This window comes from Tympanuchus pallidicinctus, unplaced genomic scaffold (assembly GCF_026119805.1).
Source record: "Tympanuchus pallidicinctus isolate F22 unplaced genomic scaffold, pur_lepc_1.0 scaffold17, whole genome shotgun sequence".
In the NCBI taxonomy this organism is placed as follows: Eukaryota; Metazoa; Chordata; class Aves; order Galliformes; family Phasianidae; genus Tympanuchus; species Tympanuchus pallidicinctus.
Genome location: NW_026294690.1, coordinates 15,366,709 through 15,438,797, shown reverse-complemented (window position 1 = coordinate 15,438,797; position 72,089 = coordinate 15,366,709). Strand labels below are relative to the sequence as shown.

The following is a 72,089-nucleotide window of genomic DNA, read 5'->3' as shown; positions in this document are numbered from 1 at the left end:
GTCAGCACAGACAGGTTTAGAGAAAGTTGTCTGGGTTTTACACTCCTGGAAGATTTTACTGCTCATTCACTCTGGGCTTTAAATACAGGCTGATGTCTGCTGTGTGCAGTATGTTCTCTGTTTTATTATGCAGTATTGTATTGGTGAAGTGATAAATGCAAAGCAAGGAATGGATGAATGACCTATGCACTGGGTTGGGACTACCACAGCTGCCAGGAGCCACAGGATTGAAACTCTGCAGGGTCAAGCCAGCTCTTCCCCCTCGACTTAGATAAATTAAAGCCGACACAATCTACTCCGCAAGGTCTTTTACACAAAGCTGTAGAAAGAACTTGTGCAGACGTTCAAATCTCCTAGCACTAGTCTTATTTCGAGTGTCACAGCCATATGTTATTTTGCAGAAAGTCGTGAGTTTCCCTTTATCTGGACTACTACACACCTACATTTGACACCTTGACATACAGCAGTCAGCTCGGCCTTGTACTGAGAATCAAATGGGCACCACCACTTACTGATATTTCCCTAGCTGTATACTTTGGGTTTGAAAAAGTTTCACCCAGTGTCAACTCATTTAGTAAAACAGAAATCTCTATCATCACCACCTCCCCCTAATATGTAGTTATGACTGAAAACAGGAGGTGAGATCCTGTAAAGCAATTAGCAAGCAATCTACTTGCAACAGATCTACAAGATGCCAGGAGATGGGTGGCAAAATGTGTATTTCATAAGTTCTATTTTATAATTCAGGTTTTAATTTGCTTGTTCTTTACTTTTGAAAAGCACAGCTGCTAGGTGAACCAAGAAGAAAAATTGTACAACGGAACAACAAAAAAGCTAAATCAGTTACTGAGCACCCATTGCCAAGGGCAACACGTTCAACAGAGGATATGACAATGACAGACAAATTCTCACTAAATCCCCTCTCTGCAAAATAAGTGCACAATGTCTTAGATATTTTCACTTATGCTCGAGTCATCTTCCTTCCACAGCAGCTGCTTGCAGCTCTGTCAGTGAAAGCTAATAGAGATACGGTTTCCTGTCATTAATTTGACAGAATCTCCCCAGTTTTCAGCTGACAGCACCAGATTTTTATGGCTTCTCATACCTTTTTCTTTCCTGCTCCTCCTTCCTATTTATTTTTTTTTTCCCTGGGAATTTTGTTCTCTTCCTCTCTTTGTTTCCCCTATTACAGTCCCTTGAGCCAACACAGACTCCTACACCTTGTACATTCCATTTTCCCCTTTAGTAGAGGTTGTTTTTTTTTTGTTCCAGTCAACAATAGAACCAAAGCAATAACATCATAAAATGACTTCAGCTAGTCCAGTGTCTTCCAAACAGATCCAAAACACAATCTAGTGATGCACAACACAGTCTTAGCACTAAGTAACATTATCAGATTGGTCCAGAGCAGGTAAGGCTTCCTCCTGAGTACACAGAAGTCCATTGGGAGGGCAGGTTTGGGGACTGTACAGCAGTGGGACCTCTGGGAAGAGCTAATCCTCCACAAAGGAAAAAGCTCAGGCAACACATAACCCCACAAACTGCACCTGTGGAAGGAGATTCCTGCTGTCAAACCCTGCTAACAGGGAACAACCACAGAGCCAAGAGGCTGCTGTTGCTAGAACCACCCAGTGCCTAGGTCTTTGCTCATGCATGCACAGCCTTTTGCCTTTCTCACAGGCCCAGCCCAAGCCACAGCTTTTGGCTGCACAGAGTCACTGCTAGGAGTAATGACACGAACCAAACTTTCCCTTTATGTTAAGCAAGCACATTCTTAGCATAACCATCAAACCCATCGAAATAGTTACAAATTATTAGGAAATAAAAACTTGATCCGTGCTCTTGGGTTTCTGAAATTAGCAGAGGGCAAGCATCATCTAGCTGGAAGTGCATGAAAGTACCTTTGTTGAGGTTCTTTGTATTCCTTCATCAAATCCATTTTGTTTAGAAAGAGTATTTCTCCTTATTTCCTTTTGCCAGATAAGCCCATAGCTGGGGAGCTTTTGTAACATGGGCTAGCAAACAATGTAGAGCGTTGGAAAGAAACCATGTTTAGACAGGCAAACCATGGATAACAGTGATATTGTGTGTCAGGCAAGAGAAAGGAGGGACTGCAAACTAATAATGACAGAGCTATTTATTACTGAATAACCAGCCTCTAATTTTAGAAACATAAGATCTCCTATTTTCTATTGTTCATTTTAATTAGTATTTTCCCTAAATAGTCTCCCTCTTCCTATATGCTATTTATACAATTGTAAAGAAAATATAAAGTATATGCAATGTTAGCAGAACAGTGACAAAATATGCTGTAAGCGTTGTGTTTGCTGTGCATGGTCTGGAGGAGGGACAATCTGGGGAATGATTTGGTCTTTTCCAACAGAACTTTCTTTTTTCCTTTTAGAGAAAATATTCCACTGTTACTATCCGACCATATCACCACATCCCACAGTCACAAGGTTGCAAGTATTATATAAAACTCTGTAAACAGAGTGAAACAGGTAAATATTTCAGTGAAGAGCAGCTGTTAGCAGCTGCAGGAATCAAGCCATGAATTGTTTTCTCTCTCTTTAAAATGTTTTTTGTTGTTTTTTTTTCTTACAAACAGAATGCTTGGCAATAGCTCAGAAGCTGGTGCACTGCAAGATAGCCCATCTTGCTGTTTCCTTGCATTTCCTTCATCTGTTGCAAACATGAGCATGCAATGAACCTGTGGTTTAGCTTGCAGAGCCTCTCAACTGTACCCTTACCCACAAACAACAAAGGGTATTCGGTTCCATCATGTGCATGCAGGGTTAACTCACTCTTAAAGTATCTGAATATCATATTCAGGATGATTCTGCATTAATCCTTCCTTTTCTTGAAAACTGGCAGAAAAATTTCTGCAAGAAAGTTAAAAAAATATAAATCATGCAAATTACTGATGGCAGATTCCTGGGCAGGAGCATGATGACTGGTCAAAGCTATAGAAAACTCCCTCTTTTCAGCTCCTTTTATCCTTACCCAACTGCAAATTTGATTAAATAGTACTCACGGAATAGCCATCCCGTGAACTTGTTCCATCTCCATCTGAACTGAACTTCATCATTAATAAACATTTTTGTAAACTAAATGCATCAAATAGCATTCCTCTGCAAGAATTTTCTCATACATGGAACATCAACACTTCTGTGTGTTTGAAAACAGCCCTGCTAAATTCATTTTCTATTCACCTACCACCCGCTTGTATTAAGACTTTAGAGAGTGCATTTTTACATATTTGCTATGCGCTCCCAACAAGCATCAATGCTCTCTCTCTATTAGCATAAACAAACTTCAAGCCAAAGTAAAGGAAAATATAGGAAGCAAAGCTGTCAAATCTAAAGGCGGACATAAATAAGTGCTATCTGGCTTCACCTTTCTTTTTGAAATCATTTTATAGTAATGAATTTTTAAAAGTAATGGGAAAGTGATGTTGCAGGACTTAGGAGCATCCGCTCAGTTATGTCATCACAGCACTTCATAGGCAGTGCATGTTAAACAGGTTGGACACTGTCAGCTCTTACAGACTAGGTATAGGAAGGGAGAATCTAGTTCCCAGCCTGGGGGATCTGGAAAGAGGATCCACCTCCAAACAAATTACACAGATCATTGTCAAACGTTGCCAGTTTCTGAAAAACTCAAATTCGGATATTTCAATTAAATCATTCTCCAAGTCTTACAGACATCTATCCAAAGGAAGGAAAAGAAATCTGTAAGATCAGTGTAGATGTCAGAATGACAGTATCCCTGGGCTGCTCTGAACCCCAGGTCCCCTCCTCCTGCATTCACTGGCTGTGCAGGAGAGCAGTTCCCACCGCCAGGACCAACTGCAGCTGCTCTGCTCAAGGCAGTAGGAACAGAGAGAAAGGCAATGCATCGTGGGGTGTTTTCCCCTTGGGCAAGACTGGAACTTGTGTAAGTACTCAGGCATCTTCCTCCATTGACAGACTTGCTTTGGCGCTCGCCAAACCTGCACTGCTTCTCTGTGAGTGCTGGCAAAAACCAGCAGAATATTCCATTTCTGTTGTGTTCAGCCACGTTCCTCTACAGACTATCAGTGCCAAGTTTTTAAGCAGCTCCATGTGCAGCGATTTGTAAATCACTTCCAGATATGCAAATAGCATCATTAAAACATTTGCATATACCCTTAAGTTTCTATTTCAGGTCCATATGCCCAGGCTGCAGAAGAGGGCAGAAAATAATGCCTGAGTGTGGTGTGAGGCAGCTCTGTGAGAAGGGAATGGAGCAGCAGGAGCAGGGAGGTGGAGGCCAGCACTAATTGCATCATGGCACTTGCTGCAGGAGCACTGGCATGTGACAGTTAGATTGCATTTGAGTGAAATGCACAACACAGCCTCTTTGCTGAGTGCAAGGTGTAACTGGCACGAAGGAAGGGGATGTGACATTCCCAGTGATGGAGGCAGAAGCACACAAAGGCTCACTCAACTTTTCTCCCACTCATCTCACTGACTTTACCACTCCCTTGTAAGCTCTCCTCAGCTACATAAAATACATTTCCGAGGTTCCCCTGCCATATTTCTTGAAAGATGCAAGTCATCAACCTGCAATCCAGAGCTGGAGAACACAAGGACCTCTGAGAAAATGTGTCAACTGGGGTAGCTTAGCTTTAAGACTGGTCATAGCAGACCAGCCTTCAAACACAAAAAGAGAAGAATCTATTTTCTGTGCCCATAGCAGATAGGAGAGGCAGTAATGGGATTAAATTGCAGGAAGAAAGATTAAGGTTAAACATTAGGGAAAATTACTGAACAATGAGTCTAGCAAAGCACTAGAATAGATTGCTTGGGGAGGATGGAAAGTCTCTGTCAATGGAGGTCTTGAAGAATAGATTAGACAGCGTCCATCAAATATGACAGGTACAGTGGTCTTGCCTTAAGGCAGAGAGATGGGCAAGTGGAAACAGGCAACGAAATACAAATCTTACATGTGCATGCTCAGAGGCTGCAAATATACCTTAAATAATATTTTAAAGTTATCAAAAATACAATAAAAAATTATAGCCTACTAAGAATAAAAACGGCATGCACTTTTACTTGCAATGTTAATCTCACTCACTGCCTGCTCTACTAATCATTCCACAGCTTTTGGTATTCGCTGGTTTAGGCTTTTCTACCCTCAATTGTTCTCTATGAGTTCAAAGTTACAAGTCATAAAAAGTGAATTTTGAAAGAATACAGTTTCTAGCAGGAGAATTTTAATTACCATTTTTCCTGAAAGGAAAAACATCGAGAAAATAAATTAGCTCAATGATCATATGTACTGGGGAAAACTTATGATTTTTATTTCTCTTTCCCTCAGTCATCTTCAGTAAGTGCTAGAGTTACATTCATCATTCACTGAAGTCATAAAACAGACTAAAAAGAGGCTAAAGCTGTCTAATTACTTGCTGAAAGATTATTTCTTAGCCCAGCTCAACAGCAAAATGTGCATATTGACACTATAAACTCTTCAACATGCACCTAAATTGATTAGAACCTTAACTAACTGCTCCTGATGTATTATCCTTAAATTATTATATAGACTGTGACACACAGATTTGATAAATAACATGGCCAACGTTACTATCCAGAAAAGGCAGAACAAACTGCACTGCACCACGTTAATAGAAAAATAAATGAAATTCTTTTTTCAGCTTTTTATTCTCTCAGGATCCAGAGCTGTTACAGAACTGAGTCCTACCAGTCACATTTCTGAAGAAGGCTAAACCAAGACTGAGCAGCTCGCCCCATCCCACGCAAGGAATCTGAGTCTGGAGAAGAAGCTGTCAGAGATTTTGGATGTGTTTAATTCAATGAGAATTTTTCATCTATTCCCATGAAGCCAAGTTTTCTCCCCAGATCTGCTGTTGCTCCAACAAGTGAGGCGTGCTATCATGTGGCTTCCCTTACTCAGATATACAGACCTAACACAGATGAGTCTATTTATGGATGATTAGAAATAAGTCTACAGAACAGAGTCCTCAAGAAAAGAACCAAAAATACTCGTCAGTGCATACCATAATCTGGAGGGGGGACCTCCAATGCAAAATTAAGCACTTCGCAGGACAGCTTTTCAAAGAAAAGTAAAACAGTTTTAGACCAATAACCAGTGAAAGGTAAGCAGGCAAAGGGAGCTAATCTGTGGCTTGGACATTCATGTGGAAAGGACTACGTCAGGTTTACTGCAATATTCATGAGTAGTGACTAGCATAGCTTCTCTCTCTAGCATAGCTTCTGACCATCTCTCTGCCTGTTTAGTTTGGATTGAACATACTTTAGGTCCTTTATACAAAACCACACGCTTTTAGTGTTCAGTTATACCACCTGAACTAATAAGATAAACAGTTCCAAAATTCGTAGTCAATTTTGTAAGCAAATCTTTAAGCCTCAGCCACAAAACTTCCAAGAAGAAACACTCCTGTCTTGCATTAATTCATTGGTATCAGTCCATTGAAGAAAATGCAGTAAAGAACATCTGCTTCATAAATCTTCTTCATAAACAACTCACAAACCAGCCTCTGCCTTCAGAATACTATGCCCACAACTGGCAGGATGAAGATGCCAACTCAATATCTCGTGGCAGTACTTCCACTATAAAGGCTCACTTTGCAGACAGAAAGATTTTTCGTAAGAATCCAAGATAATGGAAAGGCAGACAAGTGACAGTAAGCCTAAAAAGATGAGGCTGAATTCTGAAAGAAGGTGTCTCAGAGAGATGAGCATCCCTGCAGAATTAGGGAAAGGGGCAGATCTCTCAAGCTGACCTGCATTCATTTGGTTTTTACAGGTCTATCCAAAATTCGAATAGCCCCAAACTCTTTGAGAGCCATGTCCTTTGGGAGAGATTCAACATGACACAGCCTGCAGGTCATCACAACCTTCTGTCTGTGCTAACAGGCCCAGTGGATAGCAAAAGGATTTCAAATAGGCTTCTCAAAAGAAAACACGATTCAGATTACTCATCAAAAACACTCATCATGCAAGTTACTGTGTCAAAAGAGTTTCTGCAGAAAAAGTCATCCGTGAAAACATTATAATTTGTTCTCCAATTGAAGTAACTGTAGGAGTAAGCAGGTTTTCTAAGAATCAGGCTTTGGTAGGAAAGCTAGTCAACTCACAAAAGATTTGGCCATTGAGTTGGCAAAAAGCAAATGGAATGAATCAATAAAGTGAACGCAGAAGAAACGAGAATATGTTGCCATCAGGGCTACGAAAAGATGAGTTTCCAAGGTGGTTAAAAACTGCTGAAGGAAGTGTTAACACACGAGACAAAGCATCTTATTAGTAACAGATTATTTTAAATTCCCCAATTTTAAAAAGCTGTTTTAAACAATGTTCAAAGCACCTCAAAAATTAAAACGGATGATTTCTCTTCTCTGCATTCATATATTAGCATATAATTTAGCATGGAATAAAGACCCATCAGTTTAATTATACAGCTAAAGACAGTTGGTTGTTGTTGTTTTGTTTGATGATGATGCACTGTAACAATAAACAGGCCCGTTATTTTTAAATTAGCATATGGGCTCTTTCTTTGATGATACAACACCTGTGGTTAGAGTGTATGCTGAACCAGAAAATACTTCCTGGAGACATCTCCACAGACCTAAGATTTCAAATTTAGAACAACAAAAGCTGCTCTTGAACCCCCTGTTGTTGGAAGGAACAGCAATTAATTATTAAAAAAGGAGCCAAAACATTACCATCAATCCTGCTGACAGGGGGTGCTTGGTGGTTACAGTGGACAGGGACAATTATACACATATCGCAGGGCTACAGACAACTTCTGAATTACAATTACAACAAGAAACTCACTACAGATATCACAGATGAATACCACTGAAAAACATTATCAGGACTGGCTTGAAACATATGTTGCATTAGGGTTGGGAGGAAAATAACGTGTACGCCAACTTCAGAAGAAAAGTCTGCTCAGGTGATTCTTGCAAGTTAAGAAAAAAAATTCTGCAATTCTGGAACCTCAGCAAAGAAATTACCAAATATGCATATACAAATGTATATGTACTTATTGTTTATATCTTGTGTTGCAATATCTATCCTTACAATGATAATGAAGTGTGCAGTTGGGAAATTTTCTAGGGTTCAATAGAAGAACTGCAGACCTGTGCTTGTTTTTGTTTTCTTTTTCTGATGAGATAGTCATAGCCATGTTGATGAATGCACCCAAAGAGGAGCAAGGGACCTCACAAGATGCACTGCAAACTAAGCAAGCACTGCTACTCCAGATGAGCTGCCATGGCTTGCCTATCACATGCAACAGTCTCACTGGCAATATCATCTTCAAAAGATACTCCGCATTCAAGTCCATTGCAAAACAGGAATAAAGAAGAGCAAGGAGAAAACAATCAGAGCAGAGAAATTATAAATCAACTGCAGAAATAAAAGAAAAAAGCATCCTTTGAGAACGACTCTGAAATAAGACGCTGTTAGATATACAGTATGAAGCAGGAAAAAGGTCCTGTGTATCCTCTTTAATGGTTTAAATTGTCTTTAGAGAGAGAGAGAGGAAATAGTAAACTCAAACTGAGCGTATCTGTAAGACCGATTGGAAGTGACCTGACTCTCCTTTGTGTTAACAAAACGTCGGGTGAACAGAAAAATGACTAAAGTACCATCTGTACAGAGAAAATGGGGGAGAAAGATAGAGGAATATAATTGGAAGGTGATAATTAAGGAGATGTGAAGAAATCCTATAAATATAGATTCAAAGATGGAAAATTCAGCAAACAAACTTCAATAGTTGGCATTTTTTTATTCTCAGTCCAGGTTTCTTTCCATCAGTGGATCTCAAAGCAGTTTACAAATATTAGCTGATGAAATTTGTTCTTCTGCCAAGCTCCCATTGACAAAAAATCACATCTGTTAATGTAACCAAGTACCAGAATAGAGTTTAGTCATGAAGATTTGAAAAGCTTTTGAATATTCAGCTTCAAAACACTGCCTCCAAATTTCCCCAAAGTAACTGACCAGGGAAAGGAAGGCTTGCAGACTCCTCTTAAAAAGTACAAAGTATGTCTGCAGGGAATTTGTATCAACCCTGATAGATACTGATTTTAACAAAGCACTTTATTCAAGTTGAAGACAAGGACAAATATCACTTATGGATGTCTCCAACTACAGAGTTTTGCTCTCAGTACACAGAATTTAAGACTGACACCTTCACAAAACTCAGTTAGATAGCCTGTGTTAAACCAAAATAAATAGAATATAGCCTGTAGCAGACTAATAGTATTCTGTGATTATACTACCTTGACACCATTTGCCACCTTTAATACGACTTCTTTTTTGCCATGTTCCCATTCTTCCAGAAAATAAAATCTATAATATGTAATAATTTAGAATTAATATCTTGATTCCCTAGATCCTTTAATGAATTCAAATGCACCTAGGGAATCTAACCAAAGACATCTGTTCATGAATAGTGAGAATTATTACCAAGTCCTGGTGGAGACGGCAAGATGCCATCTCTTCCCAAAGTACCTCCCAGCTGAGAAATCAACTGTCTCCTGGCTGAATATGCTTGTGTCAAGGTTTTACCCTGTTACGTCTCTCGGGGCTACTTACTAACAAGAGCTCCCTCCCAAACTTCTACAACACCCAGAAAGAAGGAAGACGAGCTTAGCATATTTTTGTTGTCCAACTATGTATGCATGCTACCTTTATCATATAAAATAATGATGGCCTCAATTAATACTAATTACTACTCCAAAGTTTCACAAATCCCTTTTTAATCATCTTTGGGTTTAACCGATATACCCTAAACCCCTCTGTCTGCCAAAAAATTAACATTTCATTAGACAAATCATAACTTACTCCCTATTCTCCAAAATCCAACCCATCTGGAAATATTCTACCTCATCAAATGTCGGGCTGCACAGGATAATGGAAAATTATTTTTATGTTAAAACCACACATACTTGGGTATACTGAATATGATATATATATCTGTGGTTACAGCTGAAGATCTAGAAATGCCACCACACCCACACCCCTCTCACCATTCACTATACTCCAGAAGATGTCCAGTGCCTTAATCAGTTAACATTTTACTTCTTTCTCACTCTTTGCAAATCTTTTCTCTCGCTTCCAAACATCCATCACAGATTAATTTACCTCCACTGTCAGAAATGTAAACCATCAGCAGCTTGTTACATTGAAGAGGTTAAATGAAACTTTTGACATGACTTGTGTTTAAAATCCATCTTTAGCTGATGGCATGTCATCAGCTAGAAAATGTGTAATCAGGAGAGCAGACCTGAAAGTCTGAAAAGTCAGAGAATGTAAAGTTCTGCTGGAAGTTTCTCTTTCCTTTTTTTTTTTTTTTTTTTTTTTAACTTAACATGTTTTTAAATATATTTTCTATTTTTGGCTAAAAGTGTGGCTATGGTCTGAATAGTGACTGTATAAAAATGTATCCTACCCAAAGGATCTGCTCCCTGTGCACATTGTGAGAAAAAATTTCCTGCTTCAGAAAAATTCTGGGCTAGATCTCCAGCTGCTTAATCCAGGTATGGCATTCCAACATCAGTTCAAGACCTGTCTAGCACTTTTCCTGCCTTGTATTTTTGTTAGGCATATATAAGCAGTACATATATAGAAACATGTTTTAGTCCTTCTCTAAATTGACACTATTTTTTTTTTCTTTACTTACAAGGTCCTGTTGCACAGCTGTCAACCACATATCTGCTAATACAAGGCAAGATGGGACAAGTCCAACACAGGTCCATGCCTCACTCCTGCATACACAGCATTAAATGCATGTAAGGAGTAACTCTTGGTGCTTTCCAGTGTCCACCACATTAATCTTGTGCATCTACGGAATTTTGCCCAAACTCTGCTTGAGGTCTTACTACCCAAACATGCTGTGCCTTAATGTCCCAAATGTCTATTTCAGCTCAGTCTCATTCACAGAAGGATAAATCAGAAATTGCAACAAGCTTCTCTTTACCTTCAGATTTTGGTCCAAACACTAAACCAGGACAACCTAACCCCTTCCATCCTTCCCCTCAAGCACCCTTCTGCCTTCCTCACACTGATAATATCATACATGAAGAGATGATATTATGATGATTTATCCAGGCCATTGTGGGGACACAGAGGTCATTATATCTGTTTTAGCCTTAGTGTACAAAGCCAATTAAACTCTTAATTAGGTACCAAGGACCTCAATTCAGCCTCCACATCCAAGAATAAGCATACCGACTCACAAGATGCACAGGCAGCTCTGATGCTCTGTTTGCTAAGGAATCAGAACAGTGCAGAAGCCCAAAGGACCAAGTCCCATTGATTCCCAAGCTACAACTATATTTGATACTTGCAGAGCTTTCACCTTTGGCTCCTTGGTCCTTGACTGATCACCTCCAAGTCACCACTTTAGCTGAGAAGTGTAGTTTACGGATGCTCAACCACTGCCTGATGTTGTACACACATTCTGATATGCTTGTTGTTTTTCACGCTTTCTGACTCACTTTTATCCATAGTACTTACATTCACCACTAAATTATCCCAACCTATTTCATTAAAATATCTCATAATCAGCTGTATTATTCTCCATTTCTACCTTTTTTTACCACGTAGGATTGATTAAATCAGCATGATGGTAGCTAAGTAGTGTTTAGGACTCAGTGTGACCACGTCTGATTTGTTCATAAAGGATTTTCCTTTCTCCGGATGTCAGAGGGGTGCTACTTGATGTTCAGTTATTAGTGCTTTTTCTATTTAGCAAATCAACTACTGAAATTGTTCCAGATTAGTTTGTTTAATCAAAAGCACCAGACAAAATGAATACAATATTGACAGAAAGAGAACTTTAAACTGTGCCACTGTGCCACTATTAGGTGCTCCAAGGTAATTCTTACAGGTTTTTTTGCAACTTGTGGCAAACTTACAATAATAATACCTTAATAATAATACCTTAAATTTATACAGTAGCTATTCTCTGGAACTTTCCAAAGGCATGTTAGCTACTATATATAGTCATTACTTCACCTACCATCGAACAATGGCCACCTCTGGGATGGAACAAAATACTTGCTTTAAGCTCTCTGTATCTTTTAATACAATGATAGCAAGAGAAAATGAAACATCCATAGCTTTGGGTGAGCAGCTAATGTACACACAGGGCTGAACTTCAGAAAAATATTCACAGGACAGCATAGCCACATCCTAGTCAGAATCTCCACATCTTGCCACACATCCCAAGTGCCTGAGATTATTCAGTTTTCAACGGAGAGAAATACCATTTTTGTCTCTTGGTAGAGAAACAGTAAATCCATGATAATGCCCAGAGGGTTAGATTGCACCACATTCTTACAAAGAATGCATTTTTTTCCATCTTGTCAGTCCACAAATTCATGGCTTCCTGATTTTTGCAATTCCAGATTTTCTGTGTGCTCAGTTGTTTTCATGAAAATTTGCACCAGAATTTGAGCCTTTCACATGTGCTTGTCACTAACTGCCTTTCTGATAGAAGTGGGAAAATTTTATCCTGCTTCTAAGTCCCCACTTGCAAAAATACCTCTTTTCTGCATGCAAACAGCAGAATTTGTTGAGTGAGAAGCCTTATTTCTGCATGTGCTCTCTCTCCCGCCCGCCAAAGTCCCTACATGGCTACTCAATTTCTTGGCTACAGCAGACACCAGCAAGTTAACAACATGTCCCTCTACATTCTTGGCGAGAATCCACAACATATCTGCTGGCCCATTCTCTTGCTCGAGAAATGCTAAATAGCATCGCTGGCATTTACATGTCTCTCATCACTTGCAATGCCATCGGTCCAAACACTCCTCTTCCCTTCCCATTGCTTGCTGAAGCAGCTGCAGCACTCAGTGATCACCGTGCCCCAAGTCCTCAAGGTAGTTCAAGCAGCAGGTTTGAATGGCCACCTCTGTCCACAGCCCTTTTCTAGGACAGAGATCTGCAGAGCGGCTTTTAGCAAGGGGACAACAGAGATCATGGTAAAAAACTGGACACACCATAATTTAGTGCCTCTCTAATGAGTAATCTACAGCAAGGAACTGCACCAGGCTTCAGAAATCAATGCATAACACTAAATATTTTTTGTAGGCACAGTGGAAGCATTAATCCTCTAGCAAGACGCAATTTGCTCTGGGACAAGGCAAGAAGCATGGGATCAGGTGACCCAGCTGCTCCTACCAAGTGCTGGCTATCACCCTGGGAAGGTCCTTGTAAAATCTCCTGCTCCTTTCATCTCTCCACAACCAAAAGGCCTTGGTGAGGTAACCACAATCTATCTTGGATGCAGACAACCAATGCAGTTGGTAATACTTGGCCATAACTAGAGAATAACACACTCAAGGCATCACTCCCCACCATCAATGCTCACGCAATTAGATGACTGCAAGAACATTACAGCAGTGGGAAAGCACCTCATAGCTCATGTACCTGTTGGAACAAATCCTCTGCGGGATGTTTCTGAATGGTTTGGCAAGACAGAGCCCTAAGCATGTACACAGAGCCCTTTGGAGACACCGCTCACATCGGTTAGGGAGATAGCTGTATTTGCAACAACCATTTTCATACTTTGTATTGAGCTGAGGGCATGAGGTGGCACCAGACACGGGTGGCATTCAGTCCCACAGAGATGCTAAAAACATACCAGGGCACCTGACACCGGTGCTCTGTGAGCAATGAGCTGCGAGTGTCACGGGAGGACCAGCTCTTCCTCCTAACAGAGCAAGACCTACGTGATTAACTCCTTCAGGAAGGCTGCATTGTGCTGGGAGGTAATTTTACCCTGGCATTGATTTGAGGTGCAATTTGAAATTCATGACAATCTATGTAAATGTGCTTGTGACACTGAAGAGACACACCGTGCGGATTATGCATGACATCTTAAGAGCACACAGACTTTTTCATAAATACTCATACATCTGCCTTTTAGACATCCTGGACGTTCTCTGCTCTCAGGTTACATCCATCATATTCAAAATAACTCCCATGATTATATCAATACATAAGAATTTAGTTCGGTCTCTAATACTATCTACAGATTTAATAATCTTCTCTGTGCAAATGTAACAGAGGATAAGGAATTTAAGGGTCACAGGTACTGATCATCCATCTTTTATATTAGGAAACATAAGAGGAAATGGGAAGGAGAGGAGAGGAATGGTTGGAGAAAGAAGGGAGGGAAGCAGCCCCTGCTCCTCTTTTCACTACTGCTTTCCCTCTTCTGTATTGCTAATAAGGTCGCTTGGCCACAAGTGTCACTGATAAGATTGCTTGACCACAAACAAGATGGTGGCGACATTCTGCTGATACTTCTTGAATTTACATTTATTCCTTAACACCACAAGACTGTCTGAATGCCAAGAAAACATCCATGAAGAGTTAGGGATAGACACTGACATCTGAAAGCAGTGTGCTGACACCACAGATAATTTTAAAAGGGTTAAATCCTAAGTGAGTTACAGAAAGAGGCTTTTTCACGAGTGAGATAAATATGACTAATGTACTTTTGCTGGAGACAGTTAAAAATAAAACCTTAAAAAGAAGAAAAGCATGTATTCATTTTGCACGACAGACACTATTATTTCTATGTGTTTCAGATTCATTTGCAAGTTAAGAAAATTGTGATTGAAAAAAATGTTAGCAATCACATTTACAAGCAGAAATTCTACAGAGTTGAGTCATAAACTGCCCTCTTGCCTCAGCTATATTACGCTCCAGAGTTAAATCTATTCTTGAGCTTTTTCTTCACCTCATTTAGCAGTGGGTATATCTTTTGGATTAATTAGAGCAATCCTCTCATTCAATAATAGTCAATTGTTTTCTGTTCAACCATTATGCATAATTGTTTTCTTTGATCCATACAAATGCTGGCTATTTTTCATGCTTAATTAACCGCCCCCCCCCCAACCCCCCCCACCCCCTAACTCCCCCCCCCCGGCGGGGCCGGATCCGGATCGGTACCGCTCTGTACCGAGCGGCGGTGCCGGCAGAGGGCAGCCAAGCAAGAGTAATCCCGGCCGGGGAGCGAGATGCTCTCCGCAGATATTCGCCAGATCAAACAATTGTCCTCACAAGATTTTTATTTATTTCTTTTTTCTCCCTCTTTTCCCTCCTCCCCTCCTTTCTGACGAGCATCTCCTTGCCAGGTCAGCTCACTGCTCGCTTAACTGGCTCTCTACACCTGAACAGGAGGCACTGCATTTGTGAGAAAACTGATGAGATATTTAAGAGACGTGGGATTTAAGAGTCTACAGGAAGAGGAAAAAAAAAAAAAAGGAAGAAAAAAAAAAACACACAACAACCCACAAAACAAACAGTGAAGGCCACAAACCAATGGCAACCAGTGTTTGCACAAGCTTGCAGTCTTACTGTGCGATCTAGTTCTGATAAATGGCAGAAATAAAGTCGTGCTCTTTATCTCCAAATTATAACAGCAAACAAAGCAAAGGGGAATGTATTTATTGCAGCGGAAGACCTGCTGGTTAAATCCTCACAGGAAGAGTAGCAGCTAAGGCCCAAATCTGAAAGCACTCATCCATGAGAAGGGATGCTCCCATGACTATGTTATGCATGTTTCCGTATCTATTCATACACACAAACAAATCTATAACACATGTAAAAAGCATCTTTATCCTACTTAACAGAAATTTCTAGTGACAATATCTGTGCATGTTTCTATATACTTGTATTTTTATGTTATTCCAGGGAAAAACTATCTTAAGAAAAAGTAATCAGATTTCAGCCATCAGAAGTGAATGTCATTTGCACAACAGCAAAATAACACTAAGGCATCATCTTAAAGAATAGCATTTGAAGGAAAACCAGAAGTTAGAGATCAAACTGCAAGGCTCTCTAAACTGCTGTGGCTGATAAGCAGAGCTAGAATATATTTATCATCCAAACTACTTATTTTCATGTGCTGCCTACTGTTTTGAGTTTCTTACTTCTCAACATGCAGCTAAAATATACATACAAATACTGGTTTAAGCAACCTAATTCTCCAATTAACAGTGCACAACTTGACCAAAATGGCCAGCTGAGATGTCAGGGTTCACCACTCCCCATCGTAGCTGGATCTGCCACTCTGCAGGTCTGGGTCCTGCCTTACTTGAGCACCCAGCAGTATCCATCCCACTGCTCCCTGCCAGCACCTACAGAGGCAGAGATGGATGACAGATCACTGCCACAAACGTGGCCTTGCTCTCACAATTCCACCAAGTCATTCCAGATTTCATTCAGTTTTGTAGTGGAATTCTGCTAACAGCAAGATTACTTCACAGGTCCATGCTACTAACACTAGGTCCTGCCACTCTACATCAACTCATAGAGGATGGTTGTTGTTTTCTTTTTTCCTTTCTACAGAATCCTCTGAGCAGTAGACAAAGCTACTGACTAAAGAATGTTTTTACAGCAGTGGAAATAATCAGTGCAAGGCTAGTTTTTAAAACCTGCTTCTAAAGTGCTTGGAACATTAAACAATTATTTATGAACACTTGAAACATTAGCTGTTCCACTTGAAACCATTGGCAGGGCTTTAATAACAGCTCAAGCAATGCTCTGGAAGCAACACCAAGGTCTCTCACTAGTCACAAACCCTTTATTTCATTTTTAAAGTTGCTGTGCACCAAAATTAAAAGGTTTATCACTGTGATTAAAACAAAATCTCATCACCAGTATGAGCATCTATTCCTTTCAATGCTCCATTGAGACATTCCCTCACTCTGACTATTAGGCATGGCTTTGCTCTTACTCGGCTTCTTTCTAAAATGAGTTATTCCTGCAGAAATCTCAAGTGGGGCACTGCCTGCCCTGTCTCCCAGGACTTGGGCGGATTTTCACATCAAGGAGGCCAATTGACACCAGGTTAAATAGATTTCCTAATCAGGACTGCATGTTCTTTGATAATGCAACTACCCTAAACTTGTTTTATTTATTGAAAAAGAAAAATCTTTTTCATAGGAGAGGGAAAGGGGAATTCAATGACATACTGTTCAATGACAAGGAAGACTGCATTTACTCAAGTTTGTGCTTTTTTTTTTTTTTTTTTTCAGCAATCCTCCTTTCCCAGGGAGATCCAGAAGGGTTCATTTTTATTGTTACTAACATGAGGTCCCCCCCACCCTAAAGAATTCCATCACACAGGGTGTAATAAAAGCACAGAGTCACTTCCAGGGATGCTACATTTGAAGAGATAGGAAAGAAAGAGGCTCACCTACTTGCAGTGCAGAAACTGCAGTATGGAGAGGCTGAGAATCAGGTATGGAGATGGGTGTCCAGCTACTGGAAGGGAGAGAGGATCCTTCACTAATCCTGCTCTGGCACTTCCGTCAAAATGAAATCCTAAATCGAGCCCTTTCAGTATCCAGCAGCCTAAACTTTGCCCTCCACAAAGGCCTGAGGAGGGAGAGGTTTCACTGCCCTTGTGTCAATTTAACAGGCTTTCAGTTAAACATATTTTAGCCAGCATATTGGAAAGCTCTCACCCTACTCCTGGTTTAGCAGGGCATGCCCAGACTGCACAGCTACCGAGCAGGGGACATACACCGTTCTTCCCCTTGTGGTTATGTCAGGGTCCATTATTAGATTTCCTTTTATACTATCACTTTTTTTCTCCTTGACTTAGGATGGAGGAAGGCAGAGAGCAGAAAGATATTTCCACCTTGACAGTAGCTGCTGATGGCCCTGCGGTGAGGGAGCCAAGCCGTGGTCACTCGGCCACGTGTGGTGCAGACAAGGCTAACAGAAAAGGTCATGTTTAGCTGTGTCTATGGAAAAGCAGGCAGCATGGTGTTCAGAAATAACCGAGGCAGAAAAAGCATAAAGAATCTGAAAGACATGAATGCCTGAGGAAATGCAGATTTTGGGGAATCTGTGAGTAAACAGGCATATGACTGACTGAGCCAAAATATATACAGGATTTCACAATATTGAAATCATGTATCTTTGTGTTCTTAAAAATAAATTAAAACTATACCAAGACTTGCACATGGGGAGCTGACGCATGCTGGGTGCTACTCAACCCACAGCCAATGGCCTCATCATGCAGCCCCCTCACAGGCAGCCCCCAGGAAGCTTACCCACAGCCACTAGTGGAAGCAGAGGTAACGCTGCTGTGAGCTTCAAGCTCCTACATGAACAGCCCTGGCAGCTTTGGAGAATCACACAACAGAACATGCATTATCTGCTGTGGACCCCACGCCCTCTTTTTAAGATGGCTGTTAACTTGCAAGAATTACAGTGGCAGAGGAGTGTAAAAATGATTTGATCATATTTGGTGATATTGCTAAGAGCAACAGGGAAAGATACACTTGAAAGAGTGGCTTGCAGTCACTTATACACCTCCTTCCACACGTTAACCATTTTTACTTGCAATAACCATGCATCAGTGCTCTTGCTGCATTATCTTATAACTCCTTTTCTTCTTTATGGTCCTTTGTAGACACATTTTCACCTGCTTAAATCTCTACATATCTAGCAGAAAAAGAATGTGAAATACATACACTTACTCTGTCCTAAATTATAAATATATTAGGGACATACAAATGTCACCACAATCCTCAAATGCAGCTTTGCTGGCTCCTGCTACAGAAAGACATTGAGTTTTGCCAGAAGCTCACCAGCCAGAACCTGGGAAGGTTTATAGGCTTGGTGCTCTTCTTTCAACCAGGTAATTCGTAACTCAGAGTTTGCTGATCTCATTAAAAGTACTAACAGCTCTGGAGTTCAAACTTTGGACTCACAAAGCTGCCAAAAGCTGTGTAAAACAAATCTGAAACTCCACTGGAATAAACAGGATTGGCCATGTAGATCCAGACCAATATTCTCATGAGCCATGAATCAGTCTAAAGACAAGCAGCTGTTTGCGTTTCATCTTCTTTTCCAGTTTAAGTCAATTCAGTCCTTCCCTCTGAACTCTTCTATCATCTCTTGAAGGTGTCGGTCCCAACTCATTTTACTCTTTCCAGACATAATTACACAGATAACAGATAACAGATAACACTGCAACACCTCTTAGGCTCTAGAGACGTTGGCCTCAATCCTTTTGAAATTCCCTACCCCAGATTTTTGGCATGGAAAAAAGAAAATTGATAAACTGAAATAGGCTCGGGCTGAAAAGGCAGCTTACAGCTCTTGAAGGAACTCTTCTCAGGTGCCTCTAAGCTCTGTAGCACATAAATCTCACACAAGGCACTTCTGAGCTGAAGGATGCTCCTTTCAGGATGGCAAGTGGTGTACGGTGACATGCTTGTTTTTCATGAGCTCTCTGTGGCGGTGGTAGTTGCATCTTTTGACACTGAGTAGAAACACTGATTCAAATTTCAGCAGGATTTTGAGGAAACACTGCAACAAGAGACCAAACTCTTATCTTTTCCTGAATGCTTTCTGATTCAGTTCTTGCAAGCAGATGAAGCAGGAGAATCATTACACCTATTAGCAGTCCACTAAGGACTTACAAATCTATGCACATGTGGCAGAAAACATCAGGTAAACCACTTGCAGAGCAGCCAGAACTTCCTTCTATCTATGCGTATTGCATGTCCATAAGGACTGCCTTCTGCAAGAAATTTCCCCAAAGGGAGGGACTGAAAATGCACGAGTGGCTGTGCAGCAAGTTTCATTTGCAGTCCAGAAATATCAAATGGTTTTGCAATTCAAAATGCTAACGCAGAAATGATATTAGGCACAGAGAACCTACAAACTAGAACTGAAGGTACACAGAAAGCAAAAGGAGTGAAAAAGATGCTTGGAGTGAAGAAGTGCAGAACAATTTAAAATTATCCTAACCTAGTTTAGGACACTGAATTTTGGCTATGGTTCTTTCGCAGTGATTGAGTTGTAACTCATCGGTACGTTATGAAGAAGGCAAGATCATCATCTTACTGTGCGTGCTTGAGAAATCAAAATATCAGCAGCATATGAAGTAGCTGGATTTCCAGTTATGAAACACACATTTGACTCTTCAGAATGCTGGAGGCTGAATAAAGGTTAAAAACTCAGAAATAATATTGTTCCTGCAACTTTTGCAAAAATCTTTGAGAGATGAATTTAGCAATATGTGGCTTTTAATGGTGTTACATTAAACAGCAGGATTTCCATATGGCGTGAATCTGCTGAATTGTATTGAAGATGGGGATTTTGTTCCAAATTTCTATGGCATTCTGTGATTGTGTCATTAGATACTCGCAAGCCTTTGCTACAATGAAGAGTACAGAATGTGCCAAGTAAAACAATCTTGAGCGTGCCTTCCAAGGGAAAATACTGAGACTAAGATTTAAAATTTCCTAGCCCCATTTTCTTTGAAAGGCAGTAAGATCTTTTTGCTAGAAAAGGGTTAAATGGAAATGTGTCATTTTCATAATAATAATGTGTTTTATATTGAAATTTGTTCTTTGCGTCTTCTCTTTTCAGTGTAAGTGTTGGTGTGTATGAGTGATATGAGGATAAGTTTGTGAGGGCAATTACCCATTATTGTTGAGTAGCTGAGTAGTCCCCTGAGCAAACTCATGCATAATTTGTTTGTTCATAAGATACTGCAGAGCTGAGGCTGCAGTATCTTCTATGCCCCAGCTTATGGGAAAATGGAAGCGTTTTCCCACTACTCTGCATTTCTTACCCTATTGTTTGAACTCTGATCATCCTTCTTGCCCTTCTATTCTGGGCACCTTCACTGAATAGGAATCGCATATCAAGTGGGTGAAGGTCAGAAATACATCATATAAAAGGGGAAACAGTGAATTCATTTTACAAGATTCATTATGATAATAATGTCCAAATACATTATTAGCAGCATTAAATAAATCCTTTTCTAATTTATTTTTGTGCCTCTTCCTATCTGCATGTCCTTGTTATCTAAGAGAAACAGTGTGGTCTGCAAAGTTGGGGTTACAAACGTGCAGTGGTCTTGGGAAAGACGGGACTGGCTTGAGATACAATTTCAATGTTAAATAATTTTCCACTTTAAAAAAAAAACTCTAATCTTTCCTTACATGGTTTTCTCCCCTTACAGTTCTCTCTTCCCTTATCTGTAAGAGGACTTGCCCTTTTCCTCAGGTAGCAGCATCCCTATTAGCACTTCCCCCTTCACACACAAGAGCAGTCATTTCTTGCTTTACTGATTGGTTCCTCTGCAGCTTCACCCTGGAGATGCCCCACAATTTAAATGGTGCTGTCTGCAGCCCTTCTCTTCCAAATAGCTGTATGTCTAACACTGTACTGCAGGGGCAGCGTATTTTGTTATTAAAATTACTGTAATAAGAATGTGAGCAGTTCAACATGATCCAAAAGCACTAAGGCAGGTGTATGTCTGGATTTTTAATGGTTCTCCAAAGGCAACCTCTCTTATTTTTAAGCCAAGATGTTGTACTGCAACGAGAGGCAGACTGATATCTGCATCAAGAGATACTACTATCTGCATCAAGAAATCACTTTCTTACATTAATTAATATTATTCTTTGACAGTAAACCATTAGTTTTTGCACAAGAGTTCACAAATTTTTCATTAATAGTAAATCAGAAATTGCAGGCACCACCAGAAATGGTAAAAGCCACATATTAACAGGCCTGCTTGATTTGAACTGGCACAGGGTGCCCCGCGAGCCGTGGGTGCCCCATCCCTGGAGGTGTTTAAGGCCAGATTAGATGTGGCCCTGAACAGCAGTGGGTATCAACCCTGCCTTTGGCAGAGGGACTGGAACTAGATGAAATGATCTTTAGAGTCCCTTCCAATCCAAGCCACTCTGCGATTCTATGGTAAAGGAAGAGAGATAGAAAACAAAGTGCCTTAACTATTATCAGCCTCTTTCTGCAACTTCTGGAAATACACTGAAGATCTTCATTCTGGCTCCATCGAAATTACATTCTCTAACAAATTCCAACACAGCACTTTCAAACTATCTTTTGTCTGATAAAGTTTCAGAATAAATACATTAGGGTTCCTGGCTGATTTAAATGACAAAGCCAGTTATTAATTTTGGTACAAACTTCAGATGAGCCCTCCAAGTTATGACACCTTCCTTCACATGTGGAACTCTGCCACCAGTGCTTTTATCTCCTCTTTCAGTCTGGCTGATGTTATTAGTATCAGAAATGTCGTTTGGATGAAAAGAGGAAATGGAGATGTAGCTAATCTCTTAAGAGGTGGGACCATTAATCCTGTCAGAGGAATATTTGGATCCATAGGAAGTAGATGTTCTCAAGTGGTAACTGTCTCCAAAGCCAGTGCCATCACTGCAGTGCACTCAGGTGCGAGCTGAAAGCACCATCTTTATGGGAAAGAGAAACCCATATCCTGTGAATACACAGCACACCTAGTGCTGGTCTAAGAGCAGCCAGTGCTGAGACTTTTGAACACCACAAATGTGAAAGGAACTGGTTAAGAAGAGACTATCTGAATTTAAAATGTGATATATTTGATTTGAAGGGAGAGGTGGTAGTGGCTCCATCATTTCTTAGGTGTTGCTGATAGACTGATAATGTGTGATTAAAGCAACACACGAAATCAAGGTGTTCTATGTTCCAGAGGGCTCAGGGATCAGGGCAGCCTTTATGCTCGAGTCCAAGAGGAACTGGGCTGCTCATGAAGGACTGGATTCTCTTTGAAGTCTGCTTCACCAGCTGATGACAAGCTGCGAACATCAAAAGTAAACTTAACCATGACTGAGCAAATATCTGTAAGATACTTTTACTCCACTGAGTTACAAGGAAGGAGGAAAGTGGTGGGACAAACAGGTAGAAAGCCTGATAGAAAACAGGCTTCAAATGGATAATAAGGTACTGTGAAGACTGACAGCTTTATTCAATCTCCCTTACAGATGAGGAAAATAAAAGGATTTACCCTGCTCCTTCACTGTGCAAATGGAAGGAGGAGGAGGAAACAACACTGTATTTTCAGAGTCCCTAACTGGCCATTGGCACTTGCAATACCATTTTATAGCACTAAATCACTATTACTTACTATAACTTTTTATTGTATTTTAGTGTATTAGCATATAATTATTACTGCAAATGCCAAAGAGTGAAAGGAAGAATTCTCCAAATGGCATGCCAGGAACACTCGCTAATGGGGGAGGGAGAAATAAAAATATTTAGATTAAAGAACCATAGAATGGTTTTGGTTGGAAAGGACCTTTAAAACCATCTAGTTTCAACTCCCCTTCTACAGATAGGGACACCTCTCACTGAACTTAGTTGCTCCAAGCTCCATCCAGCCTGTATTATTCCATACCAAGTCATCTCTAAATACGAGAAATTTCTGTGCTACAGAAATATGAGCTAAACAGCAACAGAAACATCCTGATGTCTAAGGTACTACAATCTGAAAACTTAAAAGTAGTTCTTGATGTTCGAGACAGTTCAGCAAAGAACTCATAAGAGCAGAGAGGACACTGGGGAATCACTTGGAAAATATGACTTGCAGTTAAGCCCTTGATCAATCAGTGTAGTGATACTGCTCCTTTCACTCTTCGGAAGTTAATTAGACACTAAGAGTAATACTCTAGAAAGCTTTGAGAGCAGATTGTGTAAAGACAGCTCCCCATATAAATCATTACTATACCTCAGCTCTGAATATCCATTAATTATTAAAGCTTTCTAGGCAAGCTAAGCAGATATTCTAAGACGCATATTTCAGAAATTTCCACATGTTAAAAATTAAGTACTGTCCAACAAGCTGGGCCAGGCAGCAAGGGATCCTTCAGAGGCCTCGGCGCGATGTTCTCCTGTCACTCATCACCGCCAGATGTGTCAGGCCCGGGCCCCAACCACTGTGCACATCACTGCCCTATCCCACTGTGTGCTTTGGTTTCTTTTCCACATGTTTAGGACAGACCTGGAGACACAAACCCTCCTGTCCTTCTCTCAAGTCAAGAGAAGTCAGACTTCACTGACCCTTGGCTTTGTTTTGCAGTTTAATTAGAAGCAGAAGTCAACTGAAATAGTCTCATTTGGGATGACTGCATTAAGCCCCCTCTAAGTCCAACTTCCCAATAAACTATTGGGAGCAGAGGTTTTTAATTAATTAAATTAATTAATTATTAATTAATTAATTATTTCTAGTATTTTCAGCTAATACCAAGAAAAAAAAAATGCAGCTTCAGAGTTTGAGAGGTTGGCATCAAGTGCCGAATGTAGATATTTCTCATATTCCCGCAGCAGAGAAAAACAAAGAGAGAATCAAGGGACCTCATTTAGACATTGCAAAAAAATAAATAAATAAACACCAAACAAATACAGGATCATTGTCCTTCTGTTCTGTTTTGGGGGTCATTTTTTTTAATACTAAATACTTGTTATCTTTATTTTTGAATAATACATAGGCATGTTCTTTTGCTTGAACAGACAACAGATAAAAGATCAGCAATGAGAATGTTTAATAGAATGGGAGAGAATAGCAGGCTTTAGATTTGCATGCAAAGTTTTTCATGTGTGAAATGTACCCAAATAGTGTTTCAATTTTTGATTATTCAAATCAAGATACTGCAATGTTTTTGGACACTCAAGGCTTCGAGCTGTTTATTTATTCATTTTCTTTCTTTACTGCTTTTGTCCCCTGAGAAACCTAACAACTGAAATACAGCAACAATGAGGAATATTTACTAGAGAAAACAAGCACTTCACAGGACTACAAAATTCCAGGTTTTCAAGAAGAAAAAACAACAGGCATTTAAACAAAAACTGCATTCTGTACTACTTTCTAGTGTTACAGATAAAAGAGATTTTTGCTTTTAAGGAGACAACAAGCATACTCTAGTAAGACTGTGCTTTTCATCCAAACTAAGCTGCAAGACCTTTGCAGAAGCACACAGTAAGAAGGAGGAATGGTACTTTAAAACTAAACGATGGTAAAGACTGAGAGATGATCACTCTCCAAGAGGCTTGGAGTTGATAACATAGTTCAAAAAAGCCAGGTGGATTAAAAGCGTGACGTTTCCAAGTGAGAAACATCCAGAACAAAATAGACACTGCGCTTGCTAATTAAGGGAGAGGAAAAAGGACTGGATAGCACAGAGAGAAATCAGAGTTGAGAATTTGAGTGGGACTGGTGCAAAAAATGAGAAGTCCATTGCAGTAGATAGCTGTGTGCTCGGAAAGATGCTGCCCAAGGTGAAAACCACATCAAAATACCACATCAAAAGAAACATGTATGTGGGGCCACGAGTATAAAGGCTGGGCTGCTTGGGCAGCTCTTGCAATGGAGAGACAGCAGAGGGTGTTATCCTAACAGGGCAGAGGTTTTCCATGCTGGGGTCTCCCAGCTAAACTATTGCCCTCAATGGAAATTTCACTCTAATTTGGCAGATCTTTCCGAACTGCCATCCCGCACATTTTCATCAAAACATGCAGTGCCTGGAAAATGCTGCAAAAACCTTTCCCTAGGCTTTCCGTGATAGGAGGAGCTGTCTCATGCAAATCCTTGCCTCAACCCAAGATACTAACCTGAAGTAAAAATTAGTAGCTTCAATTATACGATCACCAATATGTTAATGAATGAGGGAGCAGAAATAAGGTTGCCTGAGCAACCTCAGTTCTGGCATTGCTTAACATCGGAGAACTTGACTAAGCGATGGGTATAATTTTCTTTTAATATTAAGTGGGTTTCTTGGCCAGATCTAGAGAGCACTCTCCCATCACATGCTTTTAAAAGTAAGGATACAAGCATACGCATCTGCCCTCCACTACATCAGCAGATTTGGACAGAATAGTCCAGGATTTGATGCTGCCCATGGGGCAAAGCAGCGCATACAAAATGCTAGCTGATCTTTCACCAGGGCAAATCACCCCCAGAGTAAAGCATATTTATTCTCTTCTCTAACTCTCCCCTGGTTTGTCTCACCAGCAGAACCTCAGTGAACATTGAAGCTGGGATATGAGCTGAAACTCCACGACAAATTTTAGTTACTTTTGTCTCACACTCGCATGCTGTTAGAATTGATGGCAATTTATTATTTAATGTTCAGCTCTAGGCTGATTGCAGATATAATTTTCCTCTATTCTCAGCTGCATGCTTTCTATATATAGCACTACTAGTTGTTTTTTTGCCTTCCCTTCCAGCAACTTTGACAAATTCTTTTCAAGTTCAGGATGGAAAGTGCAGTTTTCAAAACAAAACAGGAAGTGAGCCTGTTTCAAGTAAAAATATGAATTTGATATTCTTTCACCTGTGACACACCTTCCCCACGCTCCTCCATCCTCCAGCTTGTTAATATTTGAAAGAATTTGGATACTTAAATATCAGTGAATACATACAAATAACTTTAATCCTTATGATTATATTTGAAGTATCATGCTACATCAAATCAGACAATTCTCCTCTTTCATCTACACTCAAGAGAACTGCACTTTTTTTTTTCCTTGAAATTCTATAGCATTTGAAAAGAAACGTTCCTAGTTTAGACTGATAGCGCTCCAAACCATTCTTGTGTTTTCCATTACTATTTGGTTGTATTGGTATTCTGTTCCAATTAGTCTCTGTTAATGCTTCAAAGCTCTATCTTATCTGCAGATAACATCAAAGATGAGAGCTTCCAGTTTTAAATTTGGTTTGTAGTTATTTTAAAGATACAAAGGCATCATTTGTGAATAGCTGATCAAATAGAAAAAAATACTTTTTTGTTTTGGCTCCCAAAGGGCTAGAAAACTACTTTTCATTCTGAAGTTCAATTTCATTTAGACATCAGGCCTGATTTTCAGGGTGCTGCACTCCCAGAGCTTGTGTTGACTTCAGTTATAGTTGTATGTGCTCAGACAGAGAGCAGATTTCCTCTTCTGCAAGGCTTTGAGACTCCAGAGTTTTTCTCATTCTACTTGTTCAAATCACAGGCATTACAAAACATCTTACAGATGAGCTAGAAAAGAAAGATCCTACATAACTCCCATAAACACCGAGCTACCACTTCCTTTAGGACAAGCAGTTCTTAATCTCTCCTGCTGGGGCTGTTTCATCCTAGATAGAAATGAATATAGTCATTCTAAAGGAGCTTGAACTGAGGTTTCCTCTACCTTGGGAGGACCCTTAATATTCACAGTGTAGCTGTTCTTTATCTACTGTTGCCTTCACTCCGGCCTAACAAAGACTTAAACAAACTTAGCAAGGGAACTGAAGAAACTAATTTCATCAGTGCTTAGCTTAAGAAGTTTCCCTGACATCTTTCTGAAATAAGCTAGTTGTTTATCTTAGCCTTTCTGATAAGAGTAATTTGGATCAAAAAAGAAATCCTTCCCATCCATACTCAGCACCTCCGAGAAGCTGACCACATTTCAATACTGTTGGGAAGAGGCTTACATAAAGCCTGAAGGGAGAACACTCAAATCAGTTTTCTGTCTGTTTGAGAAGCACATTGCTTTCACTGACATCTCATCTGAGATAGTGCTGTTTAGGGAGGTGCTCTCAAGCTTTGTTGATCAGCTGTAAGTGCTTGGATTCCTCTTCATTACAAACATTTGCCATTGACTTTTTGCATATGATGGTACACATACCAAACCACTGCAGTGCCTAACTGGCTCATACAGGATGATAAGGATGGTGTGAGCTCACTGTCAGCAATCTCACCATGCATCCTGCAATTGTCGCCAAAGAGCATAACCCACGATGGTCACATTCCAGTGTCCCTAACACCAGTATACACTAAGACAAGGTAGCAATTACAATATTCCATTTATTTTCCATGTTATCTGATCCACTATTTCCTAATTTTTGCTGTAAAGCTCAAAACTCTGTCCAGAAAGGCCTGCTGCAGCACATCTCCCTTGGCCCCTGCAGACCTATATTTCTATTCCCTTTACACACCAAAACCAAGCATTTTAAAAGAGCAAGCTGCCCCCTAATGCACCATGTATCAATGTTTAGGGGGGAGAAACTCTTGTAGAAGCCACTGTCCTCTCAAACACAGCCATCTACATGCATACCAATGCAGAACCGTCTGTAAAAACAGCACACTCACAGGTAATGGGGAAACAAAAATCAAACAGCATAGAAGAAGTTCCTGCTTGCAGCCAGGGTTCACAAAGGTTCACATACATCACGTTAGGATCAAAAACATTATAAAGCCTAGGCCTTCATTTTACAAGAGTTTACAGCTGGTAGGAAGAAAATCAGCCAAAGCATACAGGAGCATCCATAGCTCCTCATCAGCTTGGATGAGGTTTTCTTGTCTCTGAGGTTAGGCCTTCTCTAGGTCTCCCCTGCCCTCTCACCCCATCATTCTCTCAACTTTATTTCAGACCTGACCTCCATCTGCTTCTCCTGATACTGTGCCCTTCATCACATGCTAGGCTCACTCCCTCCTGAGCTCTAGAAAGACAAAATCCATAAGCTGTTTACTGCCTTCACTCTTGGCACACCTACTTTTGGGTGTGGAGTGGCTTTGTTGGCATTCAATACCTCTTTTTCCTTCCTGTTCAGACTGAAGTATTCCTATATAATCTTACTGGTTTGTACTTCCTCTACGTTATTAGTGACCCATGTACTAACTTGCCTTCACCACCCTTTTCACAGATTTATTTCTTCCTTCCATCTAAACATACTCCCATTTACCAATTCAGAATGGCATAGATTGGCAAAGTGAGATAACGCCCCACATCTCTCTCTTCCAGGACACTGAGTTATTGAAAAATTACCCAGTGTCTATTAGACAGAGTGATGGGGAGTGAAGTCTTACTGTCTTTGTACTGCTCAGAGCCTCTGCAGCATATAGATCATTTGTCAGTGCCAGTTTGAGGTAATCTATATAAACAGGCTGCTTTGCATTTGAAGTTCTCACAGGACATGATGGCTCGGCTAAAAAACCATGCATTTTACATGTAATCACCAGGATAATCTGGCTGTATACCATGTTCCCACAACTTAATATTCTACCTACAGATGCATGATCAAGAAGAAATTCCTTAACTTTGACAGGGCACATCACATTATACTTACTTTATTATTGGAAATGATCACCCCAGGGTGTAAAAGGGAGCAAAGACTGTTTCATTACACTTTTTTTCCCCCCACATTTATTACAGTGTAGGGTATTCCACAGCTACAGAGCGCCACTTGCCAGTGGACAAGTGCCTACATATTACCTGGGCTATGCAAAAGAGAAATAACTGCTTAATCTCATGATACGATGCAGAAATTTCATGTGATTCTATCTCCTGGAAACGAAACTTTGAGGCACAGAGTTCAAGTCCTCATGTAAAAAACCCCATTTGGTAGTGAAATATAACTTTGGACCCATGGATATAACCAAAGCCTCTCCCAGCTATAGCTATGCATCTTGTCTTAGACTCAGAACAGTGCCTCATTTTGGTCTCCTAACTAAAATGGTGTACACAAGGAAATCTTGTAAGTTTTGATCATAGCTAGGACCAGCAGCGACTTTTATTCCTCTGCTTTGATGGTTATTGCAATCTATTAAGGCTTCCTCTCTACAAAGACTTGAACGCACTCCTAGTTGAGCAGACCAGAAAAATAGTCACTTCAATCTCAACAAGCACTTTATACAGTACATTTATCTGGCAATTGATTGATATTGTATCTATTTTAGCACTATGCTTTTTAAAAAAAAAATCCTCCATATAAATGCCCTATTTCACAATATGGAAGGAAAAGGCTCAAGTGATGGCCCATAGCTATTTAATGGCTATAAAGTAAAACCTATAAAATAAAAGTTAAATGAATTATCAAACCATAAACTCCATAAACTAAAGTTCGGCATTTAAAATGGGCCATGGCTTTAAAAATTCAATTACAGCTTTAATAGAAACAAGTTTACTCAATATTTTAATGACCTTCTTGTATAATGTTTATTTTATTCCTCCTTTTGAAAAGTCTAGCACTACTGAGAATGCAAGGCAAGCCTGCCATTCCTGTGACTGCTTTAAGATTGATTAGGAAACAGAAATATTGATGTGTTTATCTAAAACAATTAAATGAGGGGAAAAAAAAAAAAAAACAAAACCCAAAAAACAGCTCACAGATATGGCTCAGTAGAAAACTAGAGTTGATTGAGATTAAGGAACAATGCATTACATCCTTCTGGATTGGAAACACTAGTAGTTGAATATCAGTGATGGATAATACTCCAAGGTTCAGGTTAGATAACTTCTGAAGGTTTGCATGTTACAGAAGGTAGAGGGATCCTACAAGCATCACGTTTGGGAATCAGCAGCTTCCAGCAGTGCTGGTTTATTGCACTCCTGGAGGCTGGCTGGGCTCAGCTCTAGCTCCTATTGGTTTCAAGCAGGCCTTAAATCAGCAAGAAAACTTTGAAGATAAGTCTTCATGGGCTGTGATTTCAAACAGCAATTTTCATGGCTGTGATTTTGAAGGGGCATTGCTTGTCTCTTTTACTTTGTTTGGGAGACATTAGGATGCTAACAAAATCTCTAGTTGAGTGAATGCATAAAATAAATTTTCTCTCTAGTTTACTTTGGAAACTACCCATATCTTCATTTTAAATAGTGCTTCTTAAGTGGTCATTAACATCTGGTCCAACTTACAATCAGATAGGTCTTGGCTGTACCTCATGAAGACCAGTTGATTTTATTAGGGCCAAACAAGAGCTCTGTGAGCCTATCCTACCAAATCCAGCTGAAGAATCAGCACCACTGATTAAAGCATTATAGGTGCAACAACATTGACAAAATAGGTGTTTCTGTGAGAAGCAGGGGAACTGCAATTGAAAATAGATGACTCTCAAAGCTGCATCCAAGGGGAATGGAACAAAGATCTTAAAATATTACCCCTAGATGTTTCCCCCCTGTGGTTGCAATTATTCCCAAAGTACCCAGCTTAAAATAGGTTTTCAAACCATGCAAGACTAATCATTGCAATTTGGAGATGTAAGTAGGCACTTACCATGCAATTCACAATTAGCTAAAGATGGTAGAAGAATCTCCGGCATGTTGGCACAGGAGATTTAAAGAAAAAGAAAAAAAAAAACAACATTTTTTCTTGCAAGAATGACATGTGATGGGAGAGTAGAGGAAGATAATTGTCAAAACAAAGGGAGTATGTTATTATTTATTGGCCACACTTAAGCACTGGGATCTTGGATTACAGTATCTGGTGACAAACACTGCTTGAAATTTTGTAAATATTGCCTAAAAGGTAAAATAACTGGGTAAATTCTGAATGTACTCTGCAATTAACAAAATTCTTTTTGGGGAAGCAGAGTGGCATTTGCTTTTTGCCCAACAGAAAAAGTAGGGAGTGACCTCTGAAGTCTTGTTCGCTTTGCTCCCACAGTCAGAGAACTATTGCTGGTAAAGACAGCCAAGGCAATTTAAAAGCCAACTAACAACCTTCAAGTTTCAAGGCAGAGGGCAGTCCAGCCCACCACATTGACCCCCCGTGTTGCCCATTAGCAGGAGGGTTGCCCTCACTTGAGCCCTCTCAGTCCTGCCCAATGCTCACCATGCCCTCGGCTCTTTGGGGTCTCACAGCCCCCAGCTCCCCACAGGATTAGACCTTTCTCATTGCCAAGGTAACAGCTGTAAATAGACACTTGGGGTCTAATTCCTACAGCTTTCAGTATTGCAACTTACATTTAGCCAAAACATTGACTCATTTGTCTGATTAGTTCCTATTAATCTCCTGGTTGACTTTTTCCTTCTCTTGCAGATCCACTGGGTTATGAACTGCAGTAATAACCTTTCCAAACCAATTTCTCTTTTGCAAAGCTGTTGATTTTCCATCACTCCAGTAGCGCTGGGATGCTGATCACCCCTTGCTTCCCTACCCTGCCCTGCTCTAGAAGTGCACACAAACAAAAAGGAAAAAAAAACAAAACAAAACAAAAAAACCCTCAGCAATAAGTTGGCTGATTCTGGCAGCAAGACAAATCTAGCACCACACAGCAGGCAGGAAGAGAGTGCACTGCTCATCCTTTCGGTTTTGTCAGTGTATGGGAATGCTGGACATCAACACACAGCGAGGGATTCGGCCGAAAGCACTCCTCCTCGGCGTCTGAGCCCTGCTGCCTTCACCCCCGTTTGGAAGATACAGGTAAAAATAGAGAAATGCTTTTGCTAAATGGATTCAGCAAAAATAGAAAGCAGTTAGAAGAAGCCCGGACAGCTTAATCTTATTGCTAGCAGGGATGAAAATAAACTACAGTGCACGGGCTGATAGCTCCTGTATACATAATACCCTCAGGTACTGTAACTTGCATGTGATTCTTCTCGTTACAGCAAATAAATAATCGCAAGTGGCACTAAAGGATTTTTTGGATACAATTTGTTTGAGTTGCCTTTATAAATGTTGATCGTTATTTACATAATTATACCTCTCTGACAGCAGGCTTTACAGCTACTTTGAACCACGATAAGCAGGCTGGATGCTCCTCTGCAGCCAGACCGTGCCTGTTCCGTGTGTTGTATGTACTTCTCTTAGCAGCCTGCTATGAATGTCTCACTCATTCATTTCATCATGTAATTTATAGTAACATTACAAAAGAAACCATCTATATTCAGCAACTATGTAATATTGATAAAGCATTTAGGAACAGAACATAAATTTAATGACAGATATAATATAGTATCAATAATCTGCAGAGAAAAAGCGTGTCTGTGTAAGTGAGCAATTCCTTAGAACAGAAATCTAAACAGAGAACATTTTTATCTGACAAATGTTAAGAGAATTCCCGATGCCCCAAAGTTCCTTCTTTTTTCCCCCCCATAGATGTCAGAAGCCAAGACAGACAGAGCAAAAGTCAAACCAGCAGAAAGTTTTGAAAATGATAAGCAAAATATTTCTTGGCTGAAGAAAGGTAAGCTGCATTGCTGAGTTATTAGTTGCATGGTCGTGTTCAGAAAAAAAGCCACACTAGAAATCTTACAGCTTTAAATAGGGCAAGGAGTTTTTTTCACTGCAAACTCCATAACTTGACGCCTATGAAACATCCATATACATTTTATTTTGGTGCACAGTGGCCAAAATTGCCAAAATTCTGAGTAACCTGAAAGTTTGTTTTCCCAACATGCCTGCGTTCCTTGGGAAACTTCGCTTAACCTCGACTACAACAATATGGATGGACCATCCTCTTAATTCCTGAGGAAAAGATTTTATTAACTCAAAACTGTACTGAAATGGATTCACATGCGTTGAATTTCCTCAAACATGTGAAAAAACCAACCCAAATTCTTTGGACTTGGCAGTGTGTTACCTTTGGATCAAATACTATCAGTTGTCAGCAGTTCATGAAGTATAGACTTCCAGAATTGACAGGTATTTAGTAGCTCTTCCATTGCAAATAATTGTCAAATATGGGTTTTTCTAGTAATATGCTAAGCTATTTTGGAAAACAAATACACGATTGTAAAAGTTTTCTTATTACTTATCCCTATTCGTATAAAAAAGATTGTCTTGCTGGAAAAAAAGTATTTGTAAGTTAACACATACCTTATTCTAAGGCCCTCTTTGTGTAGGTTAGCTCACGATAGCAGAGTAACTTCACTGTATTTCAGATGTATGCACGTAACTGAAGTATATAACTTAAAATGAGTCTTAGGGCAAAGGCTTCCAAGATAAGCGTGATACAAACTACGTTAGGTGCAAATTAGGGCTTCTAAATGAAAACAGTTGTATTCTAATCCTAACAAACGTCTTGGGAAGACTCAACAAGTGACTTCATATGTTGAAAGCATTAACTAGGTGGGTACTGAGGAAAAGAGTGTTCACAGCAATTATGGTTATGTCATCCGTAAAACATGCCTATTCTAAGCTCGTGTAGTTAATTTTGATAGATATGTAAGTTGGCATAGAGGTTGGATTGAAGTAAACCTAAATTAAAGTCTCTGCCCTGTGTTTTTTGTTGTTTCACTGGGCTTGTTTGGCTGGACAACCAAAATCCTCTGCTTGCAAGGTATCAGCTACATCAGTAGGAACTCTGCAAGCAGAAGATTTGCAGGTTGAACATCAGAAAGAACACTATAGATGACTGAGATCTGGGTCTGATTCTACAAGATAGCATTGCAAGTTAGTTCATAAACAGTAAGCACATAGATGAAATAAATACTTATTCCATCAGAACCTTACAATTCCATAAGAACCTTACAAAAGGAGTACAGGGGAGTTTAAGTGGTCCTTAGTAAGAAAGACACTCTGAACAGGGTTAGACCATGGGCACGAGCCCTCAGAGCACCATATAGTTATCTATCCTCTGGTCTAGATGCACTGCAGGGGCCAAATTGCGTCTCTCCCACCAGTACATTCCTGAGTTGGTTTAGCTTCACTGATGCACACTCTCAATATTTTTGTAGTTCTCCCCCTCCTTAGGAGATCCATAGTCCTGAGTTTCCAGGTCATTAGTGATGTTCTAATTGTTTTGTTCTTGGAGGATGCAATCTCCTTAGAAAGAGAGACAAGTGCTGTTTGTTTGCACCTCTGCTCTAAAATGCAACAGAGAAGTGGGCCTTGAAGGTCTTTTACTGCAGCTGAGTCAATAAATAGATGAAGTGTCTCAGAAGAGACAGAAAATTTCCTTGAGATATTGATATGGACATTATTTAATATTACACTGAAATTTGCTTATTAAGAAACTGTTATTGTTTCTTTGCTTAAAGCAAACATGACTTTTTTAGAGTATGCTAAAACAAACTGTCTGGAGCAGAAGCTTAAATTTCTGTGTTTAAATGCTTTAAAAATACATTACATATAGATTCCAGGCATTCTAATAAGCAATGAATTGTGGAAAACAGACACTGTTTCCGTCAAGCACAGTAAGAAGACTATATGTTCTTCTAACATCACGCTTTAAAGAAAAGTTATTTTTATTCATGGTTTTGTATTGATTATTTGTTCCTTCTAAAAGAAACAATCATGAACCACATAGTATCAGAAATAAACATCAAAATACAGACTAGGCTGTGGCTTTAGTATCTCTTGTAGACGCTTGTTTCTTCGTAATGCTTTGCAGACTAACAGCCCATGGACTAGTAGTGCAGCAGGTCAACCCTAGAATAAAGTATCTATTACTTGCTTGTTGGCTTTCAGCACTAGGAGAGCTTAATCTAGGCTGGAAGATGACGTTTTAATCTGGCTACTACTTATTTTTCTTCTATTTTTTTGGAAGAAGATATCTTGTTTCAGTCTCTCAGTCTCTAAAAGCTGAAATCAAAGCCTCATTTTGAAGAAAAGCTTCCAGAAGACATAAGAGAAACCAAATCAGCCGCATAAAAAATATTATAGAAAAGCATTAAGCCATGCTTATTAAAACGTATCCTTAGTCAGGAAGCCCCAAACAGTTCCTACTCATACCCCTACCTTGAGGTCACTCGTACCCCCTGCTACATTCATTTATCCCTGCCACAAGTGCACCAGAGGACTGCTGGGAGTTAAAGATGACACAGGGAAAAAATAATGCTGCACAAGACATCACAGTGTTGGAGAGAAATGTCTATAAAACCACTGCCCTAGAATGTATTTTTAAGAGGAACAACAACATATTTACCCTCCCCTTTAGTTTCTTACTTATCATGAAAGTCATTATTTGATGAAGGGCCCGACGTCCTCCACAGCAGCTAGGAAAATGTGGAACTACAGAGAAATAGTAAAAACATAACCATGGAATCAGACTGGCAGATGTACTGTCTGGTTTTGCTAGGCTACCCAGGAGTCATAAACCAGCTTAGTGTCTCCTAGGTCACCCAGTGTCAAAGCCTGACTCTGAACATCAGCAAAAGAGGCATCCTGGTTTGGGGGCTTCAATGAAGATGCAAAAGTGGTCTTAGTCCTATCCCAAGGAGTCTTGAGATCAAGAATTTGCACCAGTTACCTTTTACAATAATATGAAATGCTCCTTAGGGCTATTATTTCCAAGGATCACACAAAAGTTGAGAAAATCGTGGCCAGAGGTGCCTCCTCCACATGAACCAGGGCTTTTTCCACCATGGCAGCAATAAGGGGTCTGAACAGCAAGCATGTGGGAAGGGAGGTCAAAGCAGAGCTAAATTCACACCCAACTTCAACATGTGGCTTTTGGAATGCCTTACAAACATGTAATCTCTTGGTATCACTTGATGATTACAGCCATATGGATGCATAGAAGCAGGCAAGAGCTTATCTGACTGACACTGGGCTTCAAAAGGTGACACTGATCTTGCACGTGGCAAAGCGGTTTCTTCCTGATTTCTGCATCCATTGCAAAAGACAGAATGTGAGGAAAAACGTGAGGGCTTAACACTGCCCTCCTATGGTTTCATCACAAACTGACCCTGGCAGTCTGAGAACACAAATCCAAGTTGCACAGAAACGAAATTTCATTTCAGGATATTCTCACACAAAGCCCTCCTGTTTTATGCTGCCCAGCTGTATACACAAATGCCCTCCATATATAACTTCCAGGGAAAAGTTAATGAAATGGCTTCCTTGCCATTCTCCTGCCAAAAATATAGCTGAAAGGCTAATTTCAAGACTTTCTCCAAAAGAGCCCCTTTCTGCACTAAAATTCTCATAGATCAGAAACGTTTTGTCAAAAATAAGCCTGGTTTCATTGTCTTGCAAAGAGTAAGAAGTCGAGCCCTAATTTCTTCAATCAGCTGCTCTAGCCAGCAGATTTTTGCTGTAGGCTAAAATTCAGCCCTGTGCCGAGGGTCAGTGCAAGGTCAGCACTTAATCCATAAAACAGGGTTTAAGTGGTAAAAGGAGCCTCTGTTTAGGATTGCATTTCACCCCTCCAAGGACCACAGTTCATATGAAAAGGAGGATTTACTCATATCATAGACCTGGCTGCAGTGACCTTATGCACGTTATTCAAATAATACCTTATTCTGAGTTATCCCACCAAGTGGGATTGTGCCACCCTTAGCAGTACATCCCAGAACTCTGATGGGGGAGTTTACAGCTACTCCCAACTGTACCTCCCCATAACATCCCACAGCTCACACCCTGGGAGGTGTTCCTGCAGGAACAGCAAAATCCTCATTTTTGCAGCACTCAAATAGCTTTTCCCCAGCATACCTCTCACCCTGGATACTCAAAGACTTTAAGAGATTTTTTGGAGAAGTCACAAAGCAGGAAGGACTTACTGCCTTGAGATGTTCTTCCAATACTCAGAAGTCAGTAAATATAACAATAAATACAACTGCATGCACTCTTGGACATTTGTTTCCTGCATTTTGCTGACTTGTGTCCAGTAGCTTTTTCCCTTCTCCCAGCCTGAATTAAGTCATTGGATTGAAAAGCTTGATAGAGTCCTGATAGCAAAGAAAAACCTCTCAGTTTCATATAACAGAAAATGCCAAATGCTTATAAGATGAATGCTGTAATCCAGGCAGTCTGCTTCCAGATAAGAACCACACACACACACACAAAAAAAAAAGCACATTTAAAAACTGATGACAAGGATCCCAGCGGGCTCAAATTCCTGGAAGATGCCTTGTCAGCTTCAGGACTATGACCACATGAATTAATTGAGACAACCCTTCCTTTAAGTTGTAAAACAGTAGATTTAAGGACTCTCTTCCAATGAGGAGAGAGTAAATGAAATCTGCAATGGTCCCAGCTCACCACTCCTAATTATAGTTTTATAAACTGAGTGGTCCTTGATCTTTGAACTGGAGGATCCTTGGAGATGTAAGGCTTCGAGTTCTGCAACAAAGGTGGAATTAATGCACACTGGCACTTCTGTGGATGAGAGGGTTATCTTAAAGTCACTCTCCAATGCTGGACAAGGTTTATTTAGGTTTGTCTGAATTCTTAGCTCAATCTTCCACAAGTGAAATAAATACATTGTGTTCAACTGCCAATGCAAGTCAAGACCTCAAGATGTTGTTTTGTATCATTCAGCCCTGGAGATTTTCCAGAGCAATTCTGCTCTTTATTGTACTGGTGCAAAATTTTCCCCTTAGTTACATGAGTGCAGTCAAAAAATAGAAATAAATTAAAAAACTAACCCTGTGTAATAACACAAATAGCCATTAGCTGCTGATTTTTATTATTTAGCAGTACACACATTAAAGCAGAATCCTCATTACCAAGGACCTCCATAACACCTTCTACTTACGATAAGCTGCATCAACATGATCAGCAATGCCACTAAAGTAGGAGTTACATTGATTTGCAAAAATTTAATTGAAGCAGCATGTTTAAAGCATACCTGTAATTATCTTAGGGCATAAATGAGGGAGGAGAAATAAAACAACATTCATGAGATGTCTTGTTTTTACCACTTCAATTAGAAGAAGGAAGGGTCAAATACAAAACTGGTTTCCTAGCTTTAAGACAATGCAAACAAGAAAGATGCTTGTAGTAAGCGGAATAAATATCTTGGTTAAAAAAATAATAATAAAAATCTGTGTTAATAGAAACAAAATGTATTTTAGAAACTTAATTCTTAATGCTTTTGACTGTGTACCTACTCCAAATCAGGGATGTTGTTGGCATTAGTCTACAATACATACATCACTGTCATAAAACAGTTTGTTTCTCGTCACTGACAGCCCAATCTGTTTCTTTAATCAACTTCAGCCCGCACTTCAGAAAGCTCAAAAAAGTATTATTTGTATTTCACCTTATTTTGAATAATGGAAACGTCACTGGTGTTATCCTCATTCTCTCCTGAAGGGTGAACGAGAAATATTGGATTCTAAATGTGCATTAGACACCTACAAACTCTGAAAATATTATTATTAGTGGGCTGTTAGATTATTTCAAAGAAGGGAAATTCTTAATTGCCTTAAGCTTAGAGACAGGTAATTGTGGATGTAAACAGCTCAGTGCCAAATTCAGGAGTTCTGTAGGCCTGCAAGGTTATACACCAACATGTAGAGCCAGACTGACTGTCACACAGAGATAGAGCAAAATCCTTACTGCTGGGGCAACAGGAGGGGGACAATCAGATGCAAAAGGTAAAGATAATTACATTATAAGAAACGGTCCTTTTCTCCTTGCAGATTTGTATTACTTTACCAAAATACAGCAGCACCTAAATACTCAAACCAAATTGCAGTAAGTGGGCTAAATCCCGGGCATGCTGTTTTTCTATTTGCCTCTGGTGTTATATCCAATGCTTCTGAAAGTTTAGACATTATGTTTTATTATGTTAGCCAAGGTTCAAAAAACATTATTTTTCCATCCATTTAAAATAATTATCTAGAATTAAATCCAAATGGAAAGACACTTAGACACTGTCTTATCTAAATGTCCAATAATAAAATACTGGACATAATAAAACCCTTATCAAAAGAGCTTTGTGGTAAGTGACTTCTTCTAGACGCTTCAGATCTGTGCTGAGAGCACATGATCGTGTGAAAGGACTTAGATTCGCATCTTCCAGAAGAAGAAGAAAACTCCAGCTCTCAGCTATCAGATGCTCTAATAGCATGGTACATGGATTCCCAAGTACATATGCTTGGGTGGACTACTCATTTCTCATTGCTCCAAAGAGCGCAGGAAGGACGCTACAGCAGCAGATAGGGCACCTTCATGGAGGGCAACAGGTTGGCTCTAGTCACACTGAGAGCATATTTACCTATCTAGCAAGAAGTGGAAAGCTATTAACAAGCTGTCTCAACTTCTCACTAAGATGTACGTGTGCTGCATGGAGGGATGAATCTAGGAGAAGCACATGCAAAGAGCTGAAGCCCCCAGTTTAGCCAGTTTTCTTTATGATGTGCACCATAACTGAGATTCATCTCTTGGAAGAGAACTGCACAAAGATTTGTTATCTCCTAAGTAATACTTAAGTGGCAGAGATCTTTGCCTTCCCCCTAAACTAGATTAATTTTTATTTTATAGGATTGAAGCAGTCTCTCAGGGTCTCTTGATTATATATAGTCTCATTCTAATTTCAGTCTTTAATCTGAATAAACACATTAGAAAAACACAGACACAATTAACTTAATCATAAATTCAGATGGATTGTTTATTATCTGTCTACTTAATGTGCTTATGATTGCAGCAGTTAAACATGATAATGTTTTCTCTCACACAAATGAATATACGCAGTGTAGAAATATGTGCAGGAAGAAAAAACTTATCCCTAAATATGTCAGTAGGCTTCAGAGATAAAGTAGATGCACTGCTCAGTGTTGTGCTCTGCAGAAAAACACAAACATTGCCTTGATGTTGTTGAGACATCTGAGAACTGATTACTGACAAATTACATTCCTGCATCTCTCTGCTTAAATATGCCTGCATGTAGTCTCAAAAGGAAGTGTTATTGCAGTATCAAAGATGCAGATAGCAACACTTTTCTACAGTGCTGCTGCACCTGTATTCAAAAAGCAGAGATGTAGATTTGGGTAAATAAAGTCACTCGAGTGCTTTTGAAAAAAGCACAAGTTAAAGCAATATCTTCCTATCAAAGCAAGCATCCGACATCAGATTTAAAGAGGATGGTTATCTTAGATGATCACCTCCACAAACAGATGCCAAAATTATAGTTGGATTCTGATTCACCTTCTTGTTCCCACAGGATATCGAAAGAAAACAATTATTTCAAGCATGAGTTCAATTAAATTAGTGATTACTACTCAGGTAGGCTTTCCTGTCAGTAGGATAATTTTTTTCAAAAGACTTATGGTATAACAAAATCAAATTAAATTTGGGTTTCAAACATTCAGGTTTTAAAACACTTTTTTTTTTTTTTTTGACCCAAGAATCATTTGTCTTCATTATCTCTCAACTCTCAGGTAGAACAGCACCAACTTACATAAGTTATATACAAGTACTGCAATCACTAAAGCCAAATTCAGACTGGCATTTCCTAAGCCTAAAATCCCAAGGGTTTCTGACCTGTGTAATGACAATCAGAAAAAGTTTATTCATAGAATTCATTAAGGTTGGGAAAGACCACTAATGTAATCTAGACCAGCCATCAGCCCCGCACCACCATGCTCACTAAGCCATGCCCTATATTCAGGTTAACTCTCAGCCGTGTTTCATGCTGGCTATTTGCATGATGCTCACTTAGCTCACATAAAGCTTAGAAATAAGTTCAGAGGAATCTTGGAGAAACAGCACACATTCTCAGGTATTTGCCATTTTGTAGTAGAGCTTCATGTAACATACTTTAATCACGTGCACTTCTTTCAGCCATAAGCTTCAGAGAGGCAGTCACTCTTGGGAAAAGAAGTTTAAATATTTCATTTCCAGCAGAACAACCTGAACTGTAATGACTTCAGGTTTTACTTACTGCCACTCTACCAGGAAATATCATCCCTCAGGCCACTTAAGGGAGACAGGGACCTTGCAAAGGACCAACAGACTCTGCAGGAACCCTACAAACCCAAGGAAGTCAGGCAGCTTTGGATCAGGCTTCTGCTGAACCAAAAATAGTCAATCCAGTGTAGCATATAAAGCAGAGGCTAAGAAAGCAGCAAGACAGATGCTGTGAATAATATTCTAATTTTGATTTAAATTGTTATTTTGAAAAGATGTTCTAACCTTGAACCAATGAACCAATCCTTGCTTCATACAAGGTTCTCTGGAAGCTCCTTTGACAAATGACATCCTAAATTCAGGATGGTTTTCCTTGATTCCCTCTTAGTCCCTAACTTTAGGATTAGCACTGTCCAGCAGAGATGATAATCACTATATAAAGAAAATCTAGACAGCAGTGGAAGCTCCCCCAGCTCTCACTTGGAGGGAATCACCAACAGTTGTAGAAGGGTAGTATAGTCTCCTCGTCTTAAAAAAAAAACAAAAAAACACCACCTATGAAAAATAAATAAAATATAAAACTAAGCAGTGGTTTTTACAGTATGACACAGCAGTATTACTTGCATTAGGCCAATTTACCACTTATGATAGCAGTAATAGCACTAAAAGCCAATAAAAGCGGTCTGTTCGTTCAGAGATTGGCTTTTATGGCTTATTCTAAATATTATCAAGTGAATCAAAAGCTGTCATTATAGTGTCTAAAAAGCCTTCGTACCTTGTAAGCAAACAGTGTGACTTTGACAAATAATCATTAATATGCCTGTGTGAGACCAGAGCTAAAAGAGAAAGAATAAGGAAAACCCAATATTTCACTTTACATAAGTCATTAAGATCATTTCAGTTAAATCTCATACAAAACAAAACAGTTTTATATGTAAAACACCATTGTTTCTTTAATAAAACAAACTTGTCAGGTAACTGAACAATGGGTGGTTGAACTACAATGATATATCACAATCAACTTTGGGAAAACAGGTGATGTGCATGGCTAGGTAACACCTTTGGGCCACCAGACAAGTTCATAACCCTCTAACCCTTCCTGCCAAAAGCCCTGGTGAGCACAGCATCATTCTCCCTCTTCTTGCTTCAGAAGAAAAGGGATGCTCCCATACTCCCGGAAGCATGTGATTGATGTTTTGTATCATATCTGGCCAGCGACTCTCTTGAATCTCTTGAAGAGCATCCAGGCAAGAGCCTGGGACAAACTGATTGCCTTGGGCACGACCCACCAGAGTTTATGCATCAAGTGCAAGCCCTGTGTAGTTGTCTCAAAAATTCAAGCTCAAATGTTGTATTTTAGGGAGTTTTCTTATCCATTGTCATTTACAGTTTTGGAGGCCCTTCCAGAATGGCAAGGCAGCTTGCTTGCAGTTGATGGCGTTGTGAGATACACTCTGCAGCTGCACTGAGCACACAGGCTAGCAGAAACACGTGGTGCTGCTCTGCCTGGGGAATTCTTCCACCCAACACAGCCTTTCAGGGCCACACGTGTTCTGCAGAGAATTTATGCAAACAGAAAATCATCAGACCTCCCTTTCCAAGCTTCCATTTTTTTAAATTTCTTTCTTCAGATTAGAGATCTCTCCAGAAACACCATAGTAACAGCAAGGTGCAAACATTCCTGGTGGAAACTGATGTCCCAGATTTTGTCTACAGTGTACTAAGAACAGTAGGAAACCATAAGGATCCTCAACATGCTTGTATTTATCTAAAGAAAGATACATGCAACTCTATATACTTATGACAAATAGCATTTCTTCTCTTAAAATAAACACCACTAGTTATGGGTCTTATTATTTCAGTAAAAAGAGAAGGTAAAAGCAGTTTGCTTATATACACTCAAGAATTAGGCTTCAGTCCCTTTCAGTCCCTTCTTACAGGCAGCATCCTGCAGCTATCAAGCTCCCTTTCAGACCCATTGCACAAGCTGAGCATCTCACACAAGCTAGTGCAACAGGCCTAAAGAGCAGCAGCTGTTCATAGAAATGAATGATACCAAAGTCACTCTCCTGCCACCAGTAGCATTTTGCAATAGTGATATCAGTCTTAAGCACTCCTATGAAATGGTAAGAAAAGACTTTACACACAAAAAGTGAGCTGTTTTTTCCAGTCATGGTTCTGCCATGTACATATTCATCACATACAGCTCTCCTGCACTATTTTCCCCCAGGGCTCAATTCTCCTTTTTCCCCCCGATAATTGAGCCCCACTTTAATCTCTAACACATACATGTTCAGCATTATTGCTGATGAAAATCAGAGCAGAGGACTCCATGTGTTGCTGTGCAACCCAACTCAACCTGCGCAGCACTGCCACAGAGCAAGGCAAACACTCGGATAAGATTCTTGTATCCAGGATTTTAGAACTAATTTTGGCAACTTTGTTCCTATGCTAGGAGTTCGGCTCTGCTTCTTATAGCAGAGCAAGATGAGGAACACCTCGGTTTAGATTAGAGGCCACTTCTTGGCTATCATGTTGGCATGTTTCTAACCGTTAGCATAGCCAAGAAACTATATCCTTTCTTCCAGAGTGGAGACCACCTGCAGACATGTATTTTTCCCCTCAAACTCTGCACAAGAGCCCCAAACTTGGCTTTACTGCAATACATATTTTCCATTTTTTTCTTCCTCTAATGAGACACATTGATATTTTTATCTGCGTGTACTGTGTTTTGTTAATGGGAAATTTTTCAAGCACTATGTGGTAATGGACTGTGGGATATGGGATTATGCATTTATTATTCTCAGGAGCACTATGTACACTATACCAGTAAGTTATAAGCAGGTTGGCAGAATAGGGCTTGAATTCTGGCAGAAGACCTCCTCCAAGTTCACTGCAATTTGCCTGTTAAGCTACATTTGGCTCTGCTTTAAAACCATATGCTGATAGAGCTATGGTTGCTTTGGTCAACCATGCTACAAACTGGCTGCACTGAGCTCTTGGTTCTGGATTAGTCATGTCTAAACCAGGTAGCCAAGAGCTGCAGAACAAGTAGTGCTGGAAGTAGCTGTCTGTTCTGGGTTACTGTGTAATAGAGTCATGATGTTAAATCCAGAGATAAGAATTGAGATAAACTTCTGCTGACAGAAGAAATAAATCTTTGCCCCTGTAGATTGTGTTTATATACAATGTCTAAATCTGAGTTTACATAAGCGTGTGTCAGTGAAATACATCCTCACTTTCTCCCTGCCGTAACAGGGCGGCCTAGGATTTTCCACAGTAATGAAAGGTATTTTTGTGAAACAGAAAAAGTGTCATTTTAAGATAAAAAAGCCTGCTTTCCCCTCCGAGGGAAATTCGGAGAAAAACTTTCATGGATTTGCCTTTCTGTAATATTCCAGTTTATCTGGAGCAACAGGAGGAAATAAAAACTAATAGAAAGAGACATTTCTCCTTGGATCAAAACTGAATACTTGGAAGAAGACGTTGTTGGACTGCTCATGAATGCTTAGAGGAAAACATAGTTGTTAGGTCAAATGATTCATAAGGTCCAGCTTCACTAAAGCACTTCATATTTACACTTCCTAACAAGGCAAAGATGAAAGAAACTACTGCAGATTTGTCCTTTTTGGTTTGAGAATACTAAATCCTTTTCCCATTGGTGTCCCATTGAAACACATTTGCATGAAAACAAGAAGTAAAATTAGAACTGGATTCTGCGAGTACCTTCAAATTTCTTTAGCTGCTGGGAAAGCAGCAGCAGTCACCATGAGACACGCACAGCATTGAAGCTCACCTGTAACTTGTCTTGCAATGTACATAAATGAACCCTACTGAAGTTACTTAGCCTGATTTCAAGTATTTCTATATGTATATTGTCCATAGCGTACACCATAAAATCTATATTTGCTCTATAGCAAAGGCTACCTAAACTTCAGATAGATAAGAAGTCTCCTTTCTTTGTCTACACAGAGCAAGCTCTCTCGTATCCCATGACTATTGGTAACATTAGTGTGATCTTTTAGCTTCTAATACATATTAATTTGTAATATACAAAACCATTCAAATAAATAACTGTGCAGACTGAATAAAAAAGCAATTTAAACTTTTTTCCCTAGCTGGAGACACTTTTTACAAATAGTTCTTTTAAGTAGTCTTAATAGTATCTCTTTAATATTGCCATTAAAATTCACCAGAGTTCAAGAGCAGAGCAAATTTACATCTGTTAAAATAATGGAATTGACACTGATATTACATCATTGCTATTTTAAATAATCATTCTTCATAATTCTAACATGCTTGCTTTAAGTTGCAAATAAAGAGCCTGTTCCCCTCCTTTCAGTCAATGGCAAACCTCCCTTTGGCTTTCAGGGAGCAGCACCCTAGCTTTAAAGAAAGGGGCCTTTGGTTGCATGTGGTGGAGTCTGACTGCGTTCACTTTTGTGCTGAAGAATAATTCACTCTGAAGGAAAAATTACTGGGGAAAGCTCTACTGAGCTCTGGTGAGATGAGATAATTGTGTTGCCTGTTCCCAAAATCTCGTGAAACTATAGAACATTCTGAAATTCAAAGGAGGTACAGTTCTGTTTAGTTTCACAAGAAAGCAATGTTTTATACAGGTGTTTTTTTTTTTTTTCTTGTTATTTTAGTGCGATTTTGTGGTTTTCCTTCCTTAATACCATAGGAGAGCTTGTTTTAAGAGAAGCATGATGGGAACCCTCAGAAATTCAGCTTCTCCTGGGAGAACATTTGCAGTTTCACTACAGTTACATAAGTGTTGTTCTACGAATGTTTCGAACCAAACCTAAAGGAATTAAAATAATGCATCATACAGAGATGGAAAGCCACCTAGAAAATGAAACCATGTAATCCTCTCCCTGATAACAGAAGAAAGCTATGTAAGGCCTTTTAATAGAGAGGGTAAAGTTTATAACCAATTTGAAGAACATTTAAAGCTGGAGAACAAAAATATGTTTTTTATTACCCACCTAACACTCAAAACTTTGTGCATGGATATTCCTACCTGTGCGATCTTCAGGGAAAAATAGCCAGAACCCCTGATACAGCCCATTATCTGTAAAGACATCACAACTCAGTTGTCCACGTGGACCTCATGTTTTCAGGAGCAGGAACGTTCCAACTGCACCTGCTCTGAGCGCTGTTTGACAGGAATTTGGCCGTGGCAGAAATCAATAATTACAATTAACTTTTGACTGCCATGCTGCTGAAATGTCTTCGATGTTGACTGAAAAATCACCACATGCTGAGTCTTAACCTTAAGGCTGTACTGCAGGATAGAGCCAGTTGGCTGTTTTCTGGGAGCCAGAGAACTTTATTAGCACTGTCATAAAAACTGAAACGGGATCAATTGCTTGTTTTATTTGTAATAGGCAGTGCCAGTGACAATAAAACATCTATCCAACCTCTGTAAATTTAGGGTTGGAGTAACAATTGCCTTGGTGTCCTTGAGAGCTATGCATTTGAAGAAGTGACATATGACAAATAATGTGACCCTTTACAGTGAAAAGCTTAAACAAGCAGCAACACCAAGAACAGGGAGGAAACAACAAATTACTCCATTAAAAAAAAAAAAAAAAAAAAAAAACCTGGTTTTGAAGAACCTGGAATACTAAGGGCCTTATTCCATGCAGAATTATTTACCCCCATAAATTTCTTTCCACTTTCACAGCAAGATACATTTAGGAACAGAGAAAACGGCACGGTAGGAAAATGTCAGACAAAGAAGGAAGACTTGGCAAAGTTCTGCCTATGAAGGCATTTCAGGCATTGTCATTTTGTGGTGTCTGAGTAGAAATGAGAGATAAAACACTGCAGGGGTTACTGTACAGAGATTTTTATGCCATGTGGGCTGGGACTAACTGAGCCAGGATGTCCTTTCTAGGTCCATCATCTGTGATTCTTTTTGGCATCATTCCTTGCCTTTAAAATACAGCTTCTTCCCCTCTGCCTTTGGCACAACTACAACACAATGTGCAGCGTAACCCAGACTTAAGAATAATCCTGAATTTCACAGTAAACCAGTGCTGTGGCCACTAAATACATTATAAGTATGGCTCTGTAGGAAATTTACTTCTCTGTAGCTTCCCAGCCACAGTGCTGGGTGCTGAAAGAGGAAGAGATGTACACCTGATGTGGAGAACAGGTTGTTGGCAGAGTCCTCATCACTAAGGAAAGGAGGAATATACAGATACAACATTCTATCCCTATCTACCCAAATGTATATAGAATATGGAGACTATTTTTGTATTACACTCCAGGTTCCTCATTCCAAAACTATATTTTCTATCACTGAAACCTGCTAATCTGAAGATTTCACCTAGCTTCATGGGAGGAAATATGTTCATGTCATCTATTCTTGGTTTCCCATGCCATGACAGTGAAGGCTGGCCTGGGGTTGCTATATATGCACGCTGCTCAGGTAGCAGAACAGCTACAGCAGATTGCCTGGCACCTGCTTGAGGATGAGGTGAACGAAAAGTATTTTTGTTCCATGAGAACATCCCAGCCAAACCAGATTTTGCAGCAGACAAACTGGAAAAGTATAAACTGATGGAGAATGGAATCTTCTAATATTTTGGGATCACGAAAGGGTAAGATCAGAGATCTGAACCCAAACAGGTTTAAAATGGAGTAGAATGAAAATGGAAGGTGTTGGAGGAGATATATCCTTCTTGGAAGAAGTATTTACAAAACCTGTAGTCACATTTTGTTAGTTCTAATCCTCTTTTAATGAAACAACTTCTGAAAAGAAGACATAAAAACTTGGAACCTGAAAGCCAATAGAAACATATTGTAAGTATGATTCTACTGCTGCCGGGTTAAGAAAAAAAAATAATGCACTTAAAATCATCCTCCTTTGCTTTCTAATATATTTTAGGAGATACCAGATGTCCTTTTTGTTTATTTTTAAGTAGGGCAGCTATTGAGAGAGAAATTAATTACGAATTGATTTTTAAAGGCCTGGATTTCCTCTTGCATGCATCAGTCCAACTCAGGAATAGGCCTGTTCAAGCAAATGAGATGAGGTTGGTGTGAACGAATTTAAATGCGATCTGAAGCAGGCCCTAAGATATTTATGGACAGAGTGAGTCATTCTTGTTCAGGTTGCACGATTACATCAGTGGAGAATTAGTCTACCATCATGCAATGTCTGAGTCGCCCTTCTCTTATATCACCATACTTCAGAAATGTTGTGTGGAGTTCAACCATATTTCACTCCTAAAACCAGCAAGATGAAAGAGCTGAGCCACAGCTCCAGTCCCCTATGCCAGATGTACACGGACTGCAGAGAAGCTGCCCCCAGTTAAATCAGTGGATCTGACCATTCTCTGATCTGTACCTACTAAAGCTTTTGTACAAATCATTTTAAGACCTTTTGCTCATTTAAAATATTAAGTAACTGTGGTTATAAAACAGTATATATCCTTCGCTCAGCATCACGCTCAAGAAGCAACTTTGCTTCCAGCAGTCTCCAGTGACACAGCCATACAGATATTAAGAGGAAACAAAATCAGGAATGTGAACTTGAATACTCCAACTTCCTCCTCACCAAACTCAGAGCTGTGATAATCCTTCAGCATTTCAAACCTCTGAGCATTTTATGACAATTTGAGTCAAGAAGAAATAACTCTATGCCAGACCTGACAGTCTCATTCCCTTCTTTTAGACACACAACAGGTTTGGTGGTGCTAGCACCACGTGTGATCCTCCCACGTTGTCTCTGAGAATAGGCAATAGCAACTACTCAAGAAGTCACCTCAGGAGAAATTGTGGTGCGCTGCTGTTGATATCTAAACTAGATTATGGGAGGGAAGAAAAAGGTGGAAAATCTCCCAGGCATCATTGGAGTCCCTGGAAAGTTTTTTCCCCTCATAGCAATGACTTTATGGCTAAATAGAGGCAGAAAGTGCAGTAGCGCATGAACTCCCCAGATACCAAGTGTTTATCAAGAAATCTGTTCCACAGCCTCATCCCATCCCTGCTTCTCTGTGCTTTCCGTGGGCCTCTCTCCCCACCAGGAGCCAGACAGGCTGTCTTCTATACATCTGTGCTCTTCTCACTTTTGGGAAATGGGGAGGAATGAAAGAAACCCCCTTCCAAGTGGAGGAGGCTGAGAGCAGTTAATTCTTGGATATAGCTCAGCAACTCCAGAAATTGTCTTAAAAGCACGACAAAGTTACATATCAGCTTATTCACAGGGAAACTCTCAGAGCATCCTATTTCTGTGCTACACCATCCATGGCCATTCAGTGGTCCAGAGGTACACAGTGCTGGAGATTTAAGTCTCTTCCAGTGCACAGATTTTACCTACTACCATTACACCTTCTCAAGATATTCAAGCACCAAGCATTGTAGAGTTGGAACTTGATGATCCTTGGAGTCCCTTCCAACACAAACCATTCTACAATTGCAGGCCTCATATTTTCATATTCATGTCGTACTTTGCTTATACTATCTAGACTTTCCCTACATTAAGTGGTGTATTTTATCTTTTCCAAAAAGCAAGACTCCTGCAGCACAGCATATCCTATAGGCAGCTCTTTTCATATCTAAATCCAAGGATGTTTGGGTAGGGAAAAAAATATTATATTCATTCAGAAATTAAATGAGATTAGTAATTTTGAAACTAACGCACAAATAGCAATCAGCCTCTGCTATGAAGGTCAAAAGAAAAAGGACACATTAGCAATTGAATATCTTCTGTCTCTTTAAAGTTTTAATACCTTGTACCTGTTAATAATAGGAAATATCCTTCTTCAAGAGTAGCATTTTCAAAAATTGGTAGGATCCTTTTGCTAATTCTAATCTTCTTTTAATAAAATAATTTGCTAAAAAGGATTATTAAAAAGCATGAAAATGGAAGGCCAATAGAAGTGTACAGCCTATACAATAAATAGTTAATGTATTTTCTAAATGAATGATTTAAAATAGCTATTAAAGTAAAGAGAATGAGCTTATGTTTCTAGTAATGACTTCTCTGCCTCAGAATGAAATCTGTAAATCCCTGATTGCAATTTCACATCCCAAAAGAACAAGCAGTCCTGGGACTGATGCTTATTGCCTTCATCATTAATACTAGCATACTACATGGGACTTTTATCACTAGTTTGAATATTCAGCCTTATACTTATGTATGCTCTTTATTTTAAATCTCATACAGTTATTTTCTGTCACAAAAATAAAGCCCTCCTTCAACAAGCCTTTTTTGTATGTACATGCATACATGTATACACAGACATTCAGTATAAGTACAATTTTATTCATAAGAGTGCATAATGATTCAGGCTGTGATTGTTAATAAAAATGCATTTCTAACCATCAAATTTGAGTCTATTATTCTAAGTTAATTGCATTTGCCCTAAAGAGACTTGCGACTGGCTGTCAGCCTATTTGTGTCAGTTCCATTTTATTCATCAGTCAATCTTGTCTCCTCTTTTTTCACATCCCATATATTGATCAAATAGATTTGTTAGCATGCCTCTGCAGCTTTAAAACACTTCCTGTGGCCTTCTCCAAGAGGAAGGTGATGTTTTGGTATGACCTGCCTCTGGTACCTTCACTATCAGCAAAACATAACACAACCCTGGCTCCCTGCTTAGCATTGAGTCCCCAGCTGCTGTATAAGCTTACATAGCGTCCGAAATAAGCATCATGTTAAGATCAGCAATAACAAGAGCTTAATGTTTCATTGACAAAAGGTTCAAGGGTCCACATGTATTGAGACAGTTGCTCAAGGTGTAGAAATGCTAAAAAAAATTGAGGAAGCAGTCTTTTGCTTTACCTACGATCTTAAAGAAGGCTGACAAAGCCTTCAGCTTTATGAATGTGAGATTAATCAAGTTTTCCAATCTTTTTATTAAAAACTGAAGAAATTCCTTGTTTTCTTCAAACAGGATTAATCTTCTCATTATCTGCCTTCAGTCACCTATACATTTAGTTTCTAGCCCAAGTTATTATTTTTACCATTATTATTTATAGCCAACCACTGCAAGGTGGAAGGGCGAGGAGCATGGACTAAACATTTCTTCCAAGAAACAACTCATTCCTGGTTTAAACTCTCCTATCAAGAGGGGCTGCCATGCCAGCAGGACACTCATCTCTCCCTTTGATTATTGCAGGATTTTAGGGCAGACAGCAGCTGCCACTATGAACACCACCCCGAAGGACACCAACCCTATTATAGCAGGAGCTGTTTTAATGCCAGTGCCTGTAGCTGCAGACACTCAAAATGCCCAGCTCCAAGATGATTATTTTTCATCTGGAACGTTTTTTAACAGTATTTCACAGCGAACAACCATGCTAAAGCTTCAGATGGCCAAAAATAATGCTCACATTTGCAATTGTCACAGACTGGTTAGCAATACTGCGCAATTCAGAAGTGCACAGCATGATGATAGTTTCAAGCCAAACTGTTGTGACCAGCTAGTATGGCATATAAACAGGAACAGAGAAGAACACAGCCTCAACATTTGAGACAACAAAGAAAGAGTGGAATGATTGCTACATAAAAGATATTTCAAAGACCTCCCAGAAAAGCAAGCATAAAAATCCCCAATAAAAAGGCTCAGCAAGAAAACTGTCACACCCCCTAATCCTCAACAGACTTTAACAAGATGTTTGCATGAACCAGAGATTGTCTCCTTCCCCAGAAGACAAAAGACACAGAAAACAATACTGTCTAGCATAGGATTAGGAGGCAAGAGACAGATAAAAAGGATTCCTTAACCTCACAATTAGAAACCCCAACTCTCCAGCCAAAAGGATAATCAGAAACAGACTGCAAACCTGTGTCACAATAATTGCTGCAGCTATTTTTACTCTTTGAAAGTTGATATATTTTCTGATTTTTATTATTTATTGCCACCCCAAGAAAGGTTTTGATGACCACTTAACTACAAGACAACTGCTGCTGACAAACCACAATTCAGCACACATGGCAATAACCTTTTATTCCCCATTCCTTGAATTTCCATCACCACCAACCAGGCAAGAATTAGATTATCGATGCTCATAGCAGCTATCCAGTAAACGTTTAATTAAAAGCAAAATTACCTGCACTGCACTGGCCTTCTAACAAATGGTTGTCTTACTGTGCCCTAAACCAGAAGCACACGCAGGATCCTCATGGCATAAGCATTTACTCCGGTTGAAAAGGAAACAACTTGGTTGTTATAATGAGCATCTTTAGCTTTATTTGGTACGAGGAATGTCTTTCAACAGAAGGCAGAGTACTGGCAAGTGTAGAAAACAGACTTGGAGGAGGAGGGATCCTGCAGTCTGGAAAGAAACTAGAGCCTGCAAAATTTGACCCTCCTGCAGTAGTTAAATGGTGACCATAAACTGTAATGGCCATAGAAGTTAACTGCATAAAAGTTTAAGACTCTTTCTGAAGCTGAACAAGGCAACCACAAGACATCGACAACCACATTTACAGGGCATATATTAACTCACAGCCACTTCTTCGGTGCCAAAACAATCGTATATGATTAAGAAGTGTACATGTTCCCACTTTACAGGAGATGATTTGAGGCATGCAGGAATTCAGTGCTTTGTTCGAGCACTTGGTGAGGTACACTTAGGATTTAAGCAGTCACCATCTCCAGTGGGCAGCTGATACAGGAAAAGAAAGGTACAGCACTTTTTCATACTGTCACTTTGTACTCTTGTGATTTTTTCTGTCTATGGGATCTTAAATTTCTTGCTTTAATTTCCGTGGTCCCGTTCCATGCAAGCTATACATCACAGTAGGGCTGCCACATATTCTGGAGGAGATGAAAGCAAGCTACTTGAAAGCACGTAGAGCTTGGCAGGGATGCCACCTTACCTATTACCATTTGTTACAGAAATATGTAAACACATCACACTTCCTAGAAGAGTCATGAAATCAATGCATGGAAAAGGCACAAATTCCCAATTATGCTAGGAATTTCAGATACAAAGCTTAGTTTGCACAGAATTCTTAGATGAAAAACAAGTAACATCATTTACAGACTTCTAAGTAAAATTTCTGGACCGTGAACTAACCATATACATCCCCAAGGCAGGTAGTACCAGCAAAGCAACACAGAATGCCAATCAGTGCAGGGAGGAGCAAAGGGTTTGATTTGTGTGGTGGCATGAGTAAGTTAACTTCCTCAGCAACCGAGCATCCCAGGGACTCCAGGTCTTGCCTGTGGGGTGGTGTAAGTGACCCACAGCAAACGTCCCCATGCCATCAGGACCTTCATTGCTGTCGTGCAGAGAAGCCAGCTACGCTCACATTAGGAGCCTGGGAACAGGGCTGTGGCACCCTGCTTGTTGTCTCAAAATCATTTCCAGCTCAAGTTTTCCTTGTTTTACAAGCAAGCTTCTGGTTGCCACTACTACAAACTCTACCTGGGATTTACAAGTTAGGTTTTTTCTTAGTTCACACATACAGCTCCAGATCTACCAAATAAATAAAGATCTGAAATTTTTATGAGTGACACCTGCATAGCACAAAATCCCACATACTGTAGTGCAGCAATGCCACCCAAGTATGCAGTCCTTCCCTCAAAGCAGAGGAGAAATGTGTATTGCTCCAGACACCATTACATTTCTGCTTTGTCATCATCATTGATTTTATGATACTCAGATACTACAGTGACAAAAGGCAGTGCAAAGCCCTAACACAGCTAAAAACCTGGGAAACTTCATCTTATTGAAACAGAAAAAGATAGGTGATCTGAATTTGAACCCCCAGCATATCACAAAACCTCAGCTCAGAAAATATGAGGGTATGAATAAGAGATGTTTAAATAATGACTTACTCTTCTTGCTTCAAAAACTGAGAGTCCAGCATCTATACATTTACCATGGATAGGAAAAGGATTGTGACAGTGCACACAGAGATCAGGCCTACATTCAGGTTCATTACCAGCATTTTCCTCGGTTGCAATTATTTTAATGACGACTTTTGCCTAATTAAGATTTTCATGATTTGGTGTAGGAAGCAGATACAACACCTGATATAGCATGTCCTGAAGCTAAGCACTTCCAATCAGCTTTAACAGCATTAGCTTGGTCCCTTACACAGCAACGCAGAGCCATTTCCCTGATCAGGTGAAAACAACTCAGACATCAGCCAACAAGAAGACATAGCCAAGATCATAAGTTTTACTCACTCAGATTCAGGGATGCTCCAACCAGCTGAGGTCCTCAGGGAGTTGCTGCTCCTCTGCTGAGTTGTGCTGACTGTATGGAAACCAACTGCATACCCTGGGGAAACATTACATCTCATCTGAAAGGCCAGAGAAAGCTGGGCCCTCAAGAGCAGAATTATCTCCCAGTTTCCATCTAGAGAACTTTGTTTCCTTCCTTGTGAAGTCAATCAGGAGACAAAGCCTCCAAGCCCAGCAGCCTGACTTCTAACTTCCCTCCAATAACAATGCAGCTTTATAAAAAACCAGTGTTTACATGGGGTAACAACCCCACCTCATCAGCTGAGGAGTTTTCCTGCTCAGTGAAGTCTTCCTTTCCCATTCTTGTTTTCCAGAACTGGACAAGCCCATCCTCCAGCCCCATGGAGACTCAGGTAAGATCCCCACATCCTCAGCTCCTTCTCCTCAAGGTACCATATAAATATAACACTGAAATGGCCCCTTTCATGAAAGAAGAGAGCATGAGGCATTCTAACTCCATGGGGAATATGAGCAAAGTGTTTCTTCCTTAATTATTGACTCATCATGTTTCAGTTTATCTCTTACAGAAGGAATATTTTTGTTTTTCTATGAATTAGTGAAATATTTCAAGGTTTAGTCCAAAATAACAGAACAAATTGCTGTGCAGTTAACTTAGCATATATACTCAAGAATACAAGGAATTTGCTTCTGAAAACTGAGCAAGAACCTCAAAGAACCAGCCCAAAAGCCAAATCTGCTTGTTTTAATTTGCTAAACCTCAGACAAAACACAAAGAAACAGTAAGTTCCTAAAAGCTGCTGTTGTACACCTTACCTGAAAAATAACCACAACCTGTGCCTTCATTCTACCTGTATTTATCTACTGAGGAAGCAATAACAGCCATGGCCTTCCTTCCCAGCTGACAGCATTTTCCTGATTGAAGGGGTGTAACCCTTCACAACCACCTCAAAACCTTCAGAGCAAGGGAAGATCAGTCATTTTTTAACCCCTTCCTACACAGCCACAGCAGATTTTGAATATCTGTCTGCTCTCTTCTGCTGATGACCTTTGGTTGTAGAGTCCAAACAGAGCCAACCCAAACTTTTCAGATTTTGGAAGCAGCCCTCAACAGTCTTTTCTCTTACTGTTAATTGGGGAGTTGCTAATTAGAGGTTGAACACACCAGGCTGGGCCTACCAGTAACAGTGAACTGGCTCTATTAAAGTCCACATCATCCAAAAATGTTCCATAAGCATCTTGCCCCCATAAAAGTAATCCTCAGCACAGTGTCTAAGACCCTGCTGATGCAAGCCAACAGCCTACCACTATTTGTATTGCACGCACACAGGATGCAAAATTTCTCTGGTAGTTAAAGGACACTTCTGGGCTTTGGTGGGCAAGGTCAAGCCAATGTTAGTCTACTCTGATAAAGCATGAGGAGGTAAATCATTCTGTGCAACTCAGAAGTCACTCAGATGGTACTTTTGGTGTTCCCCCCCCCCCTCTCGTGCTTTTGTTCTGTCAGTCTGAAGAGAACAGCTCGTGTGATGTAATTTAGAATGGAGCTTTTTTAAAGCTTTCACTCAGGAAAAGCTTCAGGAGCTCTGGGGGTATAGCTTAGCTCTGAGAAACAGAAAGAAAGCAAGTTTGCATTGACAGCTTGATCCCAGAGAGAGGTGGCTGCCTGCTTGTCTAACAGGTCCTCTGGGTCTGGATGAGGCAGAGACAGAGGAGCAGTCATATTAAGTGAACGTGCGCTGCCAATGTTAAAGGAACAATTACCATTATTCTGCATAGTTCACTGTTTGCTACTGCGATTTCCTTCAATAAAACCTCTTTTCACTTGCCAATTGGAGCTTGTCATGTAACAATATTTCTTATGCACAATACACATACTAAAATGCCCCTGTGTTTTTAATACATTTATAGTTGTTAACAATAGCGGTATAGTGACAGAAAAAATGTACTTGCTTTGAATACAGAATAGACTGAAAAAAGAACAAACCAGAGACCCTCTTCTTAAGGATTAATGGGGTTAAGTTTTTCCTAAACAGAATGTTAAAGCATGACACCTCTTCCATTTCATTCACACCCAGGTCCTAGGCTGTGACCTCCTTGCTTTTAAGGGGAGGTCTACCTGAGCCTTCCTGAAACTTCTGACTTGAGGAAGTGTTGAGGAGGGGCACGAGCTCCTCCAATGGGTCTTCTCATCTATCATTGTGTCTATGCAGCCCTACAAGGGTGCTGCTCCTTGGGCTTTGGCAAGCTCAGTGCCCCGTGCCCAACCAGCCCCCTGTGCATGGCCCACATCAGGCACCAGGACAGCTCTTTGGGAGTGCAGTTCCATGCAATACAGGACAGTCGGTGTTAGGGAGATTTCAGGAAATCTGTAGCTCTCCTCTGAAAGTCTGTGTGTACAATGAAGACTTTGTACTTGTACTACACATGCCAGTGCTACAAAGCCAGGCAGAAACGACCACAGTGAAGGTGCTGTGGTGAGAAGAATTTAAGTGTTTGCTGGTGATGGGGCTGAACCTAGTATTTCGTGTGCTCAAATGATCAAGCAGCTATTTGGAAACATTAGGAGCACAGTTACGAAGGCAACTTTGTTCTGCAATAAGGTTCATCATTTCTAAGAACACTGCTTTGTTCCAGACATTTTTGTATAAACGGGGAGGGACATCTTGAGTTTCACTGCTCTCTCCTACTCTATCCAGGAGTAGTGAATGGTAGGCTGCATTTTTCAGTGTACTTTAAGAAATCATGCTGGTTTGACGGTGTTTTCCCCCACCAAATTCAAGTGCTGACAGCCTCAGATCTCCTCTGGCATTAATGCTGTGCAATGATATCTTTGTGACCATAACTGCCAAAGACCACAGGATGCAAAAGGAAGACATTGTGTGACAAGCTCACAAATTCTGACTGTAGCTGCTCTCAAATTTCAACTTCTCAACAGATAGAGCTTACCAAATATGAAACCTTTCCAAATTTAATGACAGAGAAAAAATACTGAAAAAGAAACACCTTTGTAATAAATTCAGTAGTAGTACATCTACAAATGTCTCAAACTAAACAGTAAGCAATTGCACAGGCATGTCCATCAGTAAGATTTACCTTTAGTTACTGTGCCAACACATTAAAGAAACCCCTGCCCACTTCTTGGCTCTCCGTTCTGGTTGGGTTTGGTTTTTGAAACTTGATCATATTGGCAGACAGTCTTAGCCTCACCAATGGGGAGAGCAATTAACCCTGAGAGGAAGGAAGGAAGGCTGAATTAATGCAGCAGTGCTGCTGAGAAAAGGATATAACAATAATAAGTTTTGTTTTTCTTTCATTTGAAAAATAGCACAATCAATTCAGACAAGATAATGAATCAGAATCACCAGCTTCATGTTGAAAGTGAGAAATAAGGAGAATATAGGAGTTCTGAGTTATCTATAAAACAGGAAGAAAACAAAAGAGGAAGTGGAAAGACTTTGTTTCTCTTTACTACAACTTTCCAGGGCTGTTTTATGGGATAGAGCTGTCACATGACCCAAAAGTCCAATCTAAGGCTTAAAATCAGCGTCAGAAATTGCTGCTCCTTCAAAGCATGAAGGCGTATATGAAACACCATGAGGTCCTGCTGCCTTCTGCACTAGCTTCTCTTACTGTCATGGATAAATTTCACACTGTCACAGCAACTAGGACACAAATAGAGATGCGAAGAAGAACTTGGTAGGAAAGGAAACAGGGCCTGAGGCAGAGCGTGGAAGATCTAACTTGGAAATAAACCCTGGGGGCTCTGGCACATCTATCCCAAAGGATGCACAGCCATGTCCTGCACCCGAGCCCACTGGTTTCTGTGACCTGTTGACCAGCTGAAGTTACTTCTCTGCTGCAGTTTCATACTTAATCCCAAAGCTGTGAAGTTGCTGTGAAAACCCAGTGATTTATCCAGGGTGCATCAGTTAAGATCCCCAAGGACCTGGCGCTGAGCTGTGGCAGTGCATGGCTCTGGGTGCGCACCTGCAAACCATCCTGGGAAAGTGCCACAAAAGCTGTTGTGAATTTTGCTATTGTGCTCCTTGGGAGCATGAATTATGTCTGGTGTCTAATGCAGATGATGATGTTTGATGCAATAGGCCCTTTTGAATTAGCGCATGAAAACCATAAAGTGTTTGGTCTCCCCTTTTTTCAAAGTCCATTGCGACTGTGAAGTGTAAGTGAACAACATAAAATTCACACTGATCCTTTCAATTCTTTTTTAAGCATCCTGAAATCCAGCTACTTTTTTTTTTTTTCCTGGCTGTACATCCTTACTTTTTATAGTTAAAAGTAATTTTAAAGCAAAAAAGAACATAAACAATATACACTGACTCTTGACACGCCATTGCTTTCTTAAACTAGAATAATAAAAATTTGCAAATGAACAAAAGAGTGGGAGGAAGATATCTGATTTACAATGTTTTTGAGATAAAGAACACTATAAAAAAAGATCAATGTGAATAATAAAGCATTGTTAACTGAGTCATGACATTTCTATTCTCAGTGAAGATTTGAACAGTAGAGCTCTGCAAATGAGCACCTTGTGCCATTTTCAAAGTGGGAGGAAGACATATAATTATAATTTTTAAAGTGAAGAGAATTTTTTAAAAATCTCTGTTAAAAAGTTTATTGAAAAACATATCGACATATCAGTGTGACATAAATTACTTTAATTTTATTAAACTAGGAGAGGGGAAAACCTCTTTTTGAAGACTGGCTGCGGAAAGCATTCCTTGAAAAGAATTTTCTTTATTAAAAACTCTTTTCCGAAGATGAAACAGCACTGAATGTCAGCACTACCGTATATTTATTCTGTAACTCTTCCAGCAGCTGAGATCTATAAAAGAAACATATTTTCAAAACAGTTTTAACCTCCATTGTCTTGATCGTTCATATTAACGTTTTTCATGTCACCTATTGAAATCCCTTAAAGGAACCTTTTATTCAGTCAAAATTAATGAAGCCGTTTTCTTAAACAGCCTCCAGAAAGTAAAAAGGATGTAATGTTATGCATTTTATTTGACATATGTTCTCTGCCATTTCACTTGTTTGTGTGACGAGAGCAAAACATCATATATGTGTTATCAATTCTGCAGAGAAAAGTGATTTTGAAAGAGAAGAAAACTAACTGTGCTCTTGCTGTGTGTGCAGTTTAAACTCAGAGTAAAAATACAGCATTGATCAGATTACCCCAATTGAGTCATTTAGTGCCTTAGCATTCCTCAAGTTAGGGCCCAGCTGTGAAATCATAGCTGGGGCCAAACTTTGCTGCTAGGTGTGTGCACATGGCTCCCATTTTCTTCAAAGGGAATGGCACACATGGCCAATATTTAACTTTCACCTCTTCCATTTTTCAGCTAGCAGAGCCAGAACCAATGCAGGCAATTTAATAGAATTAAAAATATAGTCAAGATTTCCAAGACTTACTAGTGATTTGGGCTATATAATTCAATACACCTCAAAGCGCAGATGCTGAGCATATTCTAAAAATCAGGCCATCTCAAATGTCCTATTTTTAAGCAAGTAAAATTGTAAATCACTTTGAGCATTTTGGCCATCAGATTCTAACAGCCAACAGGGTGCAGGATACCTCTTCAAAATTCTAAGTTCCAATTTCTGGGTTGGCTGAGATGCCTGGCTGACTTATCACTTCCCATCCCATTTTGGGCACTATGGTGTTTGCTCTCATTTCAGCCCTCTGCCATTACCAGCAGGGATTGAACACAGCATGGATGCCCACCTGCAGTATCTGCCTCCTCAAGAAAATGTAGGGTACAGAGCAGTGAATCCTTTGGAATGGACCACATGACTTTGAGGTGCTAGTGCCTCATAGGTACATAAGTAAGCATCCCAAAGCAACTTCTAAATGCCCCAAGGTATATGCAGATCTTCATTTCAGCTCAAGGTCAGGTGTAAAACTTTCCTACCATCCTTCCTGACTCTTCCCTTCGTTTTCCCCCAACTCCATCTGTTCCTCACCCATCCCCTTCCCTCCACACTCGCCTCCCTCTTCTTCCTGTGTCCATCTGTTCCCTCCTTCCTCAGTACGAGCTGGGGAAGGGAATTCAGTCATTCACTGAACAGATTTCAAGACGAACACCCTCCCTTTCCCATTCTAACTTCATTCATCATGGTAAAAATCATAATGAATAGAAATGTTGAAGGTGAAAATTTATTAGGGATTGTGTTGCTTTCTTATATCAAAAGCAGTTAAAGCTACATATAAACATTGGCTTCATTCATTTTTTTAATATATGATATAATTAGTGAGAAATATTAGTGGAAGTGCTTGGTATGCAGTCCATCAACACATGCCTGTCAGAGTTTAGGATCTGGGCCAAAATCTTTTGCTAGTCCTCTGATAGATTTATAATAAGCCTATAGAAGGTTTTACAGTCAGCTGGGTCACTAATTCATAAAGTTAAAATGTATGCAATGAGGTCAAAAATTCACTATTGATAAAATGCCCCCTCCAGGGATTGCACCATTAACTGTGTTACTGCAACGGCAAAAAATAAAAATAAAAAAAGAAAAGTAAACCCAGAGCTTCTGTGAATTACCAGTCCATCATCATAAATCAGAAGAGAAGAACTTGCACAAGTTCATGATGTCATACAAATATTTATAGCCTTGTGTACTATTTCCTGTTGCCCTATTATAAAAATAAGTCTCTAGAACCCTTGTATCCTCAACCCTGAGCTCAGCAAAATGCAATGAGCATGAGACCATGAGTGCACCTATGATACTAGTCAGGATCTGCCTGGGCTTGTTGTAGGGGCAAGCCCCCATCCCACTTTGTCTCTCTGACTCCGGGTGAAGAAGGAAGACAGATTGAATACTCCAAGCACTGCATGGGAAATGGATGGATAGGCAAGTGCAAGAGAGGTGGAGGAGCTCAGCACTCACATGAGAACCTCGGGCATCTTGTTCACCAGGAGGGCTAAGCTATGGAGGCTGGGCCTTGAGAGTGTCTTCCTTCCTCCTCCTTCATTGGCCTTTCAGAAACCTCATCTAACGGCTCTAGAGTACTTGGGAATGGATGATGGCCTCCAGTTCATTACAAATATTCCAGTCCCAACACTTTCTGTAACAAATCACAGAATCACAGAATTGTAGGGGTTGGAAGGGACCTCCAGAGCTCATCGAGTCCAACCCCCCTGCCAAAGCAGGTTCCCTACAGTAGGTCGCACAGGTCAGCATCCAGGCAGGTCTTGAACATCTCCAGAGAAGGAGACTCCACCACCTCCCTGGGCAGCCTGTTCCAGTGCTCCATCACCTCACTGTAAAGAAGTTCTTGCGCATGTTTGTGCAGAACTTCCTATGCTGCAGTTTCCAGCCGTTTCCCCTTGTCCTGTCTCCACTCACCACTGAAAACAGTCTGGCCTCGCCATTCTGCCCCCCACACCTTAAATCAAAGAACTACTGTGCCTGTGTTGATCCCTTTGTCCTGACCCTTCAGATAAAACTTTCTCAAGGAATGAGATGACCTTTAAAGTCTCTTCTAACCCAAGCCATTCTGTGTCTCTATGAAGGAAGCATGCTTGTCTCCCCTAAATGACTGGTGTTTGGAGAAATTTCTGTGCTGAGCCACATCTATTTACAGTATTTCTCTGTAACGTTGTGTTATTTTTCCACCAAGACAGCTGCACCAGCTCCTTGCCTCTCCCAGTTCTCCATGAGGTGATGCTGAGCAGTGAGGACCACCCAGGTAAGCTGGCAGCCCCATGCATGTGGCACATCACACCATGCAGCTGCACATCTGGCCTCCCCTCACATTGCTGCAAATAATTATTTAAAGAAAAAATGGTGTCCTTTAGACAGGTGACCAAAGGTCATTTTCTTACTTCCTTTTCTCTCTCTCTTTTCTGGAGTTTGGGTTTCATTTTTCTGTGAGTCTGTTCAAACCGACTGAGTTCAGTTCAAGTGTTTAAACTTACAAGTTATCCTCCATCAGGTCTGATGTAGCTCTGCTGGCTCCATCTCAGGACTGAATGGACATGGCACTCAGCTCCTCGAGTGACGAGCACGTGCTATATTGAATAGACAGGCAGTGACAGCAGTGCATAGGATAGGGAATGGCAGGGAGATCAGCCAGGCATTCCTTCAGTGTTTCTTGTGCACTGATATACGAAGATGCCTCACGGTGAAATTAAGAAGTTACACATCCTAAACTGCCAGAGTTTTCCACAGAATTCACTGTTAACCCTTGGGACTCCTTGCCCCAGGAACACAAAGCTGGGGCTGCAGCCAGGGTGGATTGGGAACAAGTCCCATCGGTGAGCGGAGCCACACACCCACTTGTCCCTGGTTGTAAGATGTACATGAGCTCTATATGGCTCTGCAGCATTGCCCATATTGCTTCAAGCCCTGTCCAGCAGAACGCAGCCATCTCAGTCCCACAGTCCCTCGCCAAAAGAAAGCAGACTTAAAGCCCTTATACGCCATTGTATAACAACTAATTTCTAAAGTACGCTAGGAAATTCTACCTCCTGCTCTCCAGGGCTGGAAGACCCTGGTTTGTGCCTGAGCCAATGAAGAGAAATAGGGGTCAGACGACCTGCTGTAAATACCAGTCTCAAACAGCACCGCCGCTCCTTGCTATTAACAAGAGGGATCTGTGGCTGGCATCAGTGGGAAGCAGGTGATTTACTTTGTGCTTTCATGAATTCAGACGCTGTTGTCAGTGGCCTGAATCACCCGGCTTAATAAAACGTCTCAATACTCACATTAAATTCCTACTATTTGTCTTTAATACAAACATGGGTAAGCAATCCCAGTTCCCTGCTATAACAGTCCAAGCAAGCCCCAGCTTCCCTGGATAAAGAATAAATTGGCTACTCCGGGATACTCTTTAAAATTGGTGCATTAAGGGAATTTGCCCCTAACTACCTCTAGCAGTCTAACCAACACAAAATAGCTTGAGATCTTTTTTATCACAATGCACCTATTTTTCCCTTCTAATCCAGTTCAGTGAGTGATTTCTACCTGTTAAAAATGGGCATCTGCAGATGTGTGGAACTGTGGACACAGGCTTTTAGAAGACAGTAACGAAGTTTCACCTCCTGCCCATCTCCATCTCTCCGCAATTTTTTTTTAAACATTCTCATTTAAAAGCAGTCATAAATAATACCAGCTGTACATAATATATATATTTTAAATCCTGTTTGGCTCTGCTTATTTGTTCTCATCTCTCAGCCTATTGCTGCACCGTGCAGAGACAAACTATAAAAAAAGGAAAAAGAAAAAAAAGCTAACCCCTTTTTTATGCTGGTCTAGCATAATCTTTATTTCTTTAAACACTTTGTGCAAACATTAAATTGATAAAAGACATAATGTAGAAGGACCCACAGCTGAACTGAAGGTAATTGCATAAAAATGAAATGGAGACCTATAATTGTACACTGCTTTAGCCTCTATCGCACTGTTTTCTGGAAGCACGGATCTCGCTTGTCATAGCAACTTGCTTGTTACGGTGATTGCATGAAGACTTGATCTAGCTGTACAAGACAAGTATAACATTACTTGAAGGGAGCTTTTCAAACTAAGAGTCTGACACTAAAATGTACTGTATTTTCAAAGATATAGTGTGCTTTAGCAAACAGAAGAGTCCTTGAATGACAGCTTTTGTTACCCTTTTGTTTGATGGTGCTGTATTGAAAAATTCAGGTTATGTCTATGCCTTTCTATTTCTGGTTTTGATTTCTCTTCAACAGCACTTCAAGAATAAAAATTAACTTGAAGCATGAATAGTGGAAGTCGGTGGATACAGAAAATGTTAGTCTGGCATTTTCTGATTACTTCCGTCTGATTTTTTTCAGTCTCGTTTGTTGAATGCTCAAATGCATTCCGTGGGCCATTGTGTTGTGGCAAAATAGGGGAACTGAACAGATATATTGCAATTTAAAATATATCCAGCTTAGACATTAGGGCCAATTTTGAAAGGGGGAAACGATACAAAATGTCATTCTTGCATAGACCTTTCAATCTGACCCACACGTATTCAACTGCTCAGCCCATGTTCAGCTCTCAGCCTGGACGAATAAGATCCATTTGTAAGACTGGCACCTGAATACCAGGTGGGGCATGTGCTTTTTGGACCCACAAATCAACTGTTATCCAATCATAGCAATGCATGACCAGGAGGACATTGCTTCCTCCAGATCTCTGCTACTTCCATTAACATCACCTTTCTAGGAGATGGAATATTATTGGAAGAAAGCACAGGGGAAATTGTGATATGTCATTGATTTATAAACACTGGAAAATAGTAGTTACTGTACATACAAGTACACCCAAATTGCATGAATTTTCACATTTTGGATTCAAGAGGTTAATCAAGAAGTAGGAGAGGAAAAAAGCTATACTTACTGCTCTGGAAAAAAAGCTATCAACAAATTATTATAGTCAAAAAACCACAGACATATTTGTCCAGAACTCTCATTTCCTTCAATCAAGTGTGCAACCTACAGGCTTTGCACTGCTGCATCACACCCTGAGGAGCTGCTGCCTCTTCTGCCCTTCTCAAGTCTCACCTGTGGCTTTCTGTCATCCTAATGCTCACAAAACCTGACAGCTGTAGGTTTCCAAGTCCCCTCTCCGTGCCACTACTGCCTTACTGCCTCCTTCCTTCCATTTCTCCCTATCCTACCAGTCACTCTTTGCCTAAGGCCAACCTGTAGACTCTCTGGGACAGGGAAACCCACAGTTCCTTTACAGCAGACCTTGTCTTTACTGCTAGTTCACAATCTAGAAAAAAAAATACCTGCCAACAAACATTTTATAACCGTGATTTAAAACAAAAATGAATACACTATCTTAGCATTTCCTCTTATCCTCTTCCATGCTATCACTCTGATAAGCTCTGCCCAGCTTTCTCACTCTTGGAAACACCACTGCATGAAGTTGACAGCGTAATAAAATCTGACTATGGGTAAAATCTTATATGAAATTTTCACTCATTCCATAAGTGGACAAAACAGAGAGGACTTGGAGTCTATATTCTCCATCACCCTGTAGTAGAAAACAACTTCTAGGAAGATCTTCACCTTTTCTTCTCCAGGATCAAATCCAGCTCCTTCTGCCTCTCCTCTTACATCTGGCACACCTCACCATTTTGCTGAGTTCCATCAGAGACAGTTATACCTCAAACCTTCACTTCTCCTAGCTCAAGCCCAATGTTCACAATTTTTTATCCACTCGTCTTGCAGTCTATTCATCCTGCCCAAATTTCCTTTTTTCTGCCACAAGTATAATTGCAGGAGCTCAACTGCAAGGTTTCACTCTTTATCAATCTTTTCTTGGCTTTTATTTAATATACAGCAGGCATCAAAGGTACCTGAAAAACAAGAGATAAGCAAGATCTCTCCTCTGGCTCCTTGCATCAGAAAGCAGACTAACTGATTTAGAGTATTTATGGATCCCCTTTGAAAGTAACGTTTGCAAAACAGAGGTGTTTGTAAAGATTGATTTTCTGTATATAGCTTAAGATCAGCATATCACAAGATTCAAGCAAGATAAAAAGTGAGGCTGTGCTTGATGTGAGGTGCAGGAGTTAATCAGTAGAAGATAAGAACTAATGAGGTTTTATCATCCCAGCAGTAGAGCAAATGACTGTGTTTCTTGGACTCTTGATCACTTTGGAAAATAAGTGTAACTGTACATCAACCCATGTTTATCTGCTCCTAAGTAGTTCCTCAAGGATACATTGAGCTCAGAACTCTTCTCCCCTAATAGGGACTTAGAAGTAAGCTCTGTCTCTGGTTTCTGAGATGACTCTCTGGAACAATGATGGCATGTGAAGTATCTCATCTTATAGCTGAATTTCGGGCCAACAATACAAGCATGTGTAGTAGTTGATGAAGTAGTAGATGAAGTTATAACAAAATTTGAAGCAAAGATAATCTGATTTTCTTTGCAACAAGACATTGAACCATGGTCAGCTGGCACAGCTCCATCTGGGTACTACCTACACACACTGTTGGCTGTAAATTTAGAGAAACAAGAGCTGCTGTTGAAAAACCAAATTATTGTTTTGCATTCTCACATATCACAAACTGAAGTTAGAACATACTCCAAATAGATTTCAGCTGAGGTTACAGTTCTGTTCTCTCTTCTCACCTGATCCCACCCAGTGGAAGGGAGTTATTACTTAGCCTATAAATCCTCTGGTTTAAGAGGAAACCCTCGAGTGCAAGTTTACAATTGCTTGCTTGATGAATAAACTTCACGTATGTAAAGAGACTGAAATCATCAAACAGGGTTAGCCCTTAGAAATAAACACCTATAGGCTTGGAAATTCTGCATATGTTATTCCCTCAGATCTATGCCTTAGTACCACAAACAAGTCTTTCTTTTTCCTTTTTTTTTCCTAATCCCACCAGAAAACCAGCTTACAAATGAAAAACATACAGATGAAAAGACCGTGAAAGGTATTGTTATGAGTTCTGTCGCAGAATTTAGCATGGCAGACACTTCATCAAAAGAAACCAAAAATGAGAAGAAATTGTCAGAAGCAAGCAGATCATCCATTGCTTCCCTGGAGAAATGCAGAGAATTCACCTACATTGAAGATGATGCATCAGTTCATCAGAGAGACAGTGATGGTATGTTTGGTAAAACAAATTGCATTTCTAAATAACAAGCACTTCAGAGCACAATGCATATCTAACTTGAAATAAATGCTTACATGCTTAATGGGAAGTTCAAGAACATAGCCAAAAGCAGTAATAAGTAGCTCTATTGCCATTTTCTCATTTGAGTGATGAGAATCTGTAGAAGAGAATCTTAAATTTTCAATGATATTGAAGTCATAGAAGAGAAGCTTACAGCCTACAGAGCTGCTGTGCTCCCCTACATGTAAACATACACATTGCTAAAGCATAGCCTGATCTTGGGCTATTGACCAGAGCTGTGTCACCTTGTGAGATACAGGAGCTGGTCTTTCTAATTGTACAAGAGCATGGGTTAAGGAGCAGAGTATCTGTGATTTTGTTATTGTTAAAGAAGGAACCAAGAAAGAAGAGAAATGGTTGTGCCTGTAACAGACCATGGGCTATGACTCCTGGTAATGTAAATAGCATGACAGCCCTGATTTTAGTGAATAACCAGCACTTAAGAAGTTATTCCTGGTTATTAGCATAGATGTGAAAAAAATACTTATGTGAATCATTTGTAAAGTTTCTAATGTGTGTCTTATGCAATAATGGATAAGTGTTTCATATCAAGCAGCGCTGAGATCTATCATGGATGTGATAAAAATGATCCCTGAATTAAGAACTTCTGAATACAGGTCAACACAATAAACTGCAATGCTGTCATGGAACAACTACCACCTCTGTTGTAACAGCGATCCTGTAACAAAAGTGGTGTCTCTGTCACTTCTGTTAGAACACATTTAATTTCAGTGAAGGGCAGTCAGTGTTTATTGCGTTTAAGGGACTCATCCTCCAGCCCAGATACTCACTGTTTTCTGAGTTTATCAGATCAGGCCCCTCCATCATTACTGGCACACAGATGTGCACATATGATGAAAATAGCAGATTTCATAATCCTTAAAAAGCAAAAGGAATCAAGAAAAAAAATAATTAAAAAAAAAAAAAAAAAAAGCCACGCTCAATTAATAATGTTACATACTGGATGGAAGCCAAGAGAACCAAAGGAAACCAGATTTGCGGTTGTCACTGCATACTCTGCTCTCCTTACTCTGACAAGTTACTGCTTACTTCACACACCTAAAAGGCTAAATCCTACTCACTGGTGCATGGGGGATCTCTGGAAGCAGAGCAATTGGAGATGTGCTGAGAAAAGAGCAGATCCAAAGCTCAGAGGTCTCACCGTGCTGGCCCTGGTGGCATGAGCAAGCTCTAGTCCAGGTTTGTGCTGAACAGAGGGCAAACTGGCAGCCACCAGACAGGAACAGGAAAAACTAGAGATGAGGCAGGCTGGCTAAATTATTATAAGTTCTTCTTTTGTGGTAATTAATCCACTTATGTAGAGAATGAGAGCTGAGGTCATTGTTCTCACTGAGATAAATGCAATAACGTCTTTTTGCAAACAGCGGGGAAAACAGAAGAGAAAACAGGAGATTGCATCTCCTTTTATGCAGTTTGTGGCTAATTTATTTTCAAATATATAAATGAATGCATAGGAATGGATGCTTAATTGCTAATATCTATTATTTATATACATTACCCCACTTAAAACAGGACAAAAAAAGCCTCACACATGCAGATTTTTCGAAATGTGTTACATCCATTATCACAGTTCATGGTGTGTGCTCTGATGGGAATTTAAAAGCATCTTTACTGCACATCACAGACTCTGTGCCGAAACATTACTTTGTTATTAAAATCTCGTGCTTTTTGTGTGTTCCTTCTCCTGGATGGAGCCCTAAGGATGGTACCTTTTCTGTGAAGATTACAGAAGCACCAATATAGTGAGCACATTCAGGAAAAGAAAAAAAAATATATTAGAAAACAGATCTCTGGAGAGGAAAAAAAAAAAACTAAAAGGAAAGATCCTTAATTGATACATGATTTTGAATATGATCTCTTGTATCTAGGTATAGAAAGGAAATTTCATCAACACATTAAGAAAAATAGTGTTAATTACACCGTAGGCTACTGGATAAAATGATTACATTTTCTACACTGTAAATTTCATACAATTAAATGCAGCAGTGTCACCTTATAAAATGTTTCAATTTTATAATTATTTCAGTTCATTTACTTAGAAAAAAATGTAAGCATGAATTTACTCAGTATCACCAAAATCTAGTCATTCTTATTCAACAGAACTGACTTAGAAGTTAGTTGTGCTTGTCTGAACCTAAATAGATCTTGACATATTTAAATAAGTATTAAAATTGATAGCATTGATGATGATATGCTACTTAGAAAGGAGTTCAATCACACGCTATTTGTTCTTGCTACCTGCTATAGCTGCCTTTTTTTGTATACATAAAGACACTGGAATGATTTTTAATTTTGTTTTCCATCGAAAAATCTTTCATAAAAATAAAAAAGAAAGAAAGAAAAAAAACGAGCATAATTCTGGAAACTTCCTGGCAGTGAACTTTATGTTACGTGAGATAAAAAAATGCCACAACAGAACCAGTGCAGTTGAATGAGTTCACAGTTAGTCATCCCAGGGCAAGAAACGCGGATGTAACCATATGCTTTCCTGAAAGAACCAATGAAAAGACATTCGTGTTGTTGAAAGCATTTTTCTTTTCCAAAAACAAGAAGGGGGAAAAAATGGAAACGTTTGGTTCTTTGCGATCCAACAGGATTCACACCGTTAGAATCTCACACCTGCTTGGAGCCCTGCTGCACTCCACCAGCTTCCCCAGATGCCATAGTTCAAATTTGGGGTGGTAACAAATCGAGTGTTTTTTTTTTTTTTTTTTTTTTTGAGGGAAGTGAATAGAAAACAGACAGGCATCATCCTTCCTGATACTGTTTTCCAATTTTTTGTCTCATTTTGGAAGTTGACAAGGCTGTAAATGAAAAGGTGGTAAAATTTGGGAGTGAAAGTAGAAGGGCCTTGGGCTGAGAATCCCATCACAGTGCCCTCTGTAAATGTGGTTCTCTGTATTTGCCATTACCTCTTCTCTTTGGCTAGGCCATTTAGCAGTCATTAAACAGTTCTATGGAATCAAACCTTTAATAGAAGCCAAACTGGAAGTAGGTGAGGAATCTGTAATTGTTTTCTTTTGCCCTGTACTGTGTGTAGCTCTCATTAGATCATCTCAGTCCTCATCCAGATACCACATCTAATTCATGGGCAAAGGTCACCACCCATCCAGAACAACCAAGTACAGCAGTAAGAACCAGACCTGGAGAGTCTGAGGACCTACTCTACTCTCCACAAAAGCTTTGGGAGTCTGTGCATTGACTTCCAGCAAGGACTGAATCAGAGCACAGCAACAGGCAGCCCAGAAAAGGTTTCCCAAAAAAAAAAAGATTCAGTACCGAATTACTTGTAGGCAAAAAAAATACCCTTGAAAGAGTTTATTTGGGGGGAATTCTTTTGTTGATTTTTTTTAACAAAGAAATTCTTTAAAGAAATAATTGCAGCAGTCTGATTGTTTTCATCTTTTTGTATTTCCATAGTGTCAAATTAAAGGACTTATCTCATTTTTGCATGATCACAGCAGCACAGTATTGGTTAATCAAGCATGCCCTTTTTCTCACGTCTCCCTGCTTTTCCTTTTTCTTAGATGAATGTGCAACACTTATCCTGGCCTGCTTGTTCTGCCAGTTTTGGGACTTTCTTATAATGCTGCCTGATACCTGTGAACACTGGCTGATAGATACCTGTTGTCCATCCAATAGATACTACCAGACCTCCGATGAAGACCACTCCAACAATGACTGCAACTGTGACTGTGACATTGATTGCAGCCTCTTTGAGTCCTGCCATGAGACTGGTGAATGCCTGGAACTTGCCATGGAGATTTCTGAAGTCTGTTATCGTTAATAGGAAAACAATGGACAAAAACCCTGAAAACAAGGGATTGGACAGAGTACAAGGAGACTTTTTTTTGGGAAAAAAAAAGAAAAAGATAACAGGAATGTTTTCCAGCCGGACTATGCCATCATGCTGCTTTCACCCTGGAGGTCTGTATATTTGTAACATACTGGTTCTATGATAATAAAGGGCAAAAAAAAGGTTTCCTCCTTTGCCATAGAAAACAACAGAATTCCTAAGTGCCAAGTGTGCTCAACGTGTTACCCGCTGCCAGTGCAATGCTTTTATAAAACCCTAATTGCTTTAAACATGGATTTCCCCCGTTCACAAACACAGAATGAATTAGGACATTCTTTTAAGACTGATATATATTAGTTCATCTCCCTAATGGATTCATACATAAACATGTATTACACATTGTTGGTTATTATTAATAATGTATGATACAGCATCATTTTATAATTAAAAATTTATTTATTCAATCTCTTAAAACACACTTATATGTTCAGTTTAGGTAGAAAAGAAAATTAAATGAATTAGAAACCATGCTAGCTGTAATTACAGCAAATGCCTCTAAAAATCTCCAGTGAGTTTTGTGGAGGAAGCACTTTAACAGGGTAGTGCAACTCGACAGTGTATTAATGTGCGTGCCTATGGTTATGTAATAACAGGTTATGCCTATTGTTCATTAGTTGTAGAAAAGGACTCCTTAAGTGTCATTAGCCTAAATGGGAATTGACTGCACACTTCCAGAGGAGAATTACCCCATGGATAGCCAGTAACTCCTTTGCCTGATTTTCATTTGCAAGATTCCTGCAAGCAGCAGAATATTGCCATCTATTCTAGTGGAAACAGGCATCTCCACCTGTGCACAAAAGATTACAAAATGACAGTATCTATCCTGGTTGTGCTTTCAGACTCCTTCCATCTCTTTTTCTGATGGCAGGTCTGATTAATAAAAAGGAAATACATATTGTGCATCACACATATGACAACAAAAGCATGTAAATTCAGCTGCCTCAGGGTGCAGAACGATCGTATTAAGCACAGAGGAAAATACAGAATTGCTTGCTCACATTAGATATTTATAGACTAACACCAAAGACCATACTTGCTTTGTATAGTCACAAAACTTCTCCCAGGACCCTACTGATCTCAGTGTAGAAGTGCCTGGGGAATCCCAAACAAGAGTTCTGGACAAGATTACAGGATACTGAGCTTTGCTGAAGTCATTGGAGCCACTTGTTTAATAATCTAAGTCTCAAATCTCCAGCCGTGACACACAAATATTAAACGTATAACAATAGAGTGAATTTCCAGTGTGAATTTCCATTG

At 39.9% G+C, this 72,089-nt stretch overlaps 1 protein-coding gene across 1 annotated transcript; it reads left to right on the top strand.

The window, feature by feature from the left end:
* Nucleotides 1–32,676: 32,676 nt before the first annotated feature.
* Nucleotides 32,677–71,475, top strand: MDFIC2 (MyoD family inhibitor domain containing 2). The gene is made up of 5 exons (XM_052678965.1): nt 32,677–32,764; nt 54,632–54,706; nt 61,924–61,992; nt 66,665–66,886; nt 70,504–71,475. Exons 1-5 carry the CDS (start codon nt 32,677–32,679, stop codon nt 70,761–70,763), a joined length of 714 nt encoding a protein of 237 aa, XP_052534925.1. The 3' UTR covers nt 70,764–71,475.
* The last annotated feature ends 614 nt before the right edge of the window (nt 71,476–72,089 follow it).

Coding starts and splice junctions, on each gene's coding strand:
- MDFIC2 (XM_052678965.1), top strand. CDS start 32,677: ATGTCAGAAGCCAAGACAGACAGAGCAAAAGTCAAACCAGCAGAAAGT. Junction 61,993..66,664: donor GAGCAGTGAGGACCACCCAG/GTAAGCTGGCAG, acceptor TAATCCCACCAG/AAAACCAGCTTACAAATGAA. Junction 66,887..70,503: donor TCATCAGAGAGACAGTGATG/GTATGTTTGGTA, acceptor CCTTTTTCTTAG/ATGAATGTGCAACACTTATC.